This window comes from Benincasa hispida, chromosome 7 (genome assembly GCF_027475165.1).
Source record: "Benincasa hispida cultivar pf3 chromosome 7, pf3_genome.v1.1, whole genome shotgun sequence".
NCBI lineage: Eukaryota > Viridiplantae > Streptophyta > Magnoliopsida > Cucurbitales > Cucurbitaceae > Benincasa > Benincasa hispida.
In genome coordinates, this window is record NC_143484.1 from 6,492,288 (window position 1) to 6,564,376 (window position 72,089).

General features: G+C 33.5%; 1 protein-coding gene and 1 pseudogene across 2 annotated transcripts; one reads left to right on the forward strand and one right to left on the reverse strand.

Annotated features, from left to right (window-relative positions):
- Nucleotides 1–18,559: 18,559 nt before the first annotated feature.
- On the reverse strand, nucleotides 18,560–22,392 carry LOC120080796 (NADPH-dependent pterin aldehyde reductase-like). Its single transcript, XM_039035438.2, has 5 exons — nucleotides 22,160–22,392; nucleotides 22,000–22,069; nucleotides 20,960–21,153; nucleotides 19,560–19,735; nucleotides 18,560–18,757 (listed from the first exon to the last, which is right to left on the reverse strand). Exons 1-5 carry the CDS (start codon nucleotides 22,349–22,351, stop codon nucleotides 18,685–18,687), a joined length of 705 nt encoding a protein of 234 aa, XP_038891366.1. The 5' UTR covers nucleotides 22,352–22,392; the 3' UTR covers nucleotides 18,560–18,684.
- A 19,769-nt stretch (nucleotides 22,393–42,161) lies between these two features.
- LOC150034879 (uncharacterized) lies at nucleotides 42,162–48,732 on the forward strand (annotated as a pseudogene). The gene is made up of 2 exons (XR_016530470.1): nucleotides 42,162–42,248; nucleotides 47,902–48,732. The product of XR_016530470.1 is annotated as an uncharacterized LOC150034879 (transcript).
- The last annotated feature ends 23,357 nt before the right edge of the window (nucleotides 48,733–72,089 follow it).

Genomic DNA, 72,089 nt, shown 5'->3' on the forward strand with positions numbered 1-72,089 from the left:
TTTTTAGGTAATGATAGAAACAGGTCAACAAGTGGCAGATGAGACCCATGACAGAGCCATATGGGGATAAAAGAAATCGCTTCCTCTCAGTCCACGTATAGTTATTTGAATGTTTTGAAATTTTGAAATTTATTGTTAGATATACTATTTTGATGTTTTGACCCCGATTAAATATATTATTTATTTATCATTTAATAAATTGATTTGAGATAGTCATCATTGTTTATATGAATTCCACTTTATTGGTCAAAATATTTTGAATGTAATTATGTATTTATGAGAAAGGACCTATGTTAGAGAGTTCTAGAAAGGTTGGGTGGTTACAATTTGCATTTTGCATTTTTTTTTGTTGATATTTTTAACTTTTATTATCCAATTTTATACTTCTCCCGAAAAAAAGTTTTGTATTTTTTTTTTTTTAATTTTAAACTTTTCCATCTAACAACGAAAACAAAAATTTGTATGTTTTATTTTTGTTTTCAGTATTAGTAATTTAATTTTGAACTCATTCATTCCATTTCATAGAATTTATACACTATTTCATAGATTAAATAAAATGTAAAACATTCTATTTTTCCTTTTTACCCAAGTTTCATTTTCAAATTGTTAAAGAGATGGTTTCTCTTGCAAGAGAGATTAATGCTTTTCCAAAAAATGGAAATTAAAGGTTTTTTTCATCATTGGTAAAGAAAATATTGAATCATGTCAAAATAAAGTTTTGAAAATTCATTAACTTATTTTCCTCGGTAACGGACAAAAAGACCTTTTACTGAAAAAGGTTATAAAGCCAAAGAGTCCTTGGAGCTTATACATTCAAATCTTTGTGATCCGATGAATGTAAAAGCAAGAGGAAGGGTATGAATATTTCATCTCTTTCATAGATGATTATTCAAGATATGGGTATCTTTACCTAATGCAGCAAAAGTCTAAAACATTTGAAAAGTTCAAGGAATAAAATAGCAGAATTGTGTATCAGAAAGAAGAAATAGAACCCTGTTAGACATGGTTCGGTTTATGATGAGCTATGCTCAACTTCCTGACTCGTTTTTGGGATTTGCAGTTGGAGACTGCTGTTTACATTTAGAACAACGCTCCATCCAAGAGTGTTTCTGAAATACCTTTGTAATTGTGGAGAGGTCATAAAGGTAGTTTACATCACTTCAGGATTTGGGAATGTCCAACCCATATGCTTGTGAAAAATTTCAAAAAGTTGGAACTTCATTCGTAAGTATGCCTATTTGTAGCCTACCCCAAGGAAATGAGAGGTGGATAATTCTTTGATCCAAAGGAAAATAAAGTGTTTGTTTCAAAAAATGCTACTTTCTTTACGGGAGACCATATAAGGGACCACAAACCACGAAGCAAAATAGTTTTAAGAACGACTTCTAATGATAATACTAAGACATCACAAAAGTTATTGAGGAGATTAGTACATCAACAAGAGTTGTTGACGTCGATTCATCCAGGCTAATCTGTCTTAAGAGTTCAAATTACCTCGACATAGTGGGAGGGTTGTGAATCCACCTATTCGTTGCGTGGATTTAAATGAAGCCCAAAACATGATATCTGATAATGGTAATGAGGATCCATTCTCTTACAAGAAAGTAATGGAAGATGTTGACAAGGATGAATGGATCAAGGCCATGAATCAAAAAATGGAAGATGTTCCCAGGTGGAGGGAATAGACTATGAAACTTCATCACCTATTGTCATGTTAAAGTCTATTTAAATTTTCTTATCCACACCACATATTATAATTATGAGATATAGCAAATGGACGTCAAGACTACCTTTTTGAATGATAATCTCGAAGAGACAATCTACATGACTAACCCAGAGGGATTCATTGAACAAGGTCGAGAACAAAAGGTTTGCAAGCTTAATCTATCCACTTATGGACTGAAACAAACGTCTCGATCTTCATATATAGGATTTGATAGTGCAATCAAGTCTAATGGCTTTAATCAAAATTTTGATGAGCATTGTGTTGGGTTGATGCCTTAATCTCCTAGGGTCCTCTACTTTGTAACACTTGTATGAACAAACATTCTATGATTTATAATATATGTTATTTTATTCACTTCTGTCTATGAAATATATGATATTTTAGTTGCATTTCTACAAACCAATAAACTATGATCTATGGTTATCATTCTAACTTAAACATGTATGTAGGGACATACAAGTGGATCTTGTTTAAGTGATAACCTAAATGGTCTATAGTATATGGATAAGGCTGAGTACCTTATCTTGGTGAAATTACGAGTGTGGCTCGCTTTGTAGGTGTTACAAATTTTGTAAAGTGCTATAAATTATCTAATCCCGATCACTCATGTATTAGACATGCGAGCGGGGATATTTTATACAAAGGAGTTTGTATAAGACCGAACCACGAAATGTTTGTCTTGTTATATAACGCCGTTCATAATTGAGACTTTCATTTCACTAGGATTACCATAGGTAACATGACCTTAATCCTGAGGAGTTGTGAACTCCTGCCTATGAAGACAGTCCTTTGATTTGCATGGGTGAGAGTGGCCAGATCGCCGACTCAACAAGCCTACTATTTTGGGATTCGTCTTATTGGAGAGTTGAGAACTCAACTACACAAGATGGAATTCACTCATTCCTCAAAGTAGGGGTAAGTAGATAAATTGCTCCGTTAAGGGTTGATTCCAGGTCTTGAACAATGTGGCGCCACACCCTCTCTTGGCCTGAGAGGGGTTTAGTCATAGTGGGACTAGAATCTATTATTCATTAGAGGGATCAGTGGTACTTAAGGAGTTAGATATAACTATAGAGGCAAAACAGTAATTTGGTCAATCTGTACTTACGAGCAATTTGTGAAGTGTCATCGTACTGTTGATTGGTTATATCCAATAGATACAAAAATATATCTATAGTGTGAAGAGTGCAGCTGTCGGTCTTTAGTTAAGTGTCAGGCAGTTAATGAATGGTGAATAATGTAATTAAAGAGTTTAATTAGTTATTCACTTATGGTTGGAGCTTCCAGCTACAGATCCATAAGATCCCTTTGGTAGCTCAATGGATTTAAGTTTAGAATCATTTTTTGGGTTAATTTTAAATGTTCAAATTAATAAGAAAGAATTTAATTATATATGATATAACTAAATTCATTCATTTATATATGATATGATTGATATAATGTATTTGATACATTATTGTATGTTTGGAGGAATAAATATTTGAATATGATTCAAATATATTTTCTATGAATAAGATTCATAGTTATTAAATTTAATATAAATATGATTTATATTAAATGCCATAAAATAGAGAAAAAGAACTATTGTTTATATATATATTGTATATGATGCAATATTAAAACTATAGGTTATAAATATAATATGATAAGTTAGTTATCATATTTATTTATGATTTATTAATTATTTGATAATTAACTCTTTTTTCTCTATAACCACCCTTTGTGGGGAGTTATTTAGTTTTGTGGCAAAAGTTGGATAAAATGGTTTTAATTTATTCAACAAAAGATGTGATCAGAATTCACCATCGAGTAAGCGATTGAGTATCTACATGATTACTTGAGAGACTAAACAATCGGGTAACATTGTCTATTCAATAGACTTCGTCGTTTGCACGACTACATTATTTCTACTCGATCGTCTTCCTCCTCCAACTCCAAACTTTTCCTATAACCAAAATTAGCCAGAGCTTACCACTTCTGGATTCTCACACTGAGAATACCAAGGACACTAAGTGGTAGTGTCCAAGTAGGTTCGAAGATCGAGTTTTTACTTGCTACTGTTCGAGGAGAGTTCGTGACTTGTTCAACGCGTTTGTGAATGAGTTAGATCGAGGGATTACTTGAAGAACGGTTCTTCAAAGGTATAGTCTCTTGATCCTTTGTTTTTATTTCGAAAGCATGCTGTAATTTAGTTTTATGCATAATCTGTTCTTATATGACTGTAAATGTATGCGTTCATCACAATGGGATTTGGACGATCCGCTTCCACTCAAAGGTTCTTTGTAAATAGAGTTCCTTCACATTGTGCCTTCAAGAAAATCATCAACAACTCAATAGCTTTCCTTCTATAGGATGTGGGTGATATCCTACTCATTGGGAATGATGTACGCTTACTGACAGATGTAAAGGAAGGGCTAGTCGCGTAGTTCCAAATGAAAGACTTCGTTAAGACGCAATTTTTTCTAGGGATCTAGATCATCAGGGATCGTAAGAACAAAATGTCGGCCTTGTCTTAGACATCGTATATCCAAGATGCTTGTCAGATATTCGATGCAGAATTTCAAGAAGGATTTATTACTTTTCTAGCATGGAATTGTTTTGTCTAAAGAATAATGTCCTAAGACTCTTGAAGAGGTTGAGGAAATGAGACGGGTTCCCTATGCATCGACCGTTGGAAGCCTTATGTAAGAAATGTTATGTACAAGACACGACATTTGCTATGCAGTAGGGATTGTCAATAAATATCAATCTAATCCAGGATTAGATCACTGAACAATGGTCGAAATGATCCTCAAGTATCTACAGAGAACAAGGGGCTAGATGCTCGTGTATGGGGTTAAGGATTTGATCCTTACAAGATACTCTGACTTTGATTTTTAAATTGATAAGAATTATGGAAAATCCACATCAAGATCATTGTTCACTTTGCATTGAGGGACTACAGTTTGGCAAAGCATCAAGCAAGGATGCATCGTAAACTCTGCTATGGAAGCTGAATACGTAATTGCTTATGAAGTAGCTGAAGAGACTATTTAGCTGAAGAAGTTTCTTACTGATTTGGAAGTTGTTCCAAATATGTCTTTGTTCTATCACATTTTATTGTGATAATAGTGGTGTCTGGGAAAATTCTAAGAAATCTAGGAGTCATAAAAGAGGAAAATATATTAAGCACAAGTATCATCTCGTCAGGGAGATTGTGTAATGGGGAGATGTGACTTTCACACAGATTGCATTGGAGCACAACGTTAGTGATCTATTTACAAAGGTTCTCATAACTAAAGTATTTAAGGGTCACTTAGACAGTCTGGGTCTATGAGATATGAGTCACCTAATCTAGGGCAAGTGGAAAATTTTGTTGGGTATACTGTATGCCCTAGTTTATTGTATTGTATTTTATACTGAACATCCCACTCATGGTATTTGATACTATTTATAGTCCATTTCATTGTAATGTATTTAATACTGTACAACCAACTTGTTTTAGGACAAGTGGGAGATTTTTGGAGTTTATATACTAAATCTCATGTATTTTGTTGTTTGTAAAGAAAAATTACATATCCAATAAAATAAGAGGTGTTTTATTAATATTTAGATTGTATTAATTCAATCTAGTTAACTAAGAAATAAAGTTATCTGATGAAACTTAAACATGTATGTGGAGACATATAGATGTATCATGTTTAAATGATGACCTAAACGATCTGTAGTATATAGATAAGGCTAGGTGCTTTATCCTAGTAACACCACAAATACGATCCGCTTTGTAGATATTATAATTGTTGTAAAGTGCTACAAATGATCTGATCATGATCGTTCTGATGCAAGCGGGGGTATTTTATGCAAAGAGTATGTATAAGACTGGACCACGAAATGAATAAACTCTCTATATAACACTGTTACTAGAAGAGACTTACATTCATTACGATGACCAGGGAGACTTGACTTTAATCCTAAGTGAGTTATGAAATCCTGTTTATGGCGGAAGTCCTCTTATCTGTATGGGAGAGTTGCCATGATAGCCGACTCAATAAGCCTACATTTTTTGGGATTTGTCTGATTAGAGAGCTAGGAACACAACTATACAAGAAGAAATTTACTCCTTCCCATTCATTGGGAAAGTAAATAAATTGTTTCCCATTCCTTGGTTCCTAGTCTTGAACAATGAGGCCTCAACTTCTCACTGACCGAGAGGAGTTAGTTTATAGTTGGGCTATAAACTATTTGTTCATTAGAGAAATTAGTGGTACTTAAGGAGTTAGATTAACTGTTGGGGTAAAACGGTATTTTGACCCAGTTGTAGTTATGAGTATTTGGAAAGGTCATTGCTCAATTGATTGGTTATATCCATGGACACAAAAATATATCTACAGTGCGAAGAATGTAGCTATTGGTCTTTAGTGAAGTGATTGGTAGTTAATGAATATTGATTAATTGAATTAAAAGAGTTTAATCAATTAATCTCGTATTATTGGAGCTTCTAATTTGTAGGTCCATAAGGTCCCATAGTTGCTAGACAAAATCCTAGCCTCCAACTTTCACCTTCTCTCTAACTTCTCTCTAGAAATTCTCTTCCATTTTCCTCCTAAAAAGTTCTTGGAGACCACTCTTTCAAGTTGTTTTGGAATCCTAGAGATTAGCAAGGTAGCTTTGTTGGTGGTGTCCTTGTTCTTGGAGAAGTTTGAGATCGTTGATAACAATAGAAGAAGAAAGCTAAAGGAATCTACAAAAGAAATTATTCTTCGTTCTCTTCTATTATCTTCAAAAGCATGCTAAACTAAATATGTTTGTCCTCTGTTTTATTATACTTGTTGTTGTCTTTTGTTTCGTTAAACTAAAAAATTGAAATGCAAGACATTCACACGCTTCTTCTCGAGATTTTATCACTTCATGAAAAATGTGGTGTCACACCCTCTCCTAGCCCGAAATGGATTTGGTTTTAGTTGGACTATAACTAATTGTTCATTAGAGGGATCAATGGTACTTAAGGAGTTAGATGTAACTACAGGGGTAAAATAGTAATTTTCACCCAACAGACTTACGAGCAGCTTATGAATGGTTAATGCATTGTTGATTGATTATATCCAATAGACGTAGAAATATATCTATAGTGCGAAGAGTACAATTTTCAGTCTTTAGTAGAGTGATAGACAGTTAACAAAGGTTAATTAATTTAATTAAAGAGTTTAACTAATTAATCAAGTATCATTGGAGCATCAATCTATAGGTCCATAAGGTCTCATCCTTAGATTAATAAGGATTAATGAGACTCAAATTAATTTTAGATTAATTTGAATTTTTCAAATTAATTCAAATGAATTAATTATATAAGATATAGTTAATATAATGTTCATTATAATATAAAGTTTTAATGAGAGAAACAAATATTTTACGATTTGAGTATTATTTATATGAATGTGATTCATATAAAAACTACAGGTTAAAATTAATATGAATATAATTCATATTAATATTATAGGTAATATGAGAAACTATAAACTTTATGTTATATGTGATATGTGATATAACATATAGTTTAGTATGTGTATATATTAAAGTAGATAATATATATTAAATTCAAATTTTGAATTTGAATTCAAATTAATAGAAGGAGTTATGGAGAAGAGTGGTTGGTTTAAAAAACCAAGTGATATCTCATTTAAAGAAAAACACAGAAGTGATTTATGAAATATGATTCTTCATCTTCATCCTCATTAAACTATCTGTATAATCTTTGTGGAAATCTCTCCTCTCAAAAACAAATCCCCCTACACAAAAATTAAGATATCGAAGCCTACACACTTTTTATCAATTCTCATCCATGAAAATAATAAGGAAGAAATTGTGGTGGTGTCATTTTGGTTCATTATACATTATGTTGGTATTGCCGAGTTTGGGAAATCGAGAAGAGTTTTGTTCGTGTTTGTGCTGAGGAGAGAAAACATAAGATTTTGATTCTTCAAGGGTTAATCTCTCGATCCCTTTCTCATCTTTGTAAATCACAGTAGAAAAGCATGCTTAATTAATATTAGTTTATCTTGGCATTCGTTACTCTAAATGTTGTGTTCTATAAAACGAATATGGGACACAACGACAGTCAATTGTTCCGCTTCAGGGTATTCGAAATCCTTCAATGATGTTCCTATAGGAACACCATATGATGCTAAATGAGCCTTAAGAAAAATAAAGGAGATAATGTCTCTCAATCTGAATATGCAAAGATTGTAGGAAGTATCATGTTTCTGATGAACAACGACCTGATATTGCATATGTTATGAGTAGATTAAGCAGATATAAACATGATATTTATAAGGACCATTCGATAGGCTTTCATACTGAGGTTCCTTAGAGGTACAATGGATTTTTCTTTACATGTCAATAATTTTTATAGCGATATTGTGATGCAAACATGGTAATAGATAATGACAATGTGCGCTCTATTAGTGGATACGTGTTTATACTAGGGAGAAGATATTTCATAGAAATAAGAAAACCAAACATATATGAGCTAAAGTTGTGTTTGCTAAAACATTGGCCTTTATTTTGTCTGTCGGGAAGAGTTGTCTTGGTCTTGGTCTTTGTTTTCTCTGCTCGGCAAAAGTATGCAACTTATTTCTTCTTTAATTTGTTGCCCCTTTGACTAATCTGAGTTTTCTTCAATAGAAATTTTAACCTGTTAGCATGTGGAGTATGTGAGTGTCTTTTCACTAATCTGAGGCTCTTATTTTAATTTATTTTTTTATTTCTTGAATGTCAATTTCAATTCTAATAATAGCAAGAAACTTCCATTAATTTGGTGGGGAACTTTCTATTTTGCTTAATAGAAATCGATGAGTTTATTCTTGGTAAATTCAATTTGAAAATTTGAATTTTTCTTTGGAATTTTGAAGCTCGTCTTCGGAGATATTGAGTGTTTCTGTAGGGGATGATAAACCTCTTTTGAATCTTGATTTCATTTTTCATTTTGTTCTTGGGAAGAAATTTTTGAAAAATCATATTATGATTCTCTGTTTTTGAGCTAAGGGACGACAAGAAATTAGGAAAGGTTTTTCATTCCAAATTGAGAAGAAAAGTAGATATTGACATAATAAATTGAAAAAAAAAAATGATCTCAAATAATTAAATAGAAAATAAATGAAATTTTTTATTTTAATTTGAATCTAAATTCAAATTTCAAATATATTGAAGATATTATTATTTTCTTATTTCGTTGAACATGATATTCATGAGCAGTAAACGACATGTGCAATAAGAAAATATTATTATTATTATTATTGTATTGCTTTTCATAACTCAAATGAAATGTTATAATGATCAATTTTGAGCAAATTTAATTACCATGTTAGCATAGCTTGGAAATGATGCTACTTGTGTTATATTTGACCAGGTTTATTCATGAATCATGCATAAATGATCATTTTAAAAAATATTGTATTTGGTCATTAATTTTCATGAAGTTAAAAAGTATTCATTAATTTCCCGGAAGTTGAAAACTATTGTTATTATTTTTAGTTTAATTTGGCTGCATATCATTATTTGCTTATTACCTAGCTTGTTGGTAAAATAAAAATGTGCAAAATTCATTATTTCTATGTGAATGCAGGTAGATTTTGATGGTGGTTTAAGATATTGTTATAGCTATGTGATAGAGATTTTCTTCTTTTCACATTTTCATCTCTTAGATTTCTTTTAAGTAAGATTTTCTTTTGATTCCATTCCTTTCCTTAATGAGTGCACGTTTGAAATTGAGTGTTGTATTAACTTTGAAAAGCAACCGACATAAATGATTCGTATCGAAGTTGTGCCGAATTTGCTTTTAAGGTAGTTGTTTCCATGACACAACAATACATATCTAGTTTCACAATAACTAACTATCTAGTTTGACAAAAACTAACAATTTATTTGTTCGATGCTCTAATTCTACAATTTGAAAGCAAATCATTCGAAATCTTCATCAGGAATGGAATCAAAAGAAAAACTTGGCCAAAGAAATCTAAGATACGAAAATAGATAAGAAGAAAATCCCCGTCACATACCAAGATTTATACTCTATTTAAAATGGAAATTCGGAAAAACGGTTCAAATCTAAATTTATTTTAGATCTGTAATTGTCAAGTGATTTTAAAATCTTAAATATGTATCAGTCAAATTGTTTTAAAACATCAGATCTGTAACTGCCAAATGATTATCAAGTCCGTAACTTAATTCTTAGCCGACAATGACATTGGTATGAGAAACTATAAAATTATGTGTAACCAGGTCCATAAAATTGAAAAACTTGAACTAGGTTAACATAGTTAATTTTTAAAAAAAAAAAATCAAAATTTTTTCGAAATTTCATGAAAATATGGGGAAGCAGAATATTCTCTTCTCGAAATCTCGAAATTTCATCAAAACAGGGGGAAGAACCAAATATTCCCCAATCAAATTTTTTAGTCGTTCTAAACAATGCTTCCATCAATCTTTACGTTTAAATTTCAAGTCAAATATTTTAAACTTTAGATTATAAGTATATGTATTCAAAATCTTATTTCTTTGTTAAAAATTAGGTCTCAAAGTTTTTTACCGCAACCAACAAATTTTATTTACATCATAAATTAACACACAACAAGACATTTACTAATTACTCAAGTTCATAATAAACATTTAATAATTAAACTCGATAGTAAGTAAATTCAATCAAAATAAATTGTCAGGAAAAGTAAGTCATAGACAACAGACATTTTAAGTCACGTGCATCGTATGTGTCTTCTAAATTAATCTTTTTAAAAAATGGGCTTAGTTTTTAATGTTTTTCTAAAATTTAAAAGGCCAATTTAAAAATGTTTTAAACTAGTTTTTTTTTCTTGTCATTTTTTAAAGTGGGAAAATAATCTATGAGAAAAGAAATTGCGTGGGAATACAATATTTTCATATAAAGACTAGAAATCTTAGACCAAACAAGGGTATAAAAAATCCTCACCGGACATTTGTTTCAAGGGTTGGGATTGGATGAGTTAGGTATCCTAAGCCGAATCCTTATTTGGGTAAGGATCCAGGAAGCAACATGTTTTTTTCATGAGTTTGAATAGTATTTACTATTCTTGGTCACCGGTTTTTCTTTTCTTTTTTTCCCTTTTTTCTTCTAATTTAATATAGAAAGTTCACAAGTCAACTTCTAGATACCACCATGGGTGATCACCGTTGACCAACTCCGGTGATCGCCACCACTTCCGGCGATCACTCCGGTGAATTTTTCTTCTAAGTCATTCCAAGGAGGCTCTTAATACAATAATATTTTTAAAATACACTTTCTCTTTCTTCTAATTATTTTTTATTTTGGAGTTTTTTTTAATTATTATTATTATTAGATTATCTTTTTTAATTCTCTCTTCTCTTCTTTGTTTAAAATCAATATTTCATTTGCCAACATCTGGATATCACCATGGGTGATCACTGTTAACCAACTCTAGCGATCGCCACCACTTCCGACGACCTCTTTGGTGAATTTTTTTTCTAAGTCATTCCAAAGAGGCCCTTAGATTAATTACAATAATATTTTTTAAAAATACACTATTTCTTCTAATTATTTTTTCTTTTAGAGTTTTTTTAAATATTATTATTATTAGATTATATTTTTTTTAATTCTCTCTTCCTTTCTTTGTTTAAAATTAATATTTCATTTATTTTCTAGTTTTCTAGTTGAAAATCGAGCACCTATCTATTGAGATCTAAAACATATGTCAAATATACTGGTAATGTACTAAAGTGTAAATATGCATCCCATATATCATGGTTTATTTTTTTGTTTGTTTACAAATATGCTCGTAAATGTAAATATACATCGAATATATTATTCAAATTGTATTGTTCATGCACTTATCAGATATACATTAATTTATTTCTAGAAAATTTAAGGCTTTGTTTGGTAATCATTTGATTTTTTGTTTTGGTTTTGAAAATTAAATCTATTTCATAAACAATTCTTACAATAATTTAAATCTTTTTTAAGTACAATGGTTGAGTTCTTAGCCAAATTCGAGAAACAAAAACAACTTTTTGAAAGTTATTTGTTTTAGTTTTTTTTATTTTTTAAACCATTGATGAAAAGTTAATAACAAAGGAAGAAATTTAGAGGTGAAAGTAGTGTCTATAGGCTTAATTTAAAAAAAAAAAAAAAAAGTTACCAAATGAGGCCTAAGCATAAAGTGGTGTATATATCAAATATACCTCGTTATCTCCTTCAAAGTTTCTCATCGATTCTTACTTTCATTTATGGGGCAACAATTTTAGACTTTTTTTTTATATATATATTTTCCTTATTTGTATAGGTTTTGAAAAGAAAACTATTTTGGAAAGCTTATAACCACAAGAAACTTCTCTTACATGCTGAGAGGTAAAAAAGTAAATTGGGATATATATATATATATATACTTTGTGTAAAACAATAGCCTATTTGACCCATTCGATTGAAATTGTATATGTATGTATATTTATTTAGGCTATATGTATAGAAAACCCTAATTTAATTTAACATTTTTGTTTTTTTTCGTTGATCAATTTAAATAGCTTGAAGATTTAGAATCATTTTCTAAATGTAAAGGATTAAAATATTTGAAAACAACTTAGGGCCAAAAAAAATTAAAACTCAAAGTTTATGACTTTTTTTTATTCCTTAAACTTTATGAGTTTCTGACACCCTTGTTTGGCAATAGATTTCTAGGTTAGAACTCTCCAGACATAACAACTCTGCACACTCAAATACAGACATCAGAATACTCCAGACATGAAAACTCTCCAGACATCAGAAATCCCTATATCGTATATCATCTCAACACCCCAAACAGTCTCTTTTCCCATAGATTTCATGTGCTTGCAAAAAGGTGGGTGTTATCTTTTCCTCCATTCATTTATTATTTTTTATTTGAATAAAGTTAATTCATTTAACATAATTGATATTAATTTACAAAAATCAATGCAATTCATTTTTTAACTAGAATAAATCAATAATATTTCACTAAAATATATATTTAATTCGATTTTAGAATTCAAAACCGACAAAAACAATCCACTTACATGTTTTTACTGAATAATTTGATTAATTAAAAAAATATCTTAAATATATTTTTGAGTTATTTTTAAATATAAAAAAAAAAAGATAATTTATTTACAAATATATCAAAATACCATTCTATATGAGATAGATTCATGTGCAATATGTGCAATATATTACGTCGGTACTCGGTATAAGATGAGTAGTTCTTTTAGTCAATGATAATATCTTTGTTGTCTCAAATTTTTTTGACACTTTATTCTCTTCGACTTTAATTAAAAAAAAAAAAAATCATTTTATGTACAAAGAATTAGTAAAACATGTAAAGATAAACGTTTGTCATTATTTATTAAACTATTCAATGCATGTTATATATATCTATATTATATATGTAACTTTTTTAATAGAAAATACTTTAATTAATTCAAAATATTTAAAAGGGATGTCTAAGATAGATGCATCTAGAAGCTTCAGTTCAAAAAGGTGAGTTCGAACTTATCTATGTGGATAATAAAGTTTGGTCCATTATAATTTAAAATACTCTCGAATTTGAATCAAAATTTGTATTTAATTTATCCATAGTCTACTTACCTAGAACCATTACGTGCTAGAATCAAAGTAGAAATTAAACGAAATGAAGTCGATTTGAATAAGAATGTCCTTTAATATGTTATTTCCATAGACTTACTTACCTTAAAGCAAAATCAGAAACCTATTAACGTGACGTATCGGAAATAGTCAATGTTATAATTAATATTAGGGGTATACACCGATCGGTCGGTGTCGATTTTGGAAGAAAACTGGCATTGAAAACCGATAAAAAAAAAAAGAGTTTGGAATACGTCCGACCATCGGTTGACTCGGTCAGTCGGTTAGGTCTTTTATTATTATTATTATTATTATTTATAAGAGGAGCCAAGATGAATTAAAAGAAAAGATGAATTGATTTTATGGAACATATACATAAATTTCTATAGTAGATTTTAAAAAATCAAAATAGATTTCTTAAAATCTAGTGTCAGTTTTGGGATTTTCTTGAAAGGTCTTGATTATCCAATCAATTATGGACCTAATTATTTCTCTAATCATGATTTTGGAGGGTGGAAGATTTTAGCTCGTTATCCAACATGTTTAAGGTGTTTCAAAAGTGATCCACAACTTGGATAGACATGAATTAGATTACCCATGAAGTAAGACCCTTTAAATAAGAAATTATGGGTAAAGTAGTCTCCAAACTATTTTTTACTTCGTTTTATGCATAGTTAAATTAATAGGGTTCTTACCTAATGCATGCATAAATTTGGAAGTAAATCCTTTACCATTTAAACAAAAAGAATCAAACCAATTTATAATTTAAATAACTTTGGTAAAATAAAAGTTCAATTAACTTAAAACCTCAGTTCCGGGTCCTATAAAAATTCTAAATCAAAAGTAGACAAAAAAAAAAAAAAAAAAAAAAAAAAAAAAAAACTTGAAATAAGAATTTTTTTTTATAGTGTAAATAGAACTCTAAGTTAAAACATAAAAATTTAAAAAATGAAAAATTAGTGGAAGCATATTTGATTGGTCCCAATGGCACGATTGTAGAATCTTCTCCTCATTCATCGGTTTTTCCTTACCTTTTCAATACAAAAGTACTCAGTAAATAATCCCACTACCGGTGTCAGACTATACATTTATGTCTAATAAATTCAACATGATAGTAGAACATGCATAATTCAACCATTCATGGATGGTCATCTAGTGAACGGTTTAACCCGTCTTAACAAAAATTTGGTGGCCTAAAGACTCACATAATAATATAAAAATGAACTCGTCAGTCTATAGAACTGTAACATATTAGTGAACCTGTCTGTCCACAGAGTTGTAACATAATAGTGAACCCGTCAGTCCACAGAGCTGTAACATAGTACTATTAGGAGGATAATCTGACAACTACTTAACGTAACTTTTAACATATCATCAATAACATTCACATCATAAATCATGGTACATAACTCAATATAATCATGCACACATACACTTCAACTGTTGGGAATGCGTTCAAAGTCCCACATTGGTTAGATAAGAGGAGGATCATGGTATATAAGTGAGAATGACCATCTCCATTGGTATGAGGCCTTTTGGGGTGAAACCAAAATTAACCATGCACGTTAGAATCCTCGATGCCGAACAAAGTAGTTTATTGGGTTTTTTGGAAATTTAAAGGCCCATGGCATTCTTGTAAATAATGAGCAGTGGCATTTTTGTAATATCCCTTTCTCACGAGTCTATACGTGGTTCGCCCGTCAGAGACGGGTAACCCATTTATTTTGGTTGTTTTGCAACGGGTTGTTCTCAGTTGTCAGAGGCGACGTTGTGTGCGGATCTCTCTCGATATCAGTGGATACTGAAATTACAGATTGGTGAATTTATTAATTATCTGTAATTTGTAAAATTCCTTTATTGCTCATTAATAAATTTATTCAAGCTGATTCTCAAAGTGGATGTAGACCAATCTGGTCGAACCACTATATATCTTGGTGTTCTTTACTGCTTTCGTTTTATTTCTGCCGATTGTTTGCATTCTGTTTGGCCATCTAAGTTAGGTTCAGAAACTCTCACAAGTGGTATCAGAGCTCTAGTTGATCCAAAGAGGTTGTGCGGTAGTGTGTGCTGACATATTCTTTGTTCAGTTTTTTTTTTTTTTGTTGGATTTAATTTGACGGATGGCTTCGATGTCTACACGATTCAAAGTTGTTAAATTTGATGGGAAAGGTGATTTCGGGTTATGGAGGAAAAAGATTAAGGCTATTCTGGTACAACAAAAGGTAGCAAAAATCTTAGACGAAGATAACCTTCCACCAACAATTACAGAAGCCGAAAAAAGGATATGGATGAGATGGCCTATTCAACAATAATTCTGTATCTGTCAGATGGAGTGCTTAGGCTAGTAGATGAGGCCACTACTATAGCGAGTTGTGGAAGAAATTGGAAAATCTTTATTTGACTAAGTCCTTGCCAAATAAATTATATCTAAAGGAAAAATTCTTTGGATAAAGATGGACTCAAGTAAAGGCTTAGAAGAGAACCTAGATGAATTTCAGAAGATTATAGTTGATCTCAATAACATGTGAGAAGATGGCAGATGAAAATCAAGCAGTTATTCTTCTGAATTCTTTGCCAGAATCGTATCGAGAAGTTAAGGCAACTATTAAATATGGACGGGATTCATTGTCCATGGATATAGTGTTGGATGTCTTGAGAACGAGAAATCTCGAGATTAAAAAGGAACGCAAGGATGGAGAGTTACTCATGGCCAGAGGCAGAAATGAGAAAAAGAACGGAAAAGGGAAAGAGTCGAGATCCAGGTCAAAATAAAAGGGGAAAAGCAAAAAGTGTTTCTTATGTCATAAAGAATGACACTTTAGAAAGAATTGCCCTTTGAATAAGAGCAAGAAAGCATCAAGTAGCAAGCATACAGGGGATTCTAGTGTAGCAAATATTACTGATGGGTATGATTCAGCAGAGGTTTTGATGGTGTCCAGCAGGGACATTCAGAATGCTTGGATCATAGATTCAGAGTGCACATTTCACATGACTCCTAATCGGGATTTCTTGATTGAATTTCAAGAAAATGATGGGGGATCAGTTCTGCTTGGTGATAATGGTGCTTGTAATGTAAAAGAAATTGGGTCAGTTCGAATTGCAACACATGATGGTATGATCAGAATTATTACAAATGTAAGGTATGTTCCAGAACTCAAATGAAATCTAATTTCTCTGGGCGAATTAGATAGAACAGGTTATTCTTATAAATCTGATAATGGAATTCTGAAGGTTATCAAGGGTTCTTTGGTCAAGCTGAAGGACCTTGAGGAATGGTCTTTATGTGTTGGAAGGTACTTGCAATTTTTCAGGTAGTGCTGCTATTGCATCTGGGAAAAAAACAGATAAATCTATGTTATGGCATAACAGATTGGCTCATGTGAGGGAAAGAGGTCTACAAGCTCTTTCACAATAAGTTTGCTTGGAGGAGTTAAAGACATTGAACTCCCATTTTGTGAACATTGCATAATGGAAAGTCTACCAGAGTGAAGTTTGGGAAAGGGAAGCATTCTACTGAAGGAATTTTAGATTATATTCATTCAGATTTGTGAGGTCCTACAAAGGTACCTTCTATGGGAGGTTCGAGATACTTTATGTCAATCATTGATGATTTTTCAAGAAAGGTGTGGATGTATCCACTAAAACAGAAGGATGAAGCTTTTGAGAAATTTCTTGAATGGAAAAAGCAGGTTGAGAACCAGGCAGGCAGGAAGGTAAAATATCTGAGGACAGACAATAGTTTAGAATTTTTGAATCACAAATTTGATAAATTTTGCAAATCTGAGGGAATTACGAGGCATTTCACTGTTACGTACACTCCTCAGCAGAATGGTTTAGCTGAGAGGTCAACAAAACAATTATGAAGCGTACAAGATGTCTCTTGACAAATGCTTCATTACCCTTGAAATTTTGGGGGAAGCTGCCCAAACAGATTGTTATCTTATTAATAGAATTCCTTCTACTTGGAGATATCTTTCCTTCTGCTTGTGAACTCCCTTCATATGAGAATTTAGATTGCCCCAAGTCTTGAAAACTCCATTCTCGATGACACAATATTTCCCTAGGGTTGAGAAATCCTTCTCGACATCCTTTGTCTTAGGCCGAACAAAACTTTATAATATGGAAACGTTCACTATTAGAACAATGCGAAGAACACATCCCATGAGCAAAGAACAAATCCTTCTTTTTCAATTTAACACAATGCAAAAAGAAGTCTGTTAAACTCAATCAATGATTTAACAAAATAATATGTGTGATAACCCTAGCACAAAGATTTCATGTGCTTAAATAACACAACGAAAAAATGAAAAATATCTCCAAATATAATCGATAATTCACCAAAAAGGATAACATCTCAAAGATAATATTCTTGCAGAATAATTTAAATAAGAAAAGAAATATTTTGCAGAGTTGGCATCTTGAAGAACAACATTGAGACAAGTACCCACAGATATAAAATTTTAGCAGAATCCAGAGTCTTAAATAAATTTATGAAGACAATATCATTGTTCTAACAAGATTCACCAAATTTATGGGTACACCTCACCAATGATTGGGTGGGTTCAATTATTCATTGGTATAATCATCCATGACTAGATGGCATTTGCATGTCCCACTAGTATGTTGCATGCATAGCTTGATCCCGATAGTGGGTTACTTACTGAGAATTTTTTACACTCACCCTTTATTATGATATATTTTTCAAGTAAGGGTAAGGACAAGTCAGCAAAGACAAGAAGAATGTGTAACCATGTTATTGGAACCAATTAGATACTTCCACTCATGTTTTCTTGTTTTCATATTCAAAATTGTCAATCTTAATATTTGAACCTAGAGTTCTTGTATTTACACGATTAAACACTTTATGCAAATTTTCTAGTTTTGGTTCATGATTTTAGGGATACCCCGAACTATGGTTTTTTTTTAAAAAAAGTATTGTAATTAAAATGTGGGGTGGGAGAATCGAATATTAGACCTCAAGGTTGATAGTACAAACACTATACCAATTGAGCCATGCTATTGTTAGCAAACATGTAATTATGTTTAGGCGTACATAGTTGAACATATAAATGCTACCAATGTGGCATCAAACAATAGTAACATCTCTACAGGCTATCCTAATGTTTATCGCGACAATTGTTTAACAATCAAAAATGGTTTTCCCAACATTGTTTAGGCTTTTTCCATTTAATATATATGTCTATGAACAACAAGAATAATTATAATAATAGTTATTTAAATGAAAAGTGAGAATTAAAATTTTATTGGTGGATTTTTTTTAAACAAAAAACTATCAAGCTCCAATAAAGACCAAATTTGAAATAGTTTGTACAACAGTACATCAGTTAATTGTAAGAGATGCCCCATTGTCTGATGTGGTAATACCAAGAATTATTGTTGCCGCTTTCAAAGCCCTACATCATCATATAATAGAAAAAAATTCAATTCTCTTAATTTTACATTAAAACTAAGAATAATACTCTAAATAAAAACCTTAAAACACGTAACATACAAATAGAAGCTACTCCATTCTAATGTAGGATTATTCAGTATACTAAAATAAGCATAACTCAATTGACATAATATTTATATTATTAATTTCAAAATTAGAGATTCGACTCTCCCACCCCACATAATCTCAAAAAAAAAAAAAAAAAAATCTCGAACATAATGCAGTTTTAGATAGTCTTTAAACATTCTTAACATCATATTTTTGTTACTCAACTTACAGTGAAATAAGTACAATAGCTATTTTTAACTATTCTTTAAATTTTAGTCCAAATACACAGACTATTATAACCCAAACTAAAATAGTTTGAGTTTAATATAACATAAAGATTAGGGCCATTTTTAAATATAGAAAACTAAAACAAAATATTTACAAAATATAGCAAAATTTTAAAACAATCAGTGTCTATCAGTGTCAATCCTTGATAGTGCTAAAATTTTATTATATCCTGTAAATATTTTCAACAGCTTTACCATTTGAAATAATTTCCTTAAAATTATTATAACTTACTAATATAATAACCAACTCACGTCCAAACACAAGTTTATTATTAGTAAAGTATAAGGTAATAAAATATAAATAAAATTAATAGTGAGGTTTCAATTTTTTGAAATATAAAATATATTTGAGAAGGAAAGATATGTGAAGAAAATAGAATAAAAAAAAAAAAACAAATAAAAAAGTTAGAATAAAGATATGTCATATACCATTCCTCAGGTGACTGAAATTGTGAAGCCATATCATCACCCATACATAAGGCAAGCATGTCTGTGTATATTACTCCAGGATCCAAACTCACCATTGCTAATTCTTCCACCAATTCTTTTGCTACACATTTGCTTAATCCCTCCACTGCCCATTTTGATGCACAATATAGTGCATACTGCACAATACAACAACTATTATTCAACTTTAAATCAACCAAAAAAAAGAAAGAAAGAAAGAAACACGAAAAACGAAAAATTTCGACGAAGGAACGTCTCGTCGATGATCCCACATGAAAAAAAATCAATGACACATCTCATAGTTAAACTAGTTTTGTGATATAATCTCATATTATTTTAATTTGGTTTCAGAGCTCATAAAATTCAAATGGGTATTGAGTACAAAAAATTAAAAGAAGAAGAAGAAAGATCCTATGGAATAATGGTGTATCCAAAAGAGGCTTCATCTATTTTATTAATAATATATTGATTTTTGAGATGGCTAAACCCTATATTATCCGATAGTATTGACATATACCATGTTAATTATGTTGAGAATGCTTCATATATTTGATCATATGAACCATGTGTATATATATATATACACACACATGCATATACAACAACAATCAAATTAATTTTTTTTTTAAATACTCATTTCACATAGCATAAATAAGCTGTAGTAATTTGCTGACACTTAAATTTCATGTTGTTATTAGAAAAATGGACCTATTAAAGTATTTTTATATTAACAATATACAATTTTTTAAAAATTACATTTTGAAATTATGTATTATTTTAACCTTTAGCAAGAGAAATGATTTAACTTAAAAAGGCCAATCAAAGACATAAATAATGGAATTGAATATCTTCAAAAGAACATGCACCAAATTTTAGAAATGGATCCAAAATATTAAATATTAGAGTAGAATGTATAGTGAATGTTTGAGAGTGATTTTGAAATAGTTAAAATCACTTTTATCGTGTTCAAAATCACTCTAAAATATGCCTTTAATAACTTATAGTTAACTTAAAATATTTAATTTTACACTTTTAATTGCACTTGATTTTCATATCATTAAAAAACGGGTGAAAATGACAAAAATAATTTTACTCATTTCAAAATCACTCTGAATATTGAATCTAAATTTTACTATATCTATAAATTCTTTTACATTGTGCCATATCTGATAATACTTTAAACCTGACTACTATATTTGCAACAAACTCAAAACAACTTGAAAGAACTTCAAACCTTGCCTTTGTAAGATAGACCATGAAAGAAGAAGAAAAATGTTAGCAATGAAAGAAAAAGATAAAAAGAAATGATAGTAAGTGGCTAAAATGATGAGAAATAAGATATATAATTGGATATTAATAGAGATGGATGGAATTAGAGTTACTTCTCCAAATGCCTCTCTTCCTGCATTTGATGACATATTAATGATGACGCCTTGCTTGTTGTGAATCAATAGAGGAATAAAGTGACGCATAACATTTATTATCCCTTTCACATTTGTATCAATCACATTATCAACTTCTTCATCCTCAATCTCCCATATCTTACTTTTTCTACTTGCCAAAGCTGCATTATTCACTGTCCATAAACCCCATAAATCAATTACTTTCTATTATATTTCTCTTCAAAATAACATCTTATAAATGTTCAATATATCCGATCCAAGTTAGATTTAATATATGTACATTAATTTCATTGTTCAAATATTTCAATGGGTTTGAGACATCAAAAGGGATGATATTTCATCTACAAATTTAACATATAGCTCTAGTTTTATTTTTTCAATCGACTTAAGTTAAGATCAAGTATCTAAAAAGTTTTGCTAGATCCAAGTAGTTTGAAGTTATTGTTCTATCGAAATTATTTGTTCTATATGGTTGAAATGTTGGTTATAGTCTAATTGGTACTCGTGCACAATTAATAATTGTTTTTAGGACAATGCTTTATAAACGTTCTTGAACTATCATATTGATTTTGTGTGATATCCGAGTTTAGAAAGGGTACATGAATGAATCAAGATCACATCTAGATGAAAGAGATCATAAGGATATGAATGTTAAAAAAGACGAGCTACTACTGATAGTAACAAGGAACTCTAATGTTTTAAGTGTTTCTAGCTTGAAGAAATTCTATGTTGGATGATCTTCTGGAAATTTTCTTGAGAAGTATGCTAATCAAAGGATCTGTGTTGATTTACAGGGACAACCTTATGTTATTGTAGAAGTTGTAACCATTGTATATGTTTGAGGGTTCAATTTTTATCATTTGGAGATCTAATTTCTACAACTATTATAAGCTCGAGAGTCCGATTTCTTCAACTATTGTATGTTTGAGCATGTAATTGCAACTACCACCATATTTTAGAGATGGTTTTTAAAATTTGCCCAAAAATAAATTACATAGAAGAAGAAGAGAGTGAAATACCAATAATGTCCGGGACAAGATTGTTTTCAGCAACAAGCTGTGCGAACTTTTTAACGCTGCTATTCGATGTCTACAACACGATAAAAAACAATACTTGTGATGAATTTTCTTCGAAAAACAATTGAAAATAATCCATAGAAGTAGAGGCTTACAAATTTACCACATCAACGTTGATAAGCAAATGATGATTATTGGGAGATAATTTAGAAAGCTCAGCTTGAAGAGAGTCAAGTTTAAGTTGGCTACGTGAACAACCAATTATTGTGTGGTTGTGGGTAGCCAACTCCAAAGCTAAAGCTCTTCCCAACCCTTTGCTCACACCCGTTACCAAAACCTTCTTTGAAACCTCCATAAGTGTTTGAGTTCATATGATTGTTCAAGTTGATGAAATTATGAATGTTTTTCTATGTTATATATTGATGGTTTTTTAGTATGTGGTCTTGAAAGGAGATTTCCCCTTGTCATGTTTTACTCCAATTTGTGGCTATCAACATTTTCTTCTTTCTTTTGGATTTTTGTTTCTTCCTTCTAAAATTATTCCTCCTTCAAACCACATCTTTCTCACCTTATCTACAACAATCACAAGAAAAATCACAATTAATAGCGTACAAACAACATCTAAATATCCATGATAAAATGTATTAGAGATGTATCATCTTAGTGTTTGTCATTATAGGTATTGTGATGGTTTTAGCGACGTATTGACTAAATGTCACTAAAATATATCATTTACTAACATGAGCATGTTGGTAAAATTTTATACTAGCGACACACTAGGTGTCACTATTTGTATTTTATAGCGATATATGTGTTGGTTGCTAAATGTATATTTTCAATAATTGTAAGTTACTTTTGAAATAAAAATATATACTTTGCCCCACTATAAATTGGAATAAAACTCTTTCTTATATAATGTTTTTTTTTTAATTTTTGGTGTCGTGTAAAAAATTATTAATTCCACGAACTACTATAGTTTACTAATGTTGTATAAAACGTTATTAAATGTTATTTATTACATTAAAAGGGGGAAATTGCACTCATAGCAATTTCAAATTAAATAATAGCAAGTTTAGCAAAATTTTAAATTATTTGAAAATATAAAAAAATTTTAACTTCTATTACGTACTATCGCTAGATAAGATTTTCATCGGCCTTTTGACGCTTAATCTCAAATTAATTGTATTTTAGTTAATTAAATCATTAATGTTTTGTTCATTACAAACTTGAGTTTTTTACTAAAAAATTTTCAATTTTTAATTGTCCATAGTATAGAACTCAAAACAACGATTCCAACCTTTCTTAAATCACCCAAATCAGAGTGGATAGGAAAAAGATATAGTCGAAACAATTTTTTTTTTTTTTTTTAAAAATACCAATTGATGTGACCTGGAAGCTTATTAATCAAATTTGGCCAATTAGAGTCACATGGAGTTGTAGAGGAGGTCACATGGTGCCTTAAGTTTGTAACATATGGATTTTGTTTTTCTTTTAAATTTAAAAAATTTAAAAATAAAAAGTAACCAACAATCACTTCAAGAAATAAAAATTTAAATGGGCGGAAACATGTAGGTTTCTTTTAGGTTTATTTTAGTTTAAAAAATATATATTATTAGGTTTTTTTTTTTTTTTTTTCCATTTAGTCATCACCTTTCATTTTACTTATTACTCAATCTAATGCAAAATAAAATATGATTTTCACCTCTTCCATCTCCTTTTATACTTCTTCCGTTTAAATTTTTTGTTGTGATTTCAAATATGCACACAAGGAAAATGAAGGAAAAGAGATGTAGATGAAAATAAGAAACGGAACAGGGAAACAAAATGAAGAAAAAATGGAGAAAGAGAGAAGAGGTGTTAGGTTATTTAATCTTCTCTAGGCCCAATTACTCAATATCAACACTGAGAAGATGAAGAAATGGCTGAGAAACACTCTGTCAAATCCTCGATGCTAGATACTCGATGTTCGATGCGAATTTCCTTCTTTTCTTGACGAGTTTCTATTCAATCCTTGATGGAACTCGATTAATACTAAAGGATACTCGATCTTACTCGATGAGTCTTAATCTTTACTCGATGCGACTCGAATATAAAAATGACTGACTCAAAGCTACTCAATAGATGAAATTGATGCAAGATCCAACTCGATACTCTAGAATTCAATACGATTTGAAACAAGATTGTTTTGAGTGCGATTTGCAGAAAGATTACAGTCGATCGAACGAAGAAGATGAAGACAAGAAGAAGAAACACACAGGTTTACATGGTTCGGCCAAGATGCCTACATCCACAAGAAGATTCAGGTTCTTTTTCACTTAGAAGATTGCTTACAACTTTTGTTTGTTTATAGAAAGATAGAAAATGTTGAACTCAACTCTATTTTGTTTTCTGATGAGCGGTATTTTTAACATATAGCAACTAACTGTTACAACATAACGTTAGTTATAAACAAAAAGTAACTGAGGTATTTGAGTCACAATTTCTACAAATTCTCCACCTTGACTCCAATTCCTTTCAATCTTCTGACCAATTTGAGCTTTGAAATAGGCTTTGTCAACAAGTCAGCTGCATTGTCTGGTGTGTGAACTTTTTCTATTTCCCCTGTCTCAACTTTGTCTCTGATGAAATGATAGTTTATATCAATGTATTTAGTTCTAGTGTGGTATTATGGATTTCAAGATAAATGGATAGCACTTTGGTTGTCACAGTAGAGTTTTACCACTATTTGATCTATTCCAAAGTCTTTCAGCAATCCCTTAAGCCATAATGCCTCTTTAATTGCTTCTGTTAAAGTCATATATTCAGCTTTTGTTGTAGATACGGCTGCTATAGGTTGTACAGTTGCTTTCCAGCTGATTAGATTAGGACCATAAAGGAAAAGGTAACCTGTTAAGGACCTCCTTTGGTCCAAATCACCAGCATAGTCAGCATCCACATATCCATAAAGTTTCAAGTTTGGTTCAACTGACTTTTGATAGACTAGTCTTGAGTTTTTAGACCAAACTAAGTACCTTAGGATCCATTTTGTAGCCTCTTAGTGTCTCTTACTAGGGCTAGACATATATCTACTAACAAGGCTAGTTGAATATGAAAGATCAGATCTGGTAGAAGTCTTAAATACATTAGGCTTCCGACTGCCTGACAATAAGGTATGACAGTCATCTGTTTTTTATGTTCTTGGTCAAAATCTTTAGGAGAGTTAGTTGAGGATAACTTGAAGTGCTGAGTAGTAGGTAAGCTCACAGTTTTAGCATCACTCATATTTATCCTTTTTAGGATCTTCTCACAATAGTTAGAGTAATTGATACTTAGAACAGACTCCTCTTTGTTCCTTTGGATTTCAGTTTCTAGGACCTTGCTTGCTTCTCTCAAGTCCTTCATATCAAACTCATTTTTTAAGAGATTTTTAACATGGGTTAGATCTTCCTTGGACCTACCAGCCAGTAACATATCATCCACATACATGAGTCAGTAAACCTTGTCCTTGAGCAACTAAGGATAAAAGAAGTCTTATGGAGGTTTGTTTGACAACTGGAGAGAAAATCTCTTAGTAGTCTATCCCTTCCCTTTGAGTGAACCCCTTTGCAACCAACCTTGCTTTATACCTAGGTTTTTTTATCACAGGATGCACCTTCCTTAAGTTTGAAAACACATATAGAGGCAACTGGTTTATAACCCTTAGGGAGAGGAACTAAAGACCAAGTGTCATATACTTTTAGTGAATGCATTTCCTCATTCATAGCTTCAATCCAATCCCTTACATCAACACAACTTTTTGCTTCCTCAAAGGTTGTTCGTTCTTGGTTAGTAGGAGCCACAACAACATTTAAAACCAAGTTTAAATAGTTCATTTTAAATATAATATGATAAGTTAGTTATTATATTTATTTATAATTAAAACAATTATATGATAATTGTGGGGCTTCTTTAACCGTGCGTGAAAGTGGGAGGTTATGTTCAATTTTCATAATTGAAGGATAAAATGAAAAGTGATTTCATTTTGGAAAAAAATCACTTCATTAAGTGATTTTACTAATTGTTTAGCTGACTAGAGACTACACGATAGCCTTTTAAGCGAGAGCCTAAACGATCGTGTAAAGTGCCTTTTACTAAATGATCATGTAGACGATTCATGTGATTTACTAAGCGATTGCGTGCCAAGCGATCTAAACGATTGTGTAAACGATCAAGTGTGTTTTTCTAAATGATTGTGTACCTAGCGAGATTTACTAAACGATCAAGCATCTCAGTCTATACGATAGACAGTACATTCTCCCACTTGCTTGATCATATAGTACGATCATTGCCTTCCTCCATCCCTCTACCAAATCTAATAGAGCTCACACCTCTTGGATTCTCACTCCAAGAATACCAAGGTTGTCGAGTGGTGGTGTCTAAGGGGTTGCTTGTTCGTGGAGAAGATTGTTCGTGATCTAAGCGACAATAAGACATTGGCTAGACAATTGTAGCGACAGTGAGAGGTTGTTGTTCCAGTTCTTCACGAGAGCGAGAGATCTTCAGAAGAATGTTCTTCAAAGGTAAGTCTCTCACTCCTTTTGTGTTTAATTATGAAAGCATGTTGTAATTTGTTAGAAGATGCATAACTGCTGTGTATGTTTATGAAGGCCTTTAATTCTATCACAATGGGCTTGGAAAGATCTTGCTTTTGCTCATGGGTTCTCTTCAATAAGAGTTCCTCCAGTTCTTACTTCCCATTGGCTCACACCTTTCGGTGGTTACCACACTAGTCATATCTCTATGATGTGAAAAAGGGAAGTGTTGTAGAACGCAAGGTTATTTCTACCTCTAAAAGTACTTCTTGCTTTGCTTAACAAGTCCCATCCCCTCTCTTTTGAGAAGTTGATTATCATACTCAACTCTACTTTCACAGGTGAGTATGCTTTTCAGCCCGTGTTAAGCAATCTCGATAACATCTCACGACATGGATCAAGTCATTCGATTATCCTTCCCCCATACCCTGGGGGTTTAGTGACTCATGAGTAAGGAAATGAAAGATGGATGAACATGGATAAACATGATGATAATATTGAATTAGTAAATCGTTTAGATACAAATTTAACTAATATCTTAATTAACAATGTTCTACAAAACGATAATACAGAGAGAATAGAATGGTTGCAAGATTAATGTCAATCTCTTGACAAAACGGATGAATGATGAAATCCTGTCGGCGTGATGTGACACGTGGAGTGGATTGGTGAACTTTCTTCTCAGGTAAATTTTCTAGTGGCCTTCTCTATGTGGATTTGGAGTTTTGGAATAGAAGGTTCCCTGCAAAAGTTAGGCTTTCTGATGTTGTTTGATATATGTCACTTTGTTGTGCTAAGGCTCTATTTATAGAGCCATGCACTTGTCTGCCTTTATAATCTTACTCTGATTGGTTGCTATTGTTCTGAGTAAAGTAGGTGTCGTTAATTCTATATACCCAAAACAAATTAAATTTAGTTAAACTCTAATTACAACTAGAACTAACACGTAGTAATAGTGGAAGTAAGAGGTCGATCCCAATAGAATCGGAAATAATTGACCTAGAAATTGACTATTTGAATTCCTAAATGCAATAGATGAAATGGGGGGGTGGGGGGGTGTTGTTGTTTGTTTTAAGAACTAAAAGAAACTAACTAGGCAAAAGACAAGAATTGAAATAACAAATTCATAATGCCCTAATTAGCTAATTTCACAATTAACCCCAATCTAGGTCTTAATTGTTTCTTAAAGACATTTCACAACTAATTCCTAAATTGCATTGAATTCATGACTTTCCTTAACTATTCCAATCTTGAAATCAAAGACTGAAAATTCAAGATTGATTACATGAATGTTCTGAATTAACAGAAGTCCACATTTTCTATCACGATTACTAATTCCTGCAACTACAATTACAATTTTGTTATAGAACCATGTAATTTTTGCATACAAAAATTGATTAATCTTGATCTGTCAATTAAATCCTAATCAATTTTATTCTAAATCTCAGCAAGAACATTCAAAAGAAACTAATTACATGAAAGAAAATTCAAGAAAAGTCTCATGAAAATGCCTAATTACATAGTACCCCAAGAAAAAGATTTACCTACTCATGGAGGTTGAAGTTCTTTAAGCATTCCATTGATAGTTGCATATTGATACAAGTTTGAGTATAAATCGACTCAATCTCACAGAGAATTACAAGAATCACTCTTGGAAATCGAAATTGCTCTCTAAAAAAAATGGTTTTTTCTTCTTCTAAGTTTTTCTCTCTAGAGAATTATGGATTTTCTGAAAAATGATATCTCTCATTGTCTTTGCTTAATAACTGAACTCATTTATACCAACAAGAAGTCATTGCAAAGCATGCAGATGGATCGCGTCAAAATCCGAAAATAAGAACTAGCGCGTCGAGTTTTTTTGTTTAATACTCACTCCTTGATACTTGGCGATCAATACTCGATCGTCGATGCTCTGGATGTTCTTTACCCAATCCTCTTAACTCGATGCAAGATGAATCAGACGGAACTCGATAACTCGATGGAAGATGGTTGAATACTCGATAGTCTTTACTTAATGCTTTTTTACAGTATTCTGCTAAATACTCAATGGTTGATGCTCCAAAAACCTTACTTGATCCTCTTTTGGGTGTTTACTCGATTCTCTTCAATTTGTTGCTTTTCTTGGTCATTTTTATCTTTTTGGCATAATTTTCTTGTAATAATTCCAACATGCTTCGGGGATCGTTTAATCCTACAAAATCAGCAATTCAAGCAAATAATCAACACAATTTTGGGGTAATTAACATAGAAAATATACATCCTTTAAAAACCTAACAGCTATCATTTGTGGAGGTACGTGAGAATGTCAGCGTTGCATCATGGTCAAGGATCAGGACGTATGTCAGAGTATCTGCTGTACGATTTCATAAATCCCAAGGCATGCATTGTTCGCATCTTTCCTTGAAGGATTGTCGCATACAATGATTCCTGTTTTCCTACAAAACATAGACTTCGACATTCTTTTTCCCATGAAATGCGGTCAGCAGGTGTGTTTGCGATATCTTTATAAAACTTTGCGTTTTTATATCAATTTAACCATAACTGGCACATTTTCTTTGTATCTATTATCGCATATTCAAATAATGTGGTATAAATAACTTGTATCAAATATTGGACCGGGAAAAAAAGGGGGACAAAGTCAAGTCTAAGCGCATTCTACAAGTTATCACACCCCCAAATTTGAATTATGCTTGTCCTCAAGCATATCCTATAATTAAGAAATTCAGACTCATCCTATATCATTGCAATGCGCCGACTAGCTACTTAGAATGCTTCTCCTTTACACAATCTTTTCAAATCATTTGTTCCTTCTTGTCACTTTGAATCCTTCTTTAGAAGGATCTTTCTTAATCTTAGTTTTGACAAATTTTTGCTCAAAGTTCCCTTCTTATTTTGACAACTTAATTGCATACCTTTTATTTTACAAACTAGGATATGTTATTTATATCGGGGAATGGTTTGCATTATGATTTAAGGAATGTTGATTGATGCGTTATTTTATGATGTGGAATTATGAATGAATTGCAATGATGGAATTCATTGAGCACTCAAGTTTTCTCAGTGGAATCCAAGTGTAAACCCCACTAAGTTTCCTGGTAAGTCCAAGGTCGAACTCAGGGACTTGGAAAACAATATGCGGTGGTAATCTTCAGGAAAAATTTGTGCTAACCAGTAACTCAAATAGTTGTCGGTTTTTTTTTTTTTGCGGTAATGAAAATAAACAAATGCGGCAGAGTTCGAAAAGAGTTGATAAAACGGAAGATGCGATGAGTATGCTGTGAACTGGTTGAGAAGGGTTTTGGCTAACACTTCCTAGAATGTGTTCATGCTATGCGATCATGCAACACACATACAATAGTAAACCATTTCTCGATGCGAATGCTACGGTTTCTAATGTTAGAACGCATGTGATATATGAGATAAGTCTATAGAACCTCACATAAGCCTCTATTCTTATTTATGCGATGACAAAATGACACACATAAATAAGGCGACCACATAATATCATTCCTATCTCTAGGATGCATGCGATGCAGGTTGGTAAACAGAGCTTATCTCTAAGTCCCTATCTTTTGTTTATACAGTTCAAATCTTGCTCTCTCGAGTCTAGATTCTAACCTAGCTCTTTCAAGCCTTAGGTTCTTTCTTTAGACTCTCTCTCGAGTAGCTCTAAAGGGATGTTTGGCACAGCATAACACAAGATAATCGCAAGCAATGAACTTCCTAGGTCATTTTAGCTTAGTTCTTCTCAACCCATTCGACAAGTTTAGCTACTCATGCATGCTAAGAGAGTGAACAGATGTAGAATAAGAACTTCCATTGTATAAATATAAAGATGAAGTACAAAATAACAATGCAATAATAGAATAAAGAGCCTGGTAGCAATCTCTTGCTTCCCAGGCTTTTACTCTGTCTTTCTACTCTTGTTCAAAAGATAATCTCGCCCTCGCGAGAGTCGGCCCGCTCTCTGCTTTTACGCCTCCGGGTTCTCTCTTGAGTTGCCCTGAGTGATCTTCCGGCATCTCTACTCTTCCCCTGCTCTTCCTTAAAAATAAAAGAAAACTATGAACACGGCTAAAGCTCCTAATTTTGTGAACAAGTGGACTTGTTAACCCCCTTTTCTGAAGGGTGCCTTTGGTATTTATAGAGCTCCGGGGTGAAGGGCAGCTTCTCTCTTATGATTGCACAAATGGGATGGCTTTAATTCCTCGACTGATGCGCCGAATATTTGTCACTGAAATGCTGAATGTACTTGTTATCGTTAGTGGCTGTCAACTTAATTCGGATTCGACTGTGATCAGTTTTCTGTCCCATCGTGATTAATTATGCCTTTCACCCAGATGCACCCACCAAGTTGCGTCGGCTCTATGTGGAAATCCTTCTTGAGTAGATGTTTGCGAACATAAATCACCGCAAAGCCTTGCAGTAATGCTACGCTCGTCCATTGATCTCTTGTGATCGCTCTTTTCACCTTGCGTCAACACATATTTTGCATAAAAATACAAAAATTAATTGTTCCTATGCGATGAACGCATGTGACCACAATGTTATAAACTTAATACTTTTTGGACGCAATCTAACATATTTTATCAACACAAGCCAACATTATTTAATAACTTAGCAATGTAATAACGTGCATTTCTGCCCGTTATCACACCCCCAAATTTAAACAATGCTTGTCCTCAAGCATAAACTAAAGATTTCCTTTAGCAAGTCGACTGCAATTCTCTTTTCCTAGATTTCTCAAGGATACTTCATTCCAATCCTATACACCAAAATTTCCTCAAGTCTTATTCAAGTCTCCTCTAAAAATATTTCTAAGACCTAAAGACCGCAAGCTTAACCTTCAAAAGGGTTTTACTAACTTCTGGGACATCGCACGATTTATTCCAAAAAGAAAACATTTCCATCGGGGCGTCAAATAATTTTTATCCTCGCATATTTCTTGACATTATTATTTTTTCTGACCTTGCGCTGATCCAAGTGCCTTGCCTTCATTTTGGCTTGCCCTCACGTGTGTCATGCAGACATCCAACTATGAGCAATGCGCTCTTTCTCAGACTAAACTCATACCTTCTTGGCAGCAGAGTTGCGGTCATTGTATTTATGCGTAGATCCTGGCGACTTACTTTTATTTTGGCTTGCCCCCACGTGTGTCATGCAGACATCCAACTATGGGTAAGTGCCCTTCACAACTTAACTCTTATCAACATGGTTTTCCCCATTGCATTGACACTGGAGTTGTTATTCTCAAAATTTTCCTCTTTTTTTTTTTAATCAAGCTAAAAATAGTAAGGTCGAAAATAAATACCTAACCCCCAAATTTAAAATGCGGCAATGTCCCCATTGCCAAAAGATTGAAGGAAGTCATGCAATGTTCTTAGGAAATTTGGTAAAGGGAGTTTGAAAGAAAGCTAGCCGACCACTAACTTCTAGAAATATTTCATGAGATGACTCTCTTAAGATTAAGTTGACTCTAGTATATACGAAAAAAAATAGAAGCATGTGTTTCATCATTGAAATCATAATTGGCAAAGAGACAGCATGCGGTGACTTATTAAATTTATCAATATTAAATGATTGTGGTAGTCAAAGAGGATGCGATGATAAAACTTTTAAAATCAAAATGCGATGCGATAGGGAAAATTTTGAATTAAAGTTAAGGAAGAATACAACCCCCAAATTTGTGTTGTCGCCCGCATTGTGTGTTGATGCATCCTTCTTTATGGCGATCTATCTTCTTTGGATTGCAGTGATGGGATAAGATAAGTTTTTTTTTTCGTGTAACACCTCCGCAATCCTGCGCCTCGATCGTTGCAAGAAAAACAGTGAGAGGGTCAAATGATTTTAAACAAAACAAAATCTTTTACCGCAATCGTTCAACACGATCGCATTTTTTTTTTAAATAAGAAAAGTGCAGATAACAACAAAGTAATTGTGATAATAGATAATAATGAGTATGATGAAAGTTCATGAAGTATTGATGCAGGAAAAAGGATATTCAAAAGAGTTGCGTCCCTGATGAGGTTGAGTTATATAGAAACTAAAGGACTGCTTATTCCAAGCTGGTCTTTTCACGTCCACGGTGCCTTTTCCCTCTTTTCTTTGTCCTTTGGGATCTTGACTGCCTTAATCCTGAGCTTTTCACCATGAATGTTCATTACGATCTCCCCTTTGTGCACATCAATTTGAGCGCGACCGATCGAAAGAAATGGTCGTCCCAATATGATGGGAGCATCTTCGTCCACTTTATAATCAATAATGAGGAAGTCTGCCGCTAAGATGAATTTATCAATTGAGATTGTGGCATTTTTCAGCTCTCCATCAAGATGTATTCGGGATCTGTCCGCAAGTAGGAGAGTTTCTATTATGGGTTTCAGGATGTATTCGGGAACTGACTGCAAATGTTTTCTAGATTAGGTTTCTTTTTGTTTTTGTTTTGTAAGGATGACCTAGAGGAGAGGAGCATCTTTTTTAGGCGAGCTTACGACCACCACCATCCCCTGCCGACTATGTTTTTAGGGGAGGTTTTCTGTTCCCTTGTTTTTATTTTCTTTGGACTTTGATTAGAGATATATTGTGGACAATGTATCGTTTTAAGGTCGGGGGTGGTAATTCTATATGCATGTCTGGCAAGTCCTTGAGCACCTGAGCTCGGACTTTGTGGTTGAACTGCTGGTATGATGATACATGTATTGTGATGATGACCTTTTGTGGTAGGATTTAGATAACTCTCTCTTCAATCTGTTTAGGGTTCACATAATGTATGCATGATTTTGGGCTAAATTTAAAATGTTTTCTTGATTCCCTTGGATATTTTAAGCACATAGTCGTCTTATTTGTGGTTTTGAATACTTAAGATCGGTTTATTTGGTCCATAGACTTGTTTTCACTTCGAAAGGTTTAGGTGAGGGTTGTTAAGTAACTGAAGGTCAACTTAGTAATGCATGCTTAGGTTTTTTCCAAACTCTTGTGTTGTAAAGTAAAAGCCTGTTCTATGCTTATTATAAGGCAAGCATGTTGTAGAGTGTATGATATTTTGGAAGGGGATTACTCCTCTTTATTGAGTTATGATTAACTTGGGGCGGCTATGACACCCCGAGGATTGAGTGAGCTTCGGCACCTTATTAGGAGACATTGCTCATAGTTGGATGATTCGCATTACACCTGTGTGGACAATCCAAAATGAAAGCGATGTGTCTAGATAAGGTTTCCTCTTTCGTGTGTAAAAGAAAAAAAAAGGGGGTTTGGTTCCCTTAAGTGTTTCATTGCTACCTTGAGTCTAGGGAGCTTAATGCTTGATCCTCCGAGTCAGAGTAAGGGGAAAACAAGTTGAGGGATGAATAAAACTTTCCCAGGCTAGTAGAGACCTAGATAGGATTGGCTAAGCACACACACATGTGGGATAAAGAATTAGTTTTAAATTTCTTGATTAAGTGCATGCATTTAAATGACCATTTCTTTGAGAAGAGTTTGTTATCTTTATCTTTGTGATCTAAGTCGCTCATTTCCATCATAAGTTTCATACCTATATTTTGTTTTGACTTGCTCGGGACGAGCAAGAATTAAGTTGGGGGTGTTTATTAACTCTCAAAAAGAGTTATTATTCTTAGCTTAATTTAGACTCATTAATAGATTTTATGTGTTCATTGCCTTATTTTGTAGGTATCATGCACTGGGGAGGTAGAACCAAGAAATCAGAGATAAACGAGACTGATTTGAAGCAATTTGAAGGTGGTTTGAGCTGTAAGGCTTCAAAATAGTGAAAATTACGAAACTGCCACTACATTGTCACAACATTGCAATGCTAGCCCGACGCTCTAAGGCAGAATGTGCAGCATTGCAACGCTGCTTTTCAGTGTCGCGATGCTGCGAACTTTGACAAACGAACACGGTTAGCGTGCGTGCAAATGAGCGTTGCAACACTATTTTTAGCGTTTCGACGCTGCAATCTTTCCTATAAACATATCTCTCCGTCCCTATGTCCAAATATGCTGAATTTGGGAGAGAAAATTGATGAAGGCCGAAGTAAAACTCGTTCTTTTGTTCATTCCCTTCAATTTTCGGTATCTTTACGTTAGTTTCGCCTTTTATTTTGGGTTGTAATCAATGGAACGGATGTGTATCTTGGATTGGTCTATGAATTAACAAGTAATTTCTATCTAGTTTCTTTGAGCAAGGTCCCTATGTTTAATTTCTTGAAGGTTTTCTAATTAATTTTTCTGAACTCTTGTGAATTATGTGGAATGATTTGATTTATTATTAATAGAGTTTCGATGAATTTTTCTGACAAATTGATTTGTTGAAATTCTTGTTTGCAAAATCTTTCTAGTCTATGCATCATTTATTGATTTAGTTACAAGTATTAGAATCGCATGTTTAAGGTCTAGACATTTTCTGGCCAAATTAATGTATGCCCTTGTATAATCTTTCTGAATTATTCATGCTACAGGATATGGCTTTCCGGCTTGTAGTATGTCTCAACAATTAAACCATTTCTTAATGCTTTTCAGTTTTAACTTGTATGTCTCTAAAAATGAAAAGTTTTTGACTGAATTAGTGTTGGTTTTGATTTTTAATCAAAATTTGCTAATTGGTCTATTAGAATTTCTAATAGGTTGAGGGATTGACAGATTCAACGTAATAAATTGGTGCCTAATGAAAGAAATTGCATAGGAACTCTCTCATACTCTAGAAATTAGATAGACTCCTATCCTATATTACATTTATCCTTTTATTTGAATTTCACGCATGTTATCTATTTCACACCAAAACCTCCATTTATCGCGCTAGTTAGAAAATTAACTCAACGAAACCAATCACGCTTCTATGTGGATCGACTCGGACTTACCACTGTTGCTACGTTTTAGTAGTGATAGGAGTACTTCAGTATTTACAAATTTTTCTTTTGCTTCAGTTCGTAGTCGAATTAGCGACATTGCTCATTATATGTTGACCATTGACCTTGAAGAAGTTGCTCTCGTCTTTGCTAGCTAACTCCACTACAACGGTAGGAATGACACTCTTGATTATGAATGGGCCAAACCATCTTGACTTCAATTTCTATTGAAACAACTGAAGGCGTGCGTTAAATAACAAAACTTGTTGTCCAACTGCAAAGTTCTTCTTACTATTTCTTTCATCATGTCATCTCTTTGTTTGCTCTTTATAAATCTTGGCATTCTCGTAAGCAGTTGTGCGCCATTCAGTGAGTTCATTCAATTGCAGCTTCCAGACCTCCCCTACACTGGTTAGGTCAAAGTTTAACTTCTTAATCACCCATTACGCTTCGTGCTCCAGTTCCAGAGGGAGATGGGAGGCTTTTCCAAAGACAAAGGCATATGGGGACATCCCAATAGGTGTTTTGTAGGCTGTCTGATATGCCCATAGGGCTTCATCTAGCCACTGCGCCCAATCCTTTCATGAGGTGCTCACCTCCTTCTCCATAATAGACTTGATCTCCTTGTTAGAGACCTCTGTCTGTCCATTAGTTTGTGGATGATAGGTAGTCGTAACCCTGTGATTGAAATTGAACTTGATTAGTAAATTCGTAATGATGTGATTAATGAAGTGTGTACCTTCGTTGCTGATTAATGCACCGAGCGTGCCAAGTCTAGTGAAAATATTCTTTTTAAGAATCTTAGCCACTGCGATCGCATCATTTTTGGTGCAAGAGATAGCCTCCACCCATTTGGAGATGTAATCCACAGCAACTAAGATATACTGGTGGCCTTCAGATGCTAGGAAAGGGCCCATGAATTCTATGCCCCAAACGTCAAACAATTCTACTTCCAAGCTAGAAGTCAACGTTATTTCGTCGTTTCTAGTCATATTCCTTATCCTCTAGCATCTACCGCACTGCACTGCATGGGCATGGGCATCCTTGAATAGAGTTGGCCAAAAGTAGCCACTCTGAAGGACTTTAGCAGCAGTCCTTTGCCCACAAAGTGTCCTCCATAAGGGGACTCGTAACACTGTTCTAAGATGTGCTGGATTTCATGCTCAGGGACACATTGTCGCATGATGTGATCTGGCCCCAATTTATACAAGAACGGGTCGTCCCATAAGTAAAATTTTGCATCATGCCTCAACTACTTGTTCTGTTAATTAGAGTATCCTTCTGGTGTTCGGCCACAAACTAAGAAGTTCACAATGCCCGCATACCAAGGTTCATTAGCACGTATTGTCATCAGCTTTTCATCTAGGAAGCAGCCTTCAATATCCTTTTTTTTTCTTTAAACCTCAATATTCTCCAATCGTGACAAATGATTGATAACAGGCAAAAATGCACATTATCATAGTGCTAAGTATTAAACAATGTTGGATTGTGTTGATAAAATATGTTAAATTGCGTCCATTAAGTATAAATTCTATAATATTACGATCGCATGCGTCCAGCGTATTAGAATTATTGATTTCTATATTTTTGTGCAGAATATTCGTTAACGCAATGCAAGAGTGCGACCATAGGAAATTATCCGCCGAGCGCAACTTCACCGCAAGACTTTGCTTGATCGTACTCGCAAACATTCACTCGAGAAAGATCGTCGCAACTTGGTCAGTGCAATATGGTGGGCGCATCTGGGTGAAAGGCCAATTAAGAGCGATGGAACAGAAAGCTAATGACAGTCGAATCCAAATTAAGTTGACAGCCGATAATAGTCACAAAGTACATTCATTTTTATCGATAACAATCATTCGACACGTCAATCAGGAATTAAAGCTGTCCCATCTGTACAACCGAGAGAGAGAAGCTGCCTTTCACCATTGATGCTCTATAAATACCAAGTGCATTCTTCAGAAAAGGGGTTAATGAGTTCACGATATATAACCAGTTCACCGTCTTCTGTTCATAGTTTTCTTCCATTTTTAAGGTGGAGCAAGAGAAGAGTGGTGGCACCGGAGATTGCCCAGGGCAACTCGAGAGAGAACCTTGAGGCGTAAGAGCAGAGAGCGGGCCGACTCTCACGAGAGCGAGAATATCTTTAAAGCACGAGTAGAAATAATGTAAACGCCTGGCAGCAAGAAATTTCTACTAGGCTCTTTATTATAGTTGCGTTGTTATTTTGTACTTCATCTTCATATCTATTCAATGGATGTTCTATTTCTACATCTGCTCACTCTCTTAATATGCATGAGTAGCCAAACTAGTTGAATGGGTTGAGAATAACTAAGCTAACATCACCTAGGAAGTTCATTGCCTGCGATTGTCTTGATTTATGTTATGCAAAATACCCTTTAGAGTTACTCGAGAGAGAATCTAAAGAAAGAACCTAATGTCTCGAGAGAACTAGGTTAGAATCTGTACTGGAAAGAGCAAGATTAGGCTTGCATAAACAAGAGATAGGGACTTAGAGATAAGCTCTGTTTGTCAATGTACATCGCATGCATCTTAGGAATGGGAATGATATTATGTGGTCGCATATTTATGTGAATGTCATGTTGTCATCGCATAAGTAGAGATAGAGGTTTATGTGTAAACCCTGTAGACTTATCGCATAATTATCGCATGCGTTCTAGCCTTAGAAGCCGTGGTATTCACACGGAGAGGTGGTTTACTATTGTATGCATGTTGCATGATCGCAAACATGAACGCATTCTAGGGAGTGTTAGCCGAAATCTTTCTCAACCCGTTCACCGCATATTCATTGCATTTCCCGTTTACCAACTCTTTTCAAACTCTGCCGCATTTGTTATTTATTTTAAATCAACGCAATCGACAACCAAACTCTTTATTTATTTTCCCGATTACCGCAAACTTTTCATAAAAAATTATCAACGCAATCTATTTTCACCAGTCCCTGTGTTCGACCCTAGACTTACCAGGAATCTCAGAGGAATTTACACTTGAATTCCGCTGGGGAAACTTGAGTGCACAACGTAATTCCATCAACGCATATCATCCATATTTCCACTTAATAAAATAACGCACCAATGATCAGCCACTTGGTTTTCAGTACCATTCAGATCTTTGATTTCTAAGTCAAATTCTTGTATAAGCAGAACATACCAAATTAGTCTAGGCTTCGCATCCTTCTTTGCCATCAAGTGTTTGATCGTAGAATGGTCAGTGTATACAACTACATTAGACCCTACCATATATTGTCGAAATTTGTCCAATGTAAACACTACTGCAAGCATTTCCTTTTCCGTATTAGTATTGTTCTTCTGCTAATCATTTAGCATTTTACTAGCATAGTAGATAGGATGCAAGATCTTATCTTGTCTCTGGCCTAGTACAGCCTCCACCGCATAATTGTTGGCATCAAACATGATCGTAAAGGTTTGCATCCAACAGGTGCTACCAAGATAGGTGCTGATATGAGTGAATCTCTTAGAGTGTGAAATGCATTGGTGCATGCTTCATTGAACTCAAATATGCGATCGGTTTCTAGAGTGTACTTAAAGGCCTGATGATCTGGGAGAAGCTTCAGATAAATCTGCGGTAAAAATCTGCATGTCCCAAAAAACACCTTAGTGTTTTGACATTTACCGAAGGTGATAGTTTAGCTATTGCGTCAACTTTTGCCTTATCTACCTCAATACCTGCTTTGGACACTTTGTGTCCCAACACAATGCCTTCAAATACAATGAAGTGGCACTTTTCCCAGTACAAAACAAGATTCGTTTCCTCACACTTCTTCAACACCTTCTCAAAATTTCTAAGGCATACTTCATAAGTGTTGCCAAAGATAAAGAAATTTTCCATAAATACTTCTACTGATTCTTCCAAAAACTCTGAGAAGATTGCCATCATGCACCTCTAAAAGCTGCCTAGCACATTGCAGAGTCCGAACGACATGCGACGGAAGGCAAAAGTGCCAAACGGGCATGTGAACGTGGTCTTGTTCTATTCCTCTAGTGCAATGGCAATCTAGTTATAGCCCGAGTATCCGTTTCATTACAAGAATTTTGGGCTTTAGTGTCGGATGGAAAAAGTGAAATCGGATGTATAATGTCGATTTTATTTTTTTTTTTAAAAAAAAAATGGATCTTCAATGTCGGTTTTAAACTGGCATTGTAGGGGTACCTTTAATGTCGGTTTTAAATCGACATTAAAGACCCGTTAATTTATCTCACTTCTATTCCCCCCCCCCCCTTTTTTTCACTTCCCTCTTCACTCTCCCCCTATTATCTTCTTCCTCTCATTCTCATACTTCCCTTTTCAGACCCTTTTCTTTCTCACTTCTCTTTTCTAAACCCTTGCCATTCGTCCGTCAACCGTGGGTGAAGAGGTTTCCGTGGTGCAGATTTGGCCTCCGTGCAGGTTTGTTTGTCCTGCAACCCACATCGCCGCACCCAGTCGCCTGTGTCTCATCAATCGCCCGAATCTGCTATGCGCCACCAGGTCCGTTCTTGGCCAAGATCTACTCTGCGTCTCATCAGTCGCCTGCGTTTCATCAGTCACTCGGATCTGCTGTGTGCCACCAGGTCCGTTCTTGGCCCAGATCTGCTCCACGTCTCATCAGCCGCCTGCGTTTCATCAATCGTCTAGATCTAGTGTGCGCCATCGCACCCAGTCGCCTACGTCTCATTCGTCGTTTGCGTGTCTCTGTCGTGCGCGCCACCAGGTCCGTTCTTGGCCATCTTCCGCCAACCCATGTCTGCATGCCACCAGGTTCAAGTAGATTGCATTGTATGTTTCTCTTAATTCTCGGTACAAAAAAATATGGATTGTCTCTAGGTGAAGCTTCTATACAATCTTAAAGCCATCTCTTGTCAGAAGTTTTAATGATTGCCTCAACATTGAGAAACTGAAATAGAATGGCATCTTGGTTCATGGAAATGATCTTACGTGTAGCCATGAGGTGAAGATTAGTGACTGAACTTGAAAAAATAGAAAGTATAGGCTCTCAACACTAAGCGATCGTCTATCAGAAGGTAATCGATCGTTTAGTTAGGCTCAGCGCGCTAAGCAATCGTTTAGATAATCGCGGGCGATCGTTTAGAGACGCAGGTGCGCGATCGTTTAGGAAGGTGGGCTCTATCGTATAGGCTCTCAACACTAAGCGATCGTCTAGTAATCACACCGTGAGCGAATTTTCGGATCTCTTCTATATATTTTGCAAAATGAAAACTATTTTCATTTTATTCTTTAATTACTTGAACTGAAATTAACTTCCCACTATCGCATGAATCCGGAGAAAACTTCGGCCAATTATCTCATAATTGCCCAATTAATTAAATAACGAATATAATCATATTATATTCTTAACCTATGGTTTAATATCATATATCAACTATAGTGTTTTCTCCTTTACTTGATATAAATCATATCTATATCCAATTTCCTCCAAAATAGAGTATCTCACACATTTAGTCAATCATATCATATATAATTAACAAATTCAATTATATCATATATAACCGAACTCCCTCTTGTCAATTTGAACATTTTAAACTGCACCAACAACTGATTCTCAACTTTTATCCAAGCTACCAAGGGGACCTTATGGACCTTTGACTTGAAGCTCCAATGGTACATGAATAGCTGACTAAACTCTTCAGCCACGAGATCCACCATCCATTAACTGCCACGCATTCCACTAAAGATCGACAGCTAAACTCTTCTTACCACAGATATATTTCTATGTCCATTGGATATAATCAATCATGAGTACGTTAACCCTTCACACATGCTCGTAAGTACAACTAAGCCAATTTATCGTTTTGCCCCTGTAGTTACATCTCTCTCATTAAGTACCACTAATCCCTCTAATGAACAATACAACATAGTCCAAGTATGTGTGAACACCTCTCGGGCCAGGAGAAGGTGTATGGTGCCACATCGTTCAAGCCTTGGAATCAACCCTTGAGGGAGCTATCTATCTACTTACCCCTGCTTCGCGAAAGCAGTGAATTCCATCTTGTGTAGTTGAGTTCCCATCTTTCAAATCAGACGAATCACCAAAGTGGTAGGTTTGAGTCGGCGGCCTGGCCACTCGCACCCAAACAAATCAAAGGACTACCCTCAATGGCAAGTGTTCCCAACTCACTGAGGATTAAGGTCATGTTACCTATGGTCATCCTAGTGAAATGAAGTCTCTATCATGAACGGTGTTATATAACGAGATGTTAACATTTCATGGTCAGGTCTTATACCAACTCTATGTATAGGACGCCTCCTCTCGCATGTCCCTTACATGAATGATCAGGATTAGACCATCTGTGACAAGTCATAACACTTGTAACTATCATATATTATACATCACAAGTGTTCGTACAAACTGTTTACAAACTACAGGACACGAGACTTTAGGGCATCATCCTCAGCATTCTCCCACTTTTCCTAAAGCAAAGTGGGGTGTACAAAACAAGTACAAAACAATAACCTAGGGCATAAAAGCCTAGTACAAGAAAATCTTCCACTTGCCCTAGTTTAGCCGTGGGCGGTCCCATAGACTCATGCCCTGAAGGTGACCCTCAAACACTATAGTCGTGAGAGCTTTCATAAACGGGTTAGCAACATTATGCTCCGGAGTGATCTTCGTGACGATCACGACCCCTTGATGCACTATCTCGCGGATCAGGTGATACTTCCGCTCTATGTGTTTGTTGTGCCTATGATTCTTAGGCTCCTTGGAGTTTGCCACGGCCCCACTATTATCACAATAGATGGTGATTGGCCTAGACATGTCCGGAACAACTTCCCATTCTGCCAAGAACTTCCTTAGACAGACAGATGGCCTCCTTAGCAGCTTCGTAAGTCGCTACGTACTCCACCTCCATAGTGGAGTCTGCACCCCTACTTAGTGCTTTGCCATACTACAGCTCCTCCGTTAAGAGTAAAGACTGACCCTGAAGTTGACTTGCGAGAGTCCTTATCAGTCTGAAAGTCAAAATCTGTGTATCCAGTAATGATCAAATCCCTAGATCCATACACGAGCATGTAGTCCCTCATTCTCCGAAGATACTTGAGGATGTTCTTCACTACGGTCCAGTGACCGTGGCCTGAGTTAGACTGATACCTACTGACTATGCCCATAGCGTAGCAGATGTCTGGTTTAGTACAGAACATCACATACATCAAACTGCCAACGGCAGACACATATGGGACTCGTCTCATTTCCCCAATCTCTTGAGGAGTCTTAAAACACATGTCCTTAGACAAACTGACTCCATGCCTAAACGGCAATAGGTCTCTTTTGAAGTCCTGCATCGAGTACTTGAGCAATATATTGTCAATATATGATACCTAAGACAATGCTAGCACTTTGTTCTTACAATCCTGAAAGATCTGTATACCCAGAACAAATTGAGCCTCTCCCAAATCTTTCATTCGAAATTGAGTCGCTAGCCAATTCGTAACTGCAATCAGTAGACCTGCATTATTCCCAATGAGTAATATATCTTCTACATACAACATTAAGAAAACTACGACTTGATCGCACTATAAAACCGTATGTTCTAAGATCGAGATGCCTGTTTCAGCCCATAAATGGACCGATTCAGTTTACAAAATTTTTGCTCTTGACCTTGGGCAATGAACCCTTGGGCTGTACCATGTAAATGGTCTCCTTAAGATTGCCATTCAGAAAGGCCGTCTTGACGTCCATTTACCGAATCTCATAATTATAATAAGTTGCAATGGACAGAAGGATGCAGATGACTTTAACATGGAAACAGGCTAGAAAGTCTCCTCATAGTCGACTCCCTCTACCTGGGTATAACCCTTTGCCACAAGTCGAGCCTTGAAGGTTTGCACCTTCTCATCAACACCCCGTTTGCGCTTGTAGATCCATTTACAACCTATAGGTCTTACCCCATCAGGCTGATCTACAATATCCCATACTGAGTTGAAGTACATCGACTCCATCTCGAAATCTATGGTCTTAACCCATTCATCCCGGTCTATATCCTCCATTGCCTTCTGATAATACAACAGATCCTTAATGTCACCATCTGCTACCATAGCAAGGATTTTCGTGAAATCTAGATAGCGAACGGGCGGGTTCGCAACCCTCCCATTGCATTGAGGTTCCTCAACTCTTGAGGTGGAACCGACCTACAAAATGAACTATCATCAACAACTCTTACTGAAGAAGCAGGTCCTTCAACAACTCTTGTTAAAGTTTCAGTAGTTTCAATGGAAAGCTCACGCAACACAACTTTAGTACGTGGACTGTGCTCCCTAATATGATCCTCCTGTAGGAAAGTAGCATTCGTGGAAACAAACACCCTATATTCCGATGGATCATAAAAATAACCCCTTCGTGTACCTTTGGGGTAGCCTACAAAGAGGCATAACCTCGACCGTGGTTCCAACTTCTTGGAATTTTCCTCAAGCACCTGTACAGGGTAACCTCAAATGCAGAAGTGACGTAAACTAGATTTACGCCCGTTCCACAACTCAAGAGGTGTTCTCGCGACACTCTTAGAAGGAACACAGTTGAGTATGTATACCGCAGTCTCCACTACGAAACCTCAAAACAAGTCCGGTAAGGAAGCATAACTCATCATCGAACGAACCATGTCCAACAAGGTTCTATTTCTCCTCATCACTAGACCATTCTGCTGAGGTGTACTTGACGCTAAGAGTGGAAAACGATTCTATGTCCTATCAAATAGTCCTGGAATGTCGAGCCCAAAAACTATCTACCTTGATCGAATCGAAGTTTTTTAATCTGTCTATCCAATGTACTTTCAACTTCAGCCTTAAACTCTTTGAACTTTTCTAAGGATAATCCCAAATAAACAGGAGTTCATAGTTAGCTCAGGATTAAGTTCGAGTTACCTAGGTCATCTAAGAAAAATAGTCAGTCTGAAATAGTAAACAACGTTATAAAGTAAAAGTGACTAATTTCTTGGTCCGATCTTATGCAAACTCATTGCATAGGACACCCCCACTCTTCATTTCATTACATGAACGAATCTGGATCACTTCACTTATAATATCTTTACAACAACTTGTAACAGCTACAGAGTAGGCCGTATCCAATAGTGTTACCAGAATAAGATACTCAACCTTAATCATATACTATAGACCATTTTGGCTATTTACTCGGACTTGATCCATCTCTATGTCTCTACATAAAGTTGAAGTATTCATATAATAGCCATGAATTTTAGTTTATTGGATTTAGACTTTATGAATGCAATTAATAGATTCAATACTTTTATTGAAGAAATGTTGAATAACATCTTTTATTTGATAATAGAATATGTTTAATTTTTACAAATTACGAGTTTTAGGACATAAAACTCAATAGTATATAATGCAAATCGACACCCAAGAACACGATTTAATTCTGAAATTACATTTTTTTTGTTTTGTTTTACTAGAAATCAATCAAAACATCATTCAATTCAACTTTCCGATTTCCTAGCTAAAATCAATACAGTTCTTAATAAATAAGTAATTACTGTTTGTTTGATCTCTCAAGATGATACTCAACCTCTTAAGCTATTTTAATAAATTATAGGTTGACCGTGTTTGCTTGCGCGTAAACATTCCATATCAAGTCCCTCCCTCTCATTGGATCGAAAGGGTTTTGTTTATGTAAGACCATAAATAGGTTGTTTATTAGAGGATCAATGAAATTTAAGAAGTAAGAGATAATTACAGGGGTAAAACGATAATTTGACTCAGCCGTAGTTACAAACAAGTCGTGAAAGGTTGACTTAACAATAATGAGTTATGTCCATGGACACAAATATTATACAGTGTGACGAGTGCAAGTGTAAGTCTTTCGTGGAGTGATCTACAGTGAATAAATGTTGACTAATTTAATTAATTGATTTTATATCATTGGAGCTTAAATCTATAGATCCACTAGGTCCCTTTGCTAGCTCATTGAGGATAAAACATGAATGATTTAGTTTTGGATTAATTTGAATTGTCCAAATTAAATAAGGGAATATAAATTAATTGTCTGAGATTAAATTAGCATAATATATCTAGTTACATTATACTATAAAGTTAATTTTGAATAAGATTCAAAATTAAACTTCATATTATAAGAGAAGTATATATTTGAATAAGATTCAAATATTAATTATATGAATAAAATTCGTATAAAACTATATGTTAAAATTAATATGAATGAGATTCATATTAAAACTATAAGTTATGAGAGATGATCATATTTGAACATGATTAAAATATAATTTTAATTAAATATGTGATATTTAACTTAATGATTAATTAAATTTTAATTACTTATTATTAGTATTTATTTAGTTATATATTAAATTAGATTTAATATAAATTAAATAAGTTAAATAAGATAAGTCCCCTCCAATTAACTTTTTCTCTTTTTTAATGTGAATTTTGAAGAGATTTGATATATGGATGATTGACCTTTCCTAGAACTCTCTCAATACTCCCAAGAAATCTCTCACACTCTCAAATGTTTTCTATAGAAAAATTCTTTAGTGAAATTCATCTTCCCTTATCAAAAAATTGGATCCCACCATCTGGTTCTTGCTAGAGAATAGAAAGATAACACTAGTGGTAGTTTCCATTCAGTTGGTTCTTGATCGAGGAAGAGGTTTGATGTTCGTGAGAGGTCGTATGGGAAGGTAAGATTTCTTTCCCCTTTAAAAGCATTCTTAACTAGAATGTGTTTATACTTCTTTGTGTTTTTTGTAAGTATGAAACGTAAAATAAAATCACACGTATTCACGCGCTTCCTCTATGAGATTAGATCCCTTCAATGATGTATGTAAGTTAAGTAGGTGACAGTTTGTCCTGCTAACACAAGCTATATTATTGATAACTGATGAATTCCTCACTATGTTATGGGCTACCGACAGGTTCCCTACTATGTTACTAGGTACTGAGGGGTTCCCTACTATGTTATCGGGTATCGACGGGTTCCCTACCATGTTATCTGGTACCAACAGGTTTTCTACTATGATATTGGTTATTGACAGGTCCTCTTCAGTGTTTGTGTGCATTCGAGCCACAAGATACTTGTTAAGACAGGTTAAATTTCTCAATAGATGGCCATCTTTGATAGTATAAAGTATGCATGTCCTTATGATTTATTTGTAGTCTTAAAATATTTTATGAAAAGTTTTACTACTTACGCAATCTAGAAACTCTCAAGTATTTCTTATTTTTCATTTTTATATTTAGGACTACCCCAAACAAAGATTTTAACTTATTTGAATGATTGTTTTATGAAATTGGTTGATTTTAGTTAAGTTTTTTAAAAGAGATTTTTTTTTTTTTTTAATGTTTATGCATCCATGAGGTAATAGCCGGTTAGTCGTCTTATAAAGTGGGGTTGCTACACTTCTCTTGGGATAATTTCATTTCATTTCTTTTTTTTTTTTTCTATTCCTCATATACCTCTACTTGTAATATGTTGGCTTACTCTTTGCCTTACCTTTGCTTCTCGTTCTATCTCCCCCTTATCGTGGATTGATAGTTTCCTTATTCGGCTTCTATCACTACCCAAAAAGACCATTGTAATGTTGATTCTCGCTTTTTTCATCAATTAAATACCTTACTTTTCTTTTAAATTAATGTGTCTGCATGAAACTTTGTTAAAGATCTAGAGTGGATGAATCGCTGAAGCTTCTATAATCCATACATCTTAGACATTTCTTTTTATGTATTTTGAATTAAAGTGTTTTTATTAAAAAATTGGAATATTGATATATACATATTTAACATGCATAAAATAGTTTGATAAGTACAATCACAAACATCGTACACATTTAAGTTATTATTTGTATAGGAAATGAATTTTTCTTTTAAAAAATAATAATTATAATAATAATAAAGTTAAAAGAATAAAGTGTCATCAAAGAGTTGAGAGAATAAAAATATTTTCTTTGACTAAACCATTAATCTTATTATCAGTTTCATATCCTGCACATGAAACCCATTTCATATGAATAATTATTTTTTAAAATCACATTAATAATATTTTAGAAAAACATTAAAATATTATGTTGTCGGTCATTTAAAGGCAGCTATTTTTTCATTAAAATTCCTTTTTTAATTATAAATTCTGGCCTTTGTAAATTAAACTGATTTATTACATAACATTTTTTAAACTCCAAATCCACTTCTATCAGTATTTAAATTTTAGTGGTTCTTTCTTATATTTAAAGATAAGATTGTGAGTGGAAATTTATATTTTTTAAATTAAAAAACTCATGTAGAAATCTTTTAGCCACGTGTCACTACTATTTTCAAGGGGATGAAAGGAGAGATTCTAGTTTCTTTTAGATAATAATATAATAATATTTCAGTTAAGTTCAATTCACTTTAAAAAAAAAAAAGAATAAATTTCCAAAGTCAAATTGATCAAAGTTCCTTTTTGGTTTATTATAAAAGATTAAGTAGCACATTCAAATTTGTTATCTTCAAAATTTTTTGTAGAAACAAATACAATATTAGTATAGCCAACTTTAAGCTTCCACGGCTATGCATGAAGTAAGTAAGATGATCAACGAATATGAAAACAATGGTGATGGTATTCAAGTAAAAGCTTTCAATGATGTTGCTCGAGGTTCAACTCAAATCAACTATCAAAGAACGGTATTGAAAATTCGAAGACCTAACGATGATGTTGTACACAAAGTTGGTTCAAATGGTCATATAAAACCAACTAAGCAAATAGGAGGAAAGGGTAAAAAATCTACCACAAGGGTTCTTGACACAAAGTCATCTAATATGCAATTTAGTCGAGAGAAGATAAGAGAAATTTTCAAGTGTCATGATAGCAACAATGATGGTTTCCTCAACAAAAGGGAGTTAACAAAAGCTTTTGCATTTCTAGGCTCAATGTTTCCATTCAACAAAGCTTGCTATGCAATGGTGTACGCCGATGCTAATGAAGACGGTCTTATCAATGATGCTAAGCTTGACGAACTCATAGATTATGCAAGTAAATTTATCCAAATGAAATGAACTTTTAAGCTACTTACATATGCATTTCATATATGATGGTAAACTTGCAATTTGAAATCAACCACTAAATATAATAATTTAAACATATATGTAAATAATAGTATACTCTAATAGATAACTTTTTGTGGTTCATATTTGTATATTAATAATCTTGGTCGTACCAGAATTTATAAATAACTGAAACCAAAACAAAACATAGAATTTGATGTGTCGACTCGATTCATCTATGTTTACTTGATATGTAAATATCTTTTCAACCCAATCAAACGATTGTACTTGATCTTTCCATCCAATTTAGTCCATCGATTATTTATGTTATACTCTTGAATCATATAGACAATATGTAACATAGAAGGGATATAGATCTTGTGCATATGCCATATTCATCTATGTTAACCTTTTAAAAAAGACATACTGAATGAGAATTTGGTAAATCACAAATTACCACTTCATTATTTTTAAATTATTGACCAATTACATTTTATTAAACATAGGACAACGTTAGAATTAACATGTGTAGAAAAAAATAATAAATCTCAAATAATGCTATGTATCTTCAACCTAGCGCATTTGATTGATCATGTGATATATTTGAGCTCAAGTTCAAATAATTCAAAAAAATTGTTTATTAATCAATTGAGAAATTGAACTATATAAAAACTTGTAAGGTTGCATTTAAAATGTGTGTCCCATTTTTTTTGATATACCAAAATTGCCCACGATGGATTTAAAAAATGTTTTCATCATCATCTACATATACAATATTATTGTATCTTTTGTATGCAATTCTAAATTCCATATTGTTCTTCATTTTTTCCCTAATCATGATTTGTATTTTTTAAAATCTATCTATTTTTAAAATATAGTCTAACTGTAATGATCCGCACGATCATTAAGTGTATTTTTTTATTTCTATAATATTATTATGCTTTACTTAATTTAGATGAAATAGTGTATAAATTATTTAAATTTTGTTTAGAATACTTCGGAAACTTAATTTATAATAACTGGGAGTTATTAAGTTCAATTGAAATATTTTTTTTAATCAAAGTCGATTCCAATACTTGTTTGCTTATGATTATTACAATTCTATAAAATTTACTTTAAATATTAAAAACATAGTTATATTTCTTTTTAGTTATTTGAATATTAGAAGGGACGAAATGAATATAAATACAAGATTAACTCATCTGGGAAGGCATTACAATCAATTTTTATGACTAATTATGCATAGGGCTTAAATTTGGTGAAAACACTATTATTCGGATTTTTTATTTCTTTCATTAATCTTAAAATCTATAAACTATTTTTATTTCTTTTTAGGTATAGAGCAGAGGCTAGTATATAATGATGACCAAAAAAATTATCTTTTGATATTTAAATAGTAATTGTATTATTAATGGTAACCATTTTAATTAAAATATAAATGATGATAGCTATATAAGTTAATTTAATCAGTTAGATAATGAGTTTTCGTTAGGAGAACTTATGCTGGTTTGGTAACCATTTTGTTTTTGAAAATTAAGCTTATTTCATCCACATTTTTGACAACGATTTGCATATTTCTTTACATATAATGGTTGAATTCATAGTCAAATTCTAAAAACAAAAACAATTTTTTAAAAGCTATTTTTTTAGTTCTCAAAATCTAGCTTGATTTTGTAAAAAAAAAAAAAAAAAAAAAAAATATGTAGATAACAAAAGAAGAAAATTGGGGGTGAAAGTAGTATCTATAGGCTTAATTTTCAAAAAAAAAAAAAAATAGTTACCAAAGGAGACCTTAATTATTTGTTTTCAGAATACATGAAAGAAGAACCAAGAAAAATCAAGAAGTAACAAAGCTATAATCCACCTCAGCAAGATGGTCGACCCAATTAGGGAAATCTTCCTACCACATCTCATGAAAACAAACTCCATCAAGCTGTTGGGGTTGATGCCCTAATTCTCATAGGGTCCTATAGTTTGTAAACTTTGTATGAACAAACTTTTATGTGATTAATAATATATGATATTTTATTCACTTTGTCTATAAAATATGTGATATTTTAGTTGCATTAACCATAAACTAATAAACTAACTTCTAAGGCTATCGTTGTATCTTAAACATATATGTGGAGACATACAGATGAATCATGTTTAAGTGATAACCTAAATGGTCTGTAGTATATGGATAAGGCTGGGTACCTTGTCCTGGTGACATTAAGAGTATGACCTATGGTGCTACAATTGTTGTAAGTGCTACAAATGATCTGATCCTGATCATTCATGTATTAGACACGCAAGCGGAAATATTCTATACAAAGGAATATAGTGTGATATGATCAATAAAAATAGATACAAAATATTTTCAATTCGACGAACTAATCTATATATAAACTAGGAATTGACAAATAATACCAGGGAGTATTTGTGGGTTGAATCTATAGAGAAACGACTTTAACACACTAATGAAAACATGCAAGTAATTAACCAATTGCATTATATCGAAGTAACTGATTAAAAATAAATTGGAGTTATTTATGTGCAAAAGTAAATGTTGGAAAAGTAAATAAAAGTGATGCAATGAAAAGATTGATGTGTGAATGTAAAAATGCAGAAACAATAATGATGCCATAGGGAATTTATATGTTGTGATACAAGACTCGACTGTTGTTGCTCTATGTTGCACTATGTTGCACCTGTCTTAATGTATTAGCCCAATACTTTACTACTCATCTTACTAAATCTAAGTAAGAAAACATACCACAACTACCTTTCAATGTGGTGTAGAACATCGAATTAGTTAGAGGTCGTCTATTCTAAATCAATTTGTTTACTCTCATCCTCTCTAAATGCTTACAAGTGGTTGCATCCTTCTTAATAACAACCTAGTGAAACTATATTCATACTTGTTCAACTGGAGTATTTCTACACATTTCAAACCTTTTGGTGCCTAAAACATGCTACTACTCTATATCGGTTTATTGGGTGGATAAAAACAATTTAAATATGAACTCTCAAAACAATTTAAATATGAACTCTCAAGAAGAAGATTCAAAAATTAGTTTATTGGAGCAAAAAATTAATTAAGTAAGATAAGATAATTGATTTATTTCATTTGGATTTAATTGAAAAAATGTTGGATAAATTACTTAGGAATTATTTTGGTGAATTTATGGAGATTTAAGAGGGAATAATGGATATATATATATATATATATATAATAGTTTGATACGAAGGAGATGTAAGGTTTTGATAATAGGTTCTCTATTTCATCCAATGGAAGAAATATATATTTAATTTAAGTTTTTTTTTATTGTTTTGTAATATTCATCACAAATCTCACTTTGTTCAGTTTTGGTAAAGGATTCAAAAAATTTATTCCTTCAAAGTTTATTTTTGTCAGACCAAAACTCTTTATCAAATTCTATTTTGTCAATTGTAAAGGGTTTGGAAATAACATATATATATATATATATATACACATATATATATCACTACATACATATATATATGTATATATATGTATGTATGTATATGTATGTGTATATGTATATATGTATGTATGTATGTATGTATGTATGTATATATGTGTGTATATATATGTATATATGTATGTATGTTTATGTATATCTATGTATATGTATATGTATATGTATATATGCTTTTATCTATGTATATGTCTGTATATATATGTGTGTATGTATGTATATGTATATATATGTATGTATGTATATGTATATATAATGCCTCTCGTGATGTGTGCATTAGAAAGAAAATGATTTTCCAACTTTCTTCTTCTTTTACATGGAACAGAACCCTCATGGACCCCCACTATCAACCCCATTCTGTCGTTATCTTTCGTTCATTCCATGTGCAGCCGCCAGAACAACTACCATTGATAGCATCGAAATAAGCTATCTAGCTCCACTTAATTCGGGATTGTTCTATGACTTTTTATGACTTGCTATTTTATTTATTGGTATTGAGAACTCAAGAGGTAGAATTGACCATTTGGAGTCATTCAAGGTTAATTTGAAGCAATTTGCAGTTAATTTGAGCGTCCACACTTCAAAAGAGGAAAATTACCAAAATGCCCTTGAATCGAGCTTTGCAACCATCCATCAAGCGTAGAATTACACACAAAAAAAAAAAGCAACACCTCACAAGCCACGTAATTACCCTAGCTTTACGATGAATCAGTACGCTCAAAGGCTGAATGCAACCTATCTGGGTAGCGTAACAACACTACCATTAGCGTAATTATGCTATGAATTTTGACAGAGAAAACACGCGTGACTCATCATAAGAGCATAACGTATAGAATAAAAACGGTGCAACCATATGCTACGATTTCTAAAAGTCAACGTAGTTATGCTACATTTCACGTCGTTACGCTGCGACTTTAATATAAATTGAATTCTTGCTTAATTAGGTCATTATTCTACGAACCAGCTGACTTCCACACAATTTCTTTGAACTTTTCTCCTCTTTTTTATCACTAAGATGTATCAAAACGATTCCTTGGTGATTATTATAAATATTATAGGCTAAGGTAGTTGTTTCTAGCTTGGGTTTAGGATTTTTCTACGTATTTGATATATCTGTGAGGTATCGAACTTGTTTATTGTAATTTTCGAATTCGATTCTATTCTTGAATGCTTACGATTATATTATTGGATGCTTGAAAATTTTATAATTTTCACATTTTGTTGACATTTGATATGTGACATGTAATCTTGTGTTAACCAGTTAGAGGACATAGGTTAGATTAGCTTGTAAATCATTTAGATTATTATTGTTCTAACCAACCTAGCAAATAAACTGAATATTTAATTAAGAATGTTCCTGTTAGATATTCAACATAACTTTACCATTCATTGGTTGTGAATGGTGTCCCAAATCTCCTCGTAGTCTCATAGTTTGTAAACTCTGTATAAACATATTGTTATTAATAAAATAAGTATTATTTTATAATCATTTACTCAATCCAATAAACTAAGATCTGAGGTTATTTTATGTAAATTTAAACAAGCATGTAGAGACATACAGGTGGATCTTGTTTAAATAATAACCTAAATGGTCTGTAGTATATGGATAGAGTTGGGTACTTTATCCTTGTGATACTACAGATACGACCCGCTTTATAGATGTTACAAGTGTTGTAAAGTGCTATAAATGATCTGATCACTATCATTCATGTAGAGACGTGCGAGCGAGAGTATCATATACAAAGAGTTTGTATAAGATCAGACCACGAAATGATTAGTCTCTTTCTGTAACACCTTTGATAATAGAGATTTACATTTCACTAGAATGACATAGGTGATATTACCTGAATCTTGAGTGAATTGTGAACTGAGCTCATGAAGGTGGTCTTTTGATTTGTATGGGTGAGAGTGGTCAGATTGCCAAGTCAACGAGCTTATAATTTTGGGGATTCGTCTGATTGGGAAGCTAGGAACTCAGCTTCACAAGATGGAATTCACTTCTTTTGCGATGCAGGGGTAAGTAGATAAATTGCTCCCATAAGGGCTGATTCCGGGTCTTGAACATAGTGGCCACACCCTCTCTTGGGAAGAGAGGACTCATCCATAATGGGACTATAACTTATTGTTCATTAGATGAACCAGTGGTACTTAGGTAGCTATATGTAACTAAAGGTGCAAACAGGTAAATTGACCCAGCTATATTTACGAGTGATTTATAAAGGGTCATCGTACTGTTGATTGGTTATATGGACACAGAAATATATCTGTAATGCGAAGACTGCAACTGTCGGTCTTTGGTGGAGTATTCGGCAGTTAACGGATGGTGAATATCGTGATTAAAGAGTTTAGATTGTTATTTACGTAACGTTGGAGCTTCAAGCTACAGGTCCATAAAGTCCCCTTGATATCTTTATAGATTCAAGTTGAGAATCAGATTTTTGGTTAGTTTGAAGTGTTCAAATTAACAAGATGGAATTCGATTATATATGATATAATTAAATTGATTCAATTATATGTAATATAATTGATATGAGGTATTTGGTATATTATTAGATTGGAGGAATTAATATAAATATGATTTAGATTAAATGCCATAAAAATAGAAAAAGAACTATGGTTTATATGTTGCATATGATGCAATATTAAAACTATATGTTATAAATATAATATGATAAGTTAGTTATTGTATTTATTTATAATTTTTTAATTATATGATAATTAATATTTCTTTTTCTCAATAACCGACTTGAGTGGGTGGTTATTCATTGTTCTATGGTAACTATGAGTTAAAAGAAAAAATAGTTTTCCAAATCATGCGAACAACTTATCTCAAAGAAATCACTATCAAATTGCTAATCGAGTGTCTATGTGATAGCACCGAGTATACTAGATGATAGCTTGAGAGGCTACATGATCGAGTATAAGTTTATAAGACAGGCTTCTTCTTCCACATGATCGTTAGATCGCATACTCGATCGTTTACTTCCTCCATCTCTCTATCCAAAATCATACAGAGCTCACAACTTCTAGATTTTAAAATCGAGAATACATTATCTCCATCGGTCTGAAAATCAGCGTCTGTGTATCCTGTAAGGATCAAATCCTTATTCCATACACGAGCATGTAGTCCCTCATTCTCCGAAGATACTTGAGGATCGTCTTCACCACTATCTAGTGATCAAATCCTGGATTGGACCGACAACGATTGACAATCCCTACTATGTAGCAACTGTCGGGTCTGGTACACAATATTGCATATGTAAAGCTTCCTACAGCTGAAGCATAGGGAATCCATTTAAACTCCTCAACTTCTTGAGGTGTCTTAGGACATTGATCCATAGACAAAACGATTCCATGCCTGAAGGGTAATAAACCACTCTTGGAATCTTGCATCCTGCACCTGATCAACATTTGATTTATGTATGATGCCTGAGATAAGGCTAACCTCTTGTTCTTACGATTCCGAATAATCTGGATCCCTAGAACATACTGCGCCTCATCCAAATCTTTCATTTGGATCAGGGCAGCTAGCCACTTTTTAATGTCAGTTAGAAACCCTACATCATTCTCAATGAGTAGGATATCATCCACATATAATACTAGGAAAGTTACTGAGCTGTTGATGATCTTCTTGTTAACACAAGACTCATCAATGTTCTGGTGAAAGCCAAACGATTTGACCGCACTGTCAAATCTAATGTTCCATGATCTAGATGCTTGTTTCAGCCCATAAATGGACCTATAAAGCTTGCAAACTCTTTGCTCTTGATCTGGAACTACGAACCCCTCTAATTGAGCCATGTAGATGGTCTCCTCAAGACTACCATTAAGAAAGGTCATCTTGACGTCAATTAGCCATATATCATAATCATAAAATATGGCTATGGACAGGAGTATCCTGATAGACTTCAGCATGACAATAGGTGGAAAAGTTTCCTCATAGTCCACTCTCTTAACCTTGGTATAACACTTTGCCACGAGTCTAGCCTTAAAGCTTTGCATCTTTCCATCTACACCTTACTTTCGCTTATAGATACACTTACACCCTATAGGTCTTACCCTATCAGGCTGATCCACAAGCTCCCAGACTTGATTGAAGTACATAGACTTCATCTCTTGGTTCATGGCCTTAATCCATTCATCATTGTCAACGTCCTCCATTGCCTGCTTAAAAGACAATGGATCCTCAACCCCATCATCAGTAAAACCCATGTAGCGATCTGATGGGTTCATAACCCTCCCACTACGTCAAGGCAGTCTCAACTCTTGAGCCAGTTGACTAGATGTACTGACCTCAACAACTCTTGTTAATCTGTCAGTCTGTTCAACAACTCTTGATGAACACTCAGTAGTCTTAATCTCACTAGAAATCTCACGTAAAACAAGCTTACTTTGTGGTTTATGATCCTGGATATGGTCTTTTTCCAAGAAGATAGTATTTGTAGAAACAAACACTTTGTTCTCAATCAGATCATAGAAGTATCTACCCCTCGTTTCTATGGGGTAGCCTACAAAGAGGCAAACTTTCGAACGCGGTTCGAACTTCTTCAGGTTAGTCATATGCACGTGGGCTGGACACCCCCAAATCCTGAAGTGGCGTAAACTATCTTTATGGCCTCTCCACAACTCAAAAGGTGTTTCAGAAAAACTTTTCGAGGGAACATTGTATAGAGTGTAATATGCAATCTCCACTGCAAAACCCCAAAACGAGTCTAAAATATGAACATAACTCATCATAGACCGAACCATGTCCAACAAGGTTCTATTACTCCTTTCTAATACACCATTCTGCTGAAGTGTACTTGGGGCCGAGAGTTAGGACGTAATTCCATGTTCTATCATATAATTGGAGGTCCATATACTCTCCACCACGATTAGATCGTAGTGTTTTTATCTTCTTACCTAACAAGTTTTCAAGTTCAGCCTTATACTCCTTGAACTTGTCAAGGCTTCAGACTTTCGTTGCATTAGGTAGAGATAGTCGTACCTTGAATAATCATCTATGAAAGAGATGAAATATTCATACCCACCTCGAGCCCTAACAGTCATCGAACCACAGAGGTCTGAATGTACAAGCTCCAAGGTTTCCTTGGCTCTATAATCTTTTCCTGTAAAAGGTCATTTGGTCATCTTGCCTTCGAGGCATGATTCACACATCGGCAAGGAGTTTTCTTCTAAACACTATGGAAGTCCACATATCACCATCTGCTCAATCCTATTGAGGTTGATGTGACCTAACCTTGGATGCCAAAGATGGGTGTTTTCTTTAGGAGAAACCTTTGGTCTTTTAGCTGTTGTTATCGTACTGAACATTTTAGTATTAAACAAGGCCTTAATACATATAAGTTACTTTCTATTGAACCAAAATCAATCTTCATTCCATTCTTGAAAATAAACACTTTACTCTCAGAAAAGGAGATGGTATAATCTTGTTTAATGAGACAAGAAATCGAGATTAAGTTCCTCTTGATATAAGAAACTACAAAAACATTATCCAGTAACAAATAATGTTTCTTATCCCAAAATAACTTCAGCCTACCTACAGCAACAACTGAAACAACCTCACCAGTACTGACTTGAAGAGTCAACTCTCCCTATGGCAACGTTTACCAAGAACTGAATCCTTGGTAAGAGGAATTGATGTAATTAGTAGCATCCGGTGAAGGATCTCAAATCGAGAGTTCCATGAGCGGGTTTAGATCGCTCCAATTTCACAGTGATCGGGACATAAACGATATACATTCTATACTAACAGTTATGCATATTAAACTCATCAACAGCATGCTCAAAATACGATAAAACATAGAGAAAGGGGATCATACCATAGGAAAACAGTCTTCGTTTGTGTGAACCCACAACAGGGAAAAAATCCCACCGATCCACCAACACCCGGTGAGTCTCTCGACTGTTACTACACGATCCAAACGTACATGTACAAGGTCGCGGGGAAAACACCACCACAAGGGAAACCTGGGTATCTTCGATGTCAAAAACCCAAATAATGGGCTCTGGTGAGTTTGGTAGAGGACGGAGGAGATGATTTCATGTAGACGATAAGCGTGCGCGAGAAGAACTCTGCTATCGTATAGCCGAGACGCTTATCGTATAGGATAACTACACGATCGTTTAGGAAAAACTGGACAATCGTTAGGAAAGTGGTATACGATCGTTTAGGGAACGTGTGAACTAGACGATCGTGTAGACGAGATTCTATCGTATAGGCTCTCGCGATCGTTCTCTTCACGAATTCTTTTGGGCGCAGGATCTCAAAAAACGACTAAATTAATTCTCTAAAAAAGAAAACGATTTTCATACTTTAACCTGCCGGTTACCTTAACCTTCACGACCCCATGATCCCACGTTCAAACGTGAATTAATTGGTTAATTATTAAATAATTAATCAATTAATTTAATTAATAAATATAATCATATTATATTTATATCATATAGTTTGATATCATATATCTACTATAGTATTTTTCCTTTACTTGATATAAATCATATTTATATCTAATTTCCTTCAAAATAATGTATCTCATATATTTAGCCAATTATATCATATATAATTAACCAATTCAACTATATCATGCTTGATTCTTGACTTTATTAAAGCTACCTAGGTGACCTAATGAACCTATGGCTCGAAGCTCTAACGACATGTGAATAGCTGACTAAACTCTTTAGCCACGAGATTCACCATCCGTTAACTGTTAGTGATTCCACAGATATATTTCTGTGTCCATTGGATATAAACAATCATGAGTATGATGACCCTTCACAAATGCTCATAAGTACAATTGGGCCAATTTACCGTTTTGCCACTGTAGTTACATCTCACTCCTTAAGTACCACTGATTCCTCTAATGAACAATACAACATAGTCCAACTATGTGTGAACACCTCTCGGACCAAGAGAAGGTGTGTGGTGCCACATCGTTCAAGCCCGGAATTAGCCCTTAAATGAGCCATCTATTTACTTACCCTTGCCTCAGAGAAGAATTGAATTCCATCTTGTGTAGTTGAGTTCTCAGCTCCCAAATCAGACGTATCCCCAAAATGGTAGGTTTAAATCGGCGACATGGCCACTCGCACCCATACAAATCAAAGGACCACACTCAATGGCAGAAGTTTCCAACTCATTCAAGATTGGGGTCATATTACCTATGGTCATCCTAGTGAAGTGAAGTCTCTGTCATGAACGGTGTTATATAACGAGACATTAACACTTCGTGGTCAGGTCTTATACAAACTCTTTGTATAGGACGTTCCCGCTCGCATGTCCCCAACACGAATGATCAGGATCAGACCATCTGTGGCAAGTCAAGACACTTGTGACCATTCCACAAAGCGGGCTACATTCGTAGCATTACCAGGATAAGGTTTCCCTCCTATATCCATATACTACAGACCATTTTTGTTATCACTCAAGACATGATCCACTTGTATATAACCACGTACATGCTTGAGTCACATACAGATAACAAGGAATTTTATGTTTATTGGTTTGTGTAAAGCAAATAAAACATATAAATGAGCAAAATAACAAGATGTGAAGTAAATATCATATATTAACAATAACATGTGTTCATATATAATGTTTATAAACTACAGGACATGAGACTTTAGGGCATCAACCCCAATACCCGAATCAAGGATTCAGGAAGAATCATCATTCTCCACCAAACACGTCTCCAAGACCAATAAATCATATTTAATGTCCTTAGATATCCTCCTCTTTTGAAGAATAGTGGGATTAGTATCAGAACCTAAATAAACTCTAAGTTCTATTTTAGATAACACTTCTCGTCTATTAATCTCAACAGAGTTAGCAACATTTCCTTTCTCTTCCTGGAGTTTAACTTGGGAACTGACACTACTGGTGTATTTTTCATCCATCCTTCTGTGCTTGATAAGTAGAACCGACGTTTAAACAAATCTTGCAACGAGTCCATAATCTCACATGCAATGACCATGTTCTCAACCCTTTTGGCCAAAGCATTAGGTATGCTAGCCAATATGTGAAGTCGGGCCAATGAATTAGCTTTCATCCATAACTCTTATGCATTGCGAACATTTCGTGGTGCATCAAAGGTCGAGACTTGAGAATACTCCTCAACCATGACAAACTCGAGTTGTTTACCACAAAATACGTTTTACAAGACTCTTTCCACTAAATTAATGATCAATTACATTTTATTAAACTTAGGACAACGTGTGAATTAACACGTATAGACAAAAATAATAAATCTCAAATAATGTTACATGTCTTCAACATAACGTATTTGATCAATTGAGCGTAACTTGAATAAGTTCAATCATGTGATATATTTGTGCTCAAGTTCAAATAATCGACACAAAAGATTCCTTAATCAATTGAGAAATTGAACTATAACAACTTTTAACGTTGCATTTGAAAGGTCTGCCCCATTTTTTTTGATATACAGAAATTGCCCACAATGGATTTAAAAAATGCTTTCATATTGTTCTTTCGTTAGAAATTTTAAATTCCATATAGTTCTTCGTTTTTTCCCTAATCATAATTTAATTTCAATTTTTTGTATATCTTTTTTAATGTATCTTTTGTTGTTCTTGAATTATGGTTATATTTTTCTTCTTTCTATTTTTGGTACATTGTTTTTTTTTTTTTTTAATCTTTTTTTGTTGTTGACATGATTTCTTTTTTTTATAAATCTATCTATTTTTAAAATATAGTCTTATTGTAATGATCCACACAATCATTTGGTGTATTTTTGTAATTCTATAATATAATTAGGCTTTAGTTAATTTAGATGAAATAGTGTATAAATTATTTAAATTTAGTTTAGTATACTTTGGAAACTTAATTTATGATGATTGAGAGCTATTAAGCTTAACTAATATATATATATATATATATTTATCAAGGCCAATTCCAATACTTGTTTGCATATGATTATTACAATTCTAAAAATTTACTTTAAATATTAGCAAATTAGTTATATTTCTTTTTAGTTATTTAAATATTAGATGGGACGAATGAATATAAATACAAGATTAGTTAATCTGGGAAGGTATTACAATTAATTTTATGACTAATTATGCATGGGGCTTAAATTTGGTGAAAACACTATTATTCGGGTTTTCGATTTCTTTCATTAATCTTAAAATTTATAAATTATTTTTATTATTTTTTTAGGTATAGATCAAAGGCTAGTATACGATGATCACTAAAAAGATTATCTTGGATATTTAAATAGTAATTTTATTAATAGCCATGTTAATTAAAATATAAATTACGATAGGTATACAAGTTGGTTTATTCCATTAGATAATGAGTTTTCGTTAGGAAAATTTGTGCCCGTTCGGTAACTATTTTGTTTTTTGTTTTTGTTTTTTAAAATTAAGGTATTTCATCCATGTTTTCTACAATGATTTGCGTATTTCTTTAAATGCAATGGTTGAATTCTTAGCCAAATTCTAAAAAAAAAAAAAAAAAAAAAAAAAATTTTTGAAGGCTACTTTTTTAGTTGTCAAAACTTGATCTTTGTTGTCTGATGAATTTTAAAGTAAAGGGTAGGTATGAATATTTCATCTCTTATATAGATGACTATTTAAGATATGAGTATCTTTGCATAATGCAACATAAGTCTGGAGTTCTTGAAAAGTTCACGAAATATAATATTGAAGATGTAATGCCCCACATTTTCAGATATAATTAATTTTTTTTTGTAAAGTGCAGTTTATTTTGATTTTATTCATGGTTAAGTGGGTTGTTTGGAGTTGGTATAAATGTAATTGTTGAATAGAAGTAATTTTGGACATAACTTTGCACATAAGTTTGGAGCTGTTGAGAAGTAATTTTGTTAAGAGCCTATCTGGTTGTTGTAGTTTTGGATTACTAAGCCTAAATTATTATTTGTATTTATATTTGAAATGATTGGTGGAAGAATTTGGGTGAATTTGATCCAGAGACTTTTGGGTACGTTCTTTAAGGATTCCAAATTGAATTTACTAGTTGGGGTTGATTTTAATAATTAAACTGAGTGGTTTATGGATGTTGGAGTTTGTATTTTATTTCCTATGATTTCGATAGGGAATTGGAGCGTGGATTTTCCATGATAACTTTAGTATGGCCTATAATGCTTTTGCTCATAATTGATTTTGATTGATTTCAACTTGATGTTGATAGATTGATTTTACTGCGAATTAATACTTAGTGTGATATTTGTTTGAAGTGTTTCGTGCACATTGATTCTCTGGATGACGAGTCTATGTGACACGAATGTGCATTACATGAGTCCCGAGCTATGGGATATATACACCAATCAGTATGATAATAAGTCTTTGTGACATTTTGTCATATCTATCGAGTTGTAGTTGATTATGTATACCAATTTGTATGATAGGTTTGTGTGACCTCTGCCATAACTCATGCGCTATTTTGATGCTTAAGTGTTGTGCACTGTTGGTCTGTGTGACAAGTCTACGTGACGCGAGTGCATCAAGACGTAAGTGTGTCTTGTGTTTCTTGTGTGAGCATCATATACATCCATTCGACTATGTGACGCATTTGTATATAGTAGCCCTTACACATCTATTTGACCATGTGATGCGTTTTTGTATGGTGGGCTCTCTTACTGAGTATTCGAATAGTACTCACCATTTTCACTTTTTTTTTTTTTCCATAGGTAAAAGTGATGGTGTGTGAGATTGATGATAGGATGATGTTCATGAGTCGGGAACTCTTCTGAGTTGAGCTTCCACATGGTGGATTCTGTCCAATTGTTGGGACTAGCCTTGTAATGTGTCACATATTGGTTTTAATTTCTACCTTGTTTTAAAATTTTGTTAAGGGATCGCATGAAATCTTTTACATTTTATGTAATTAAGTAAATTGTAAGTTTTGATAGTTCAAACTCTAATTTAAGTAAGCTTTTATGTTTTTTGAACCTTGTATGCATAGTGAGGACTTAGGTTACTTTTAGAAAAGTCGGGTCGTTATAGAAGTTAAGTATTTATTGGGTAAAATGAGTAAAACACTTTGATCAGATTACAGTGGAGAGTATATGGATTTGAAATTTTAGAACTGTATGATAAAAAATGGAATTCCATCTCAATTCCCATCTCTTGATATGCCTCAATAGAATGTTTTATAACGGAGAAACATAACCATTTTAGACATGGTTCGGTCGATGATGAGATATGCTAACTGCCATATTCTTTTTCGAATATGTAGTAGAGACTACAATATATTTATTCAATACAGTTCCATCCAAAAGTGTTTCAAAGACACCTTTTAATCTTTTGAAAGGTGACTGGGGCAAATGATGTGAAATAAATATGTGCAAGATGTTATGGAAATAGATGAAAAGTAAATTAAATGAGTATACTGTGATATGATCAATAAATGGATACAAATATATTTTCCATTTGATGCACTAATCCATGTATAAACAAGGAATTAACAAGTAATACCAGGAAGTATTCCAGGGTCGAATCTAAAGAGAAAAAGACTTTAACGCACTAGTGAAAAGATGCAAGGAATTAACCAACCGCATTATAAGGAAGTAATCGATTAAAAATAAATTGGATTTATTTGTGTGCAAAACTAAATGCTGGAAAAGTAAATAAGTGATGCAATGAAAAGATTGATGTGTGAATCTAAAAATGTAGAAACAATAATGATGCTATAGGGAATTTATATAGTGTGAGACAAGACTCGATTATTGTTGCTCTACGTTGCACCTGTCCTAATGTGTTAGTCCTATGTTTTACTACTCATCTTACTAAATCTAAATGAGAAAATCTACAACACCTACCTTTCAATGCGATGTAGAACATCGAATTAGTTAGAGGTTATCTGTTCTAACTCAATTTGTTCACTTTCGTCCCTTCTAAATGCTTACAAGTGGTTGTATCCTTCCTAATAAAAACCTAGTGAAGCTATATTCGTACTTGCTCAACTGGAGTATTTCTATACATTTCAAACCTTTCAATGTCTAAAACATGCTATTAATCTATATCAGTTGATCAGGTAGATAAAAACAATTTAAATATGAACTCTCAATAAGAAAATTCAAAGGGATGATTCATAAAAGCTTAGGCTAAAACATAATGATAGTCATAGGGCGTAAGAGAACTTAGCTCATACTATAAGGTAGAAGAAAAAAAACATGCATATAAAGATCATAAGAATAAATACTAAACACTATGGAAAAGAAGAAAATATAATAACCAAATCCTGTTGATGCTGGAGCATAACAGTAAATAGAATTCTGATGCAATAGACTTTTTTGCACAACAACTTCATCTCGAACTCAACAATGGTGGTTTGGTCATCTCCACCCATGAACTCCACGTGAAGATGGAGAAAAAAGGTGGGAAACTCCTCTTTCTCTACTCTATAAAATATGGATGAAAGTCTCTATTTTTAATGCATTTTAGCTACTATGAATTATTCATATACTCAAGGGGACAAAAATTCTTTATGGCAGATGTTGTAGATAAGTACTGTAACATCCCCACTTTTATATAAATTGAGATTAATTATCTTAAATTGTTGATCTTTAATTCACTTTAATTTTTGTATTATGGAGCCTATTTAAAATAATTCAGGAGATAATTAATTTTAGAAAAATTCTCATAAATAAAAAAATCCCAAAAATATTTACACTTGATAACAAAAAAGTGTTTTATACTTTTGAAACTTTTTACTATAAAGTGTAAATATTTTTTAATACTTTTTTATATTTTAAAAGGCCCCTAAATTTTATGAGGATTTAAATTGATTAGATATTTGGAATGATTTAATTTATCCGAAATTAAAGGATTTTGGTTTATTGAAGACAAAATTTAATTAAGAGAAAATAATTGATTTATTTCATTTGGATTTAATTGAAGAAATGTTGGATAAATTATTTGGGAATTTTTCTTTTTGTGGATTTTTGGAGATTTAAGAGAGAATAAGGGATATATATATATATATATATATACACGTATGTATGTATATATACGTATGTATGTATATATACGTATGTATGTATGTATATATATAGGTATGTATGTATGTATGTATGTATATAGGTATGTACGTATGTATGTATGTATATAGGTATGTACGTATGTATGTATATACGTATGTATATATATGTATGGATATGTATATGTATATTTATATATAGAAAAAAAGGATTTTCCAACTTTTTTCTTCTTCTACATGGAGCAGAACCCCCAAGGACCCCCACTCTCAATCCCATTCTCTCTTTTATCTTTGGTACACTCCATGCGTTGCCCCCGGAACAACCACCATAGATAACATCGAAATATACTATCTAGTTCCACTTAATTTAGGATTGTTCTTGAACATTTTATGATTTGCTATTCTATTTTGTACGTATTGAGAACTCAAGAGGTAGAATTGACCATTTGGAGTCATTTAAGGTTAGTTTGAAGCAATTTGAAGCAATTTAGAGTTAATTTGAGCATCCAGGCTTCAACGGAGGAAAATGACCAAAATGCCCTTGAACCGAGCTTTACAACCCTCCAGCAAGCGTAGACTTAAACTAAAAAACAGAAGCAATACTTCATAAGCAACGTAATTACTCTAGCTTTACGATGCATCATTACGCTCAAAGGCAGAATGCAACATATCAAGGTAGCGTAACAATGCTACTATTAACGTAATTATTCTATGGCTTTTGATAGAGAAAACACGCGTGACTCATCATAAGAGCATAACCTATAGAGTAACAACACTACAACCATAAGCTACAATTTTTAAAATCCAGTGTAGTTATGGTATATTTATCGTCATTACGCTGCGACTTTAAGATAAATTGAATTCTTGTGGAATTAGGTCATTATTCTACTAACTAGCCGACTTCCACACAATTCCTTTAAACTTTTCTCCTCTTTTTGATCACTAAGATATATAAAAATGATTCCTTGGCGATTATTATAAATATTATAGGCTAAGGAAATTGTTTCTATCTTGGGTTTAGATTTTTCCTCCTATTTAATGTATTTGTGAGTTTTCGAACTAGATTATAGCAATTGTCGAATATAATTCTATTCTTGAATATGTATGATTATATTATTGGATGCCTGAAAATTGTATAATTTTCATGTTTGGTTGACATTTGATATGTGGCATGTAATCTTGTGTTAATTAGCTAGAATATATAGGTTAGATTAGCATGCAAATCATTTAGATGAGTATTGTTCCAAACAACCTAGAATCAAGTAAACTCAATATTTAATTAAGGTTGTTCCTGTTAGATATTCAACATAACTTTACTTTAGATTTTAATGCAATTAGGCCAACTTGAATTTGCATATTGTTCATCGATTTAAATTTGGGTAATTAGTTGATTAGGTCGAATTAACTGGTTGTTCCAACTAATTTGATTAGGGATACACAATTGTTTCACTATAGTAATGAGAATTCTATGATTGAATGCATCAAATAGAAGAATTAAATAATAACCCAAGCTAGGCTTTTTTAAATTGAATTTCATCACTTTACAACAATTGTAACATCTACAAAGTAGGTCTTATTTGTAGTGTCAATAGGATAAGGTACCCAACCTTATCCATCTACTACAGACCGTTTAGGTTATCACTTAAATGTGATCCACTTATATGTCTACACGTACATGTTTAAGTTTCATAAAATAACCTTGGATCTTAGTTTATTGGATTGATTTAATGTAGTCTAACATTAACAAAATACCTCTTATTTTGGTAGATATATAGTTTGTCTTTACAAACTACAAGATACCCTCGATTAAGGACATAACTCCAACACTTCCATATCATGTGTAGTGAAATGCACCCTCACAATGTAATTGAGGAGCAACTCAACCTATGAGCAATTTTCCCGTTCTCTGTAAAGGATAATGCGGGAGACTGATTGTACTAACTGCCATCAGGGTGCATTACCACGTGGACAGAGATAAAGAAGAGGCTTTTGGATAATTTTTTCCAATATCTAGAGCCACCAGAATAAGTTAAGAGATTTACAGCACCTTATAGGAAGTATTGAGAGAGGTTCAAGTGTATTTGTGTTGGCTTTCCTAATCATCAGATCCCATACCACCTCTCGATTCACTACTTTTATGAGGGATTACTACAGTAGGCTAAAAGTAATATCGATGAAGTTATAAACAAAACACTTGTTAAGAAAACCCTCTCTCAAATTATGAAGCTGATTCCACCATGGATGAAAATAACCAGTAGTTTGGGACCTGAGCTCTCATATGTTAGTCAACTACATTTTCACAATAGGTAAATGAATTTAGAGCCAAAATTATTGAACTATCTACTTTTGTGAAACAGGTTTGCTCTACAAAGACACAATCTCAGAGACTACTGCTGAGGTAACTTATGCTGGAAATCTGTAAAGCGAACGGGTGTATAACATCAATCGTTGGGGAAACCAAGGACATCAGGGCCAGAGCAGCTCGAGTATGCCTTTAAGGGATATGGTGAAGTGTTTTCTAGAGTCTACCATGCAGATTCAATAGAACTAAGGGATGTTCCAACAGATGCCTCCCACATGAGTAGTATGGTTACCTTGATATCCCAACTGGTTGACGTGATCAATAAGTTTGACAATCAGTATGGGAAGCTTCCTTCCCAGCTAGTGCCCAATGTACGTAATGTTAGTGCCATCTCAGCTGTTAGCTATATGGATTTCTTTGAGATGCCTATTGATGATCCAGTAAAGGTTTTAAGTGAAGAGAAGGGTGGGGATTTTGAAGAGAAGATTGCTAACCTGTCCAAAAAAAAAAAGATATAAGATTTGATCCACCTTTGAATTTAAAAGCCAATATCTCTCATGCTTCTTTTCCTAGCAGGTTGATTGTTATCAGGGAGGATCACTCAAGGAGGAGGTGAGTTCAATACAGTCTTCTGGTGCCAAGAGCTTAAAGGGCAAGAAGGTTTAGATTAAGAGTCCGAAGAAAAATAAAGTTGAAGTTCCTGAGAATAAGGAAAAGAAACAAGAGGAAGAGATCAAATAAGAGGTAATACTACCAGGTAATCTTCCTATTAAACAGGATGACCCAGGTGCATTTTCTATGCCCTGTCTAATTGGCACTAGAAATTTTTGGTGTAATTACCTGACCATTCCTTGTTAGGCCATTTTGTTTAGTCAAATATACGCTTGTTAAAGTCAATGGCCTAACTTTCCTTTCTGATTTTTATGTAACTAATATGAATGTTGATATCTCTTTTTCTTTAGAATTATCTGTGCTACTAGGTCAACCCGTCTTAAAGACTTCTAGGCCTGGTATTGATGTTGATCAAGGCTCCCTAACTCTTAGGCATAAAGAGAAAATTGAAAAGATTCTATGATTGATTCTTCTTTCCCCATTAATCCTATGTGTTATAGTACTCATATTTTATATGATAGTGACGAACCTCCTAAGTTGGGGGTGGGACATGGAGACTTGGTTGTTCGTGATGGTTATGGTTTATGAAGTTGAGTCGGGTCGAGCATACCAGCCTTAAATAATTGTGCTACCTAGAGGCAACTGGTATTTATCTTTTTTATTGCTTTCTTGGTTTAAGTTTCTTTTATATTTATTTTAATTTTCTTGAGCTTAATTATTTCAATTTTTCTTCATCTTTGGCTTTTAGTTATCCTTGAAAAGATGGAGAGAATGATATTCTTGATGAGCCAGATATCACTGCCATCTAACATGTCAAATTTTAGCGATGTTTTTTGTTTCCCTTTTCATTCTGTCACTTATTTTCAATTCTTCATCACATTGGGGACAATGTAATATTTTAAGTTAGGGGTGGGGTATATATATGTTCTGGCTAGAGCCCTTAAGCATCTGAGCTTAGGCTATTTTTCTTGTATGCTTTATGTGCATGTTTGTTCATGTTAAGTTATTCGTTACAATGACCAGTCTATGATGTTTGATACGAATACTCATGATTTTTAGCCCTGATTAAAAAAATTTCTTTCTTCTTATGCACGCTTAAGTTCTCTGTCTGCCTAAATTAGGCCTTGCATACTATCGTATTACTTAGCTTGTATTTTTGTTGTCACTCCGATAGGCCCCATTAATTAGAGAGTGTCTTACATGATGGGTTGTAATGTAATACTAAGGGAGAAAGATGATTTATATGCCTTAAAAAAATTAGCTGATATATTGTTCAGAGCTAAGTAGGTGTCTAGTTCTACCTAACTCGAAACAAACAATATTTATAAAGCTCAAGCTATAAAACGGGGTTTTTTTTTTTTTTTTTTTTTTATTAAAACAAGAAACATCCTAAAAATAAGAAGATAAATGATAGTTGTAACCAAGTTTAGAACAATCTTGCTTCTAATCCGAGTTAGACGCTTATTGCAATTCTTATCATAGATTTCTACAAATTTAATTCACAATCGGATTAAGCACGCAACTACTTACTTATTCTAGATTAAACTAGTCCCTACAAAGGCAGACAACTAGAATAACCTAGTCAAGAAGGCGTTTAATAAATGATTAAGGTAGGATGGCCATAACCCTAATCTATATACATGTTTCTACCTTTATTGAGTTCGTTAGCGGTCATATAGAAGACAAAACACGCGCATTAAATTCTAAGATTGAATTGCATCGATTAATTGTTAAGATAGCTTATTCAATTAACCGAATTTTCTCCAAATCTAGTAATTAGTGCATCCTAGGTTAGTCAGCCATTCAACAAACAATTACTACCACCTCCTGGAGATCTTGGCTAGACATTTTATCGAACAATTTAAAAAGCAACGTATTCAATCATGAATGAATGTGACAAAACCAAACATCTAGGCTAAATATCCTCAAGATATAAATCATTCAACATGCTTCAAAAATTAAAATTAGATTCAAGAATGCTCAAATTCAAATTGCTAATGATAAAGAAAAGTATAAAACTCAAAAGAATTAGCAAAAACTTTTGAAATAAAAACAAGATTGAATTACTTCATATATCCATAGACAAATTCATGAAGAATTACAAGTTATTGATTACAAATAAAAAATAAATCAAAATATAACCTAGGTAGGAAAAAAAATTACCATAGAGACTTATTGATACAGAGAGAAAATCCAGCCTCCATCGAAATCGTGCTTCCTCCCCTTCAAGAGTAGCGTTGAAACACAAAATTGTAGAAAAGCCAAGAAGCATTGAGCTAATGTTGCAACGTTGCGCTGACGCTTGGTTGCGCAAGGCGTGGGGATGAATTGCATCAAAATCCGTAGCGTTGTAACATTGTGAGGAAAATTGCAACACATCGAGTTTTTATAGCAGTGAGCATTCTATCTTTAACTCGATACTCAATGCTCGATGGTCCTTTGCTCGATACACGATACTCGATTACTCGATAGCATTTACTCGATGACCTTTTTAACAACTACTTGATGAGTCGACAACCGTACTCGATTATACTTGATAGTATTCTACTAAATACTCGATGGCACTCGATTACTCAATTACTCAATTACTCAATTACTCTATGCTTGATTACTCAACAACCTTACTCGATGGCATTCTAGGTATTTACTCGATGGCCTTTTTACTCGATGAAAATTTACTCGATGGTTGATTATACTCGATGCTTGATTACTCAACAGCCTTACTCGATGGCATTTTGGTAATTACTCAATTCTCTTCAATTTGATGATTTTCTTGGTTATTTTGGATCCTTTTGGCACAATTTTCTCTTAATGACTTCTAAACGCCTCAGGTACCATTTTACGTACAAAATTAGCATTCAAAGCAAATAATTAACAAAATTTTGGTCAAATTAACATAGAAAATATACATCCTTTAAAAACCTAACATATATGTTTGCACTGAAAATAAAATATCATAAATAAAAGAAAAAAAATGAACTTGCAATGTTATGCATGATTAGGGGTACAAAGTGCTACCTTGCTATGATTAGTTAGGACACTCGTGAGAAAAGAGCGAGTATACTTCCTTGTAGTCTTGTGTGAAAGCTAATGCCCCTGGGTAAAAATAAATGCAAGTTTAGGGATCCGTAGAATTAAATTTTAGGCACCTTAGTTAACATATTACCATCTTGATTGTTTTGGTGCTTGATGGTTGGTGTATGAGCTAGTATAGAGGGAAACAAATTAAGGTCCATTTAAACCTATTATGGGTTGTTATGGCTTAACTAGAAGGGCTTTGAACTTACTCTTGCATGAATAAATCTAGAATCAGTTCTAAATTGTGCTTTATTGACTGATTACGAGTTGATTTCATTGTTGATTGTAAATTAAATCCTGAGAGACTATTGAGGCTTGAGTAATGAATCTTGCAATCTAAGTGAGCATATTATTTATACGACAGTGTGCTTATTCCTACCTTTCTCGAGGACGGTCAGGAATTAAGTTGGAGGTGTTTGATAACATCGAAAATGTGTTATCTAACTTTGCTTAATTTGGAATTATTCTATGGTTTTCTAATTTTATTATGCTATTTTGTAGGCATTGATCACTCAAGAGGTAGAATTGACCATATGAAGCAACTTGGAGTTAATTTGAGCATCCGGGCATGAAAGGAGAAAAATTACCAAAATACCCCTGAACAGAGCACTGCAACCTCCACCAAGCATACTTACCCCAACTTTATGCTATATCATTACGCTCAAAGGAAGAATTCAATATACCAGGATAGCATAACAACATTGCCATCAAATATACAATCGTTTGACTCTAGTAATGAGAATTCTATGATCAAATGCATCAAATAGTAAAATTCCATAATAATCCAAGCTAGGCTTTCTTAAGTTGAATTTCATCACTTTATTTTATTGTATGCATTCAAATTTATTTTCAACAAACAATTTCATAAAATCCTCTTTCAGTTACCTTGTGGCTTTAAATCGTTTAATTGAGAAATTCTAGAGCTCCCTATGTTCAACCTGGTCTTGCCACTAAGACTGCCAATTTATTGTGGTGGATACAGTTAAATTATTTTGTCTAAATTTGTGTGACAAAATTCACTCTAACAAGCCACACCTTCAACCACCACCGTTCATAGAAACCCATCGTTCATCCATTGTTCACCTTCGTCGAACGTCGGCAGAAGTCTTTCCTCTCCATCTCTTTCTCTTCATTCTTTCTCTCTCTACATAATTTCACCCAACACCATTAGCGGCTCATCAGCCAGTCATGCTGCTGTCGACCATCGCTGCCGCTCGATGGATTATTTGGATTTTACGAGTGAGGACTTCTTCTT

Bases quoted from the DNA above. Each gene is read 5' to 3' on its own strand.
- LOC120080796 (XM_039035438.2), bottom strand. From the start codon at position 22,351: ATGGAGGTTTCAAAGAAGGTTTTGGTAACGGGTGTGAGCAAAGGGTTG. The intron at 21,154-21,999 runs GTATTTCACTCT...GTTTATGGACAG, and splicing joins TCTTGTCCCGGACATTATTG to TGAATAATGCAGCTTTGGCA. The intron at 19,736-20,959 runs GTAACTCTAATT...TGTATTGTGCAG, and splicing joins GAAGAGAGGCATTTGGAGAA to TATGCACTATATTGTGCATC.